The 72,089-nt window shown below is 42.4% G+C and overlaps 1 protein-coding gene and 1 long non-coding RNA gene across 3 annotated transcripts; one reads left to right on the forward strand and one right to left on the reverse strand.

Annotated features, from left to right (window-relative positions):
• Positions 1–11,797: 11,797 nt before the first annotated feature.
• Positions 11,798–30,030, reverse strand: LOC147891962 (uncharacterized). Its single transcript, XR_015542501.1, has 3 exons — positions 29,823–30,030; positions 12,115–12,200; positions 11,798–11,930 (listed from the first exon to the last, which is right to left on the reverse strand). It is a non-coding gene; the product is annotated as an uncharacterized LOC147891962 (long non-coding RNA).
• Positions 30,031–37,873: 7,843 nt separating this feature from the next.
• On the forward strand, positions 37,874–53,420 carry HAG2 (histone acetyltransferase of the GNAT family 2). Of its 2 annotated transcripts, none has more exons than XM_087388982.1 (10): positions 37,874–38,178; positions 38,346–38,387; positions 42,809–42,933; positions 43,062–43,130; positions 43,249–43,299; positions 43,388–43,461; positions 43,551–43,656; positions 46,864–46,945; positions 52,076–52,233; positions 52,341–53,419. In XM_087388982.1, the coding sequence occupies exons 1-10, from the start codon at positions 38,091–38,093 to the stop codon at positions 53,052–53,054; spliced, it is 1,509 nt and encodes a 502-aa protein (XP_087245108.1). In that variant the 5' UTR covers positions 37,874–38,090; the 3' UTR covers positions 53,055–53,419. The 2 variants fall into 2 exon arrangements, with proteins under 2 accessions (XP_087245108.1, XP_087245110.1); XM_087388984.1 differs by having other exon boundaries at positions 38,149–38,178; positions 42,796–42,933; positions 52,341–53,420.
• Positions 53,421–72,089: the final 18,669 nt, after the last annotated feature.

The raw sequence follows: 72,089 nt of genomic DNA on the forward strand, positions 1-72,089 counted from the left end.
TTTTGGAAACCAAGTCTTCCTTAGTTAGGATTAGATTGTTTCACGAGCACGCACTTGCATATGTATGTCTTCGCACATATAGGTAGCATCAATCAATTTTAACCTAGGGCTCAGAAGTGATGCCTGAGTTCTAGCTGCCCTATGAAAATCCCAGCAATAAAAAAGGCATATAGTTAGTCCATTCCTAGCTACTAGGTCACGTGCACTCACAGGCTTTCGCTTGGACACATAGATGATTGCATGACTAATTGTACCACACACTTTCATTCCACACTCTCAAAGCATGTATAAAAATAAGATCTCTCTCACACACACAAAAAGGTCACACCGACATGCCAACCAATCTAATGATCAATGGTACACCACATGCACAAGGATGCAGGTTCAGAAAACATGCCGCTATTAAAGTGGATGCGCAGAAAGAGCCCACTACCTCAACCACGAGACCCCCTCCAGAGTTCGCAACCATCTACATCCTCTCAACCACGGTGACCATAGCCATTCGTGGTCCAGAGCAATAGCTTCGAAGAGGATTCAATGCATGACCAAGAACAAGAAATGCCACCCCAGTCGCCAATGGCCTACATAGCCATTGATGGGGCCCAGTCACTGGAACTTGTTTGGTCACCCACATCAACTTATGCTCTTTCCTAGGAAGCAACATCTTACTTAGAGCAAAGGGTCTAGGCAGTTTGCATGAGAGCCTAAAATCCTTGGAGGACAGTCCTACAATGACCACATACATCAAGGACTTTCTCCATTCTTACCACTCCAGCAATGCAAAGGTTGGCAAGTACGATACAATCACTGTACATCAGAGCCCACTAAACATTACTACTCGACAGTACAGTCATTCAAAGGGCTTTCTCACTGCCAACACAAGGTGCCAAATACCCTAAACAGCCTGCCGATGCCAAGTTTCTCGAAGTACAGTCTCTCCTCACTAAGGGCACACTGATCCATAGAGACGGCATATTGCTTCGCACAATCCTTGACCATCGCCTCAAGGAAGCAGCACAATTCCTATCCACAATCCTAAGGGTTAAGTGTGGCAAGAATCGATCTCTTCCACTCCGCACATTTTTTTTGCTAAGTAGGAAGCTAAAACAAGAGTGGGTCCAGCAGTTCGTCATCTTCTTTACAAAAAAACTAGATGGTTCTTCAGGCCTAAAATGTAAAATTCCACACTTATTGGCTATAATCATCAAAAAAGAACTACAAGAAAGAGAAATGATTTTGCCCCAGTCACTAAAACCAATTGAGGAGTTGGACATACCCTTCTCACCAGTATGGGAGTCGTCACCAACTTCTCCTACTATCACATTGATAAGTGCAGTTGCCTTAGAAGAAATACCTATTTTGGAGGTCGGGATTGCGACATTGCCCCAAGACATGCTACAGCTCGGTGCACAACTGTAACCAATATCTCTCCAACAACAGCAACAACTAGAGCTCGAGGCAAGATCAGCACCCGAACCTGAGGAAAGATCGGCACCAGAGCCTGAGGCTACATCAGCACTCGAACCGCCCATCGACGCAATGCCGGTGCTAGATCAACAGTATGACTATTGTACACAACGAACTGAAATACCATTGGAACAACCTCACCCAAGTACTAGAGAATCATCGGGCTGGATACATGGGCACCACTTGTATTAGCAGTATCGCCAAACCTCATCACCGTCTGTCATTCTCCAACATCAAGCTAGCCAAATGATCCAAATGTCAAAACTATTCACTAGCTTGGCCAAGGAAGAATATGCAAGAGAATTGGAAAGACAGACTGCAACAGAAATCAAAGACCAATTCCAGGCAATCGCCATAGAGGTCAAGGCACTTCAGGCACAAATAGATGTGGAGGTAGAAGAAGGTTGCATGAACCAAGCTCTCCAAGCTCAAGAGAAGGCAGTGAGGGATGTGACCTCCAACCTCCACCAAAGTCAAACACAGCTGACAGCAGCAGTACAAGCAATGGCAATCCTGCAGACCTACTATAACTCCTTGACATCCGCACATGCTCAACAGACGGAGGTAGTGGCACAAGCTCAACTCACTCTAATTCACAAAGAAGAAGAGCTCTAGGATTGCAAAGACAAGCTTGAAGGAATGAAACAATTTTTTGGCAGTGTGTGCCTTCAGCATGGCATTGGAAGACAACACCAATGAAGCCTCGCTTCAATGCACAACGATGGTGTACCAAGAGCTTGTGGCTGCTCTACAAGTGGAACATCACCTCAACACACGCGTGCTTATCCAATGGAAGCAACTCCAAATAAGGATCATATTTGCTCATCCAACAATCAAATGGGAACGTTCCATTGGGACCAAAACCCTGCGCATAATTTGCTGACTTGTCCGAAGATGAGAAAAATATCATCTGCCTATCTACACATGCCGGGTTTATAACACTCAGAACGGATGCTTTCATTGCATATGTTTGCCTCATGGGTAGTCCTCCCCTCAGGGTTATTGCAGGTTTGTTTCCATTGCTACAAAGGCCATCCCTATTATTTGCAAGGCACGACATAACCGACATCCCACCCATGCAGCTGATCATCCCATCGCACTAGCAAAAAGAAGTGTCGAAAGATGACAGGGCCTATCTCACATCCAACCTCCCATATCTAACCACTCTTTCTGCCAACATCATAACCTCACTTACCCTTGCTGCTACCACCCTCTTAACCTTTCCCGAGCTCCATCCTAACATCTATTCCCTCCATCGTCTCTTTGCTCATGCCTCTCACCATTTTAACCTAACCCAACAGTCACAAACTTATGAGCCCCTCACACCTAGCTTTTCCCCCTCCCTTGCTAATCCTACCCTTGAGGATTACCAAGCTACTCAAACCATTTGCCCAATTCTTCCCCCCCTCCCCTCTACTCCCCCTTCCACAACTAACACTCTGCCATATTTCTCCCCCATGTCCCCAGATTCTCTCCCTGCCCCGTCATCACCTTCGACACTACTTATGCTTCTACCAGCAGAAAATGACACAGTATTTGATTTTGAATATCACGATCTGGATAATCCAATTCATACTCCCATGCCAAGTTCAAATGATGGGTATGATTTTGATGAGATACCACTTCCCAGTAACCCCATCAAGGAATTTTGGAGCAACTATCCTGATATGAAAACTCGAGGTGGATGGACCCTGAACATCTTTCCTATCAACCTTCGTCAGCATCAAATTAGTGAAGGTTGGATTAGCAAGTTGGATCCACAACCTGATTGGCGCCACCCCAAGCTCTTTGATGTAATCTTCTTGAAGGAGTACCTGCATGCACCTCCATGTCTCAAAACCCATCCCAACTTCTATGTAGTTCCATGGCAAAAAATGGGAACCCAACATACACACTTTGGATGAAGATCGAACCATTAATTGGCCAATGATCGAACCATACTCTGGTGTAGAATAGAATATCCAAGGCACAATGGTCCGAGCACAAAACATTGGAATTCATTCTGAGGGTCCCATGTTACCTCGATTCCCATTTACCTCCACTCAGTTTCAATCCCAATGAAAGAGTCAATGCTCAGATTACAAGCCGACTCTATCAAAGAGTGATCTTCTTAGAAGCATGCCACATATCTCTGTTCGAGCAAATGGGGGATACAGGCTACGTGGAAACTGAGCAAAAATTGTATGGTGCCGAGGCTTTACAGCAGGATCGAATGGCACGACACAAGTTCCACATCCACTAGATTAAAGGCATGGCAACCCAGGTACGTGCTCGCAATAAGCCATAACCCGAGGACGGGTAATAAAATGGATCCGGGGATATGTTGACTCTGTGCCAACATGGACTTAGCTAGAACAGAATGTGTGTGTAGAGTAGCGGCAAAGCTCCGCTTGTACGCGCATAAGGCTAGAAATAATCCCTCTTAGAAATCCAACTTGCATGTTCTACATGCAAGTTCCACATGCAACTCCTACATGCGAGTTCTACATGTGAGTTCTACATGCAAGTTCTACATACGACTTCTATATACAACTCCTACATGCAACTCCTACATGCGAGTTGTACATGCGAGTTCTACATGCAAGTTCTACATGCGGCTTATACATGCGAGTTCTACATGCAAGTTCTACATATACGACTTGTACATGCAAGTTCTACATGCAAGTTCTACATACGACTTCTACATACAACTCCTACATGCAACTCCTACATGCGAGTTGTACATGCGAGTTGTACATGCAAGTTCTACATACGACGTCTACATGCAACTTCTATATACAAGTTCTTCCTACATGCAGAGAGAGAAGCTCTCCAACTTGTATAAATACCCCATAATGGAATGAAGCCCACACTCTTTGGGGCATTGTGTTGAGTTCTACTTTGGTATTCCAAGCAATTGTCTCAAGTATCCATGCTTCCTTGCACTCCACGTCCAAAAGCATGTCCTAACCTTGTAACTCCTCCCCTCTCCTCCAACCTTGCAACCCATCCTCTCCCTCTCTTCCTCCCTCCTCCTCCTCCCTTCTCCTCTTCCCTCTTCCTCCTCCTCCTCCCTTCTCCTCCTCCCTCCTCCTCCTTCTCCTCTCTCCTCTCTCTTCTTTTCCCCATGCTCTTACACCTTCTTCCTCTCCCACTCCTATGCTCCCCCTAAACTCTTAGTTCCTCAACCCTTAAACTCCATGATCTACGAGGGAGACAAGTTCTCCACCATGGACTCTACCCTGAACCTTGGATCCTCCTTCTAACCTTGGAACCTCCTTCTAAACCTTGAAACTCCTTCCAAACCTTGGAACCTCCTTCTAACCCTGGAACCTCTTCCAAACTCTGGAACCTCTCTCTGAACCTTGGATCCTCCTTCTAACCTTGGAACTCCGTCTAAGCCTAACCCTACAACCCCCAATGAAGGCGAAAGCCTTCATGACCTCAACCATGATGATAGCATGCACTATGTTTGCTTACCACACATAAGCCTATGTCTCTCAACGAAACACGACTCGAGGTCCTAAGCTACACGTATACTACAAACGGAAACCCCAATATATCTGTAGGTGACAAAAACCCTCGGAACCCTGCACACTGAGAAAACCCTGCTCTTCCTACGGAATCCGTAGGAAAGAGCCAACATTTGACTTGTCGAACCATAAACCTGTGTTACTAAGATGTGATTTTGGGTTTGGTGTTAGGGGCTTCTCTTGGTTCAAAGCTGACCCAAAGTTTTTTGCCTTAAAGAGTGTGCATTCTTTGATTGAGAAAGCCTAGCAAAATTATTTTTCCAAGAGCATATCTACTTCAGAAGCTTGGGCTTTGGCTATTCAGGACACACAGATCATTCTTAAAACAGCTAGAAAAGGCAGAGCTAAGATCAGGGCTCAGAGAATGGATAGTATTCAGAACAATATTAAAATTCTAGAACAGAAAGCCAGAACAAGGAATCGAGATGCTCAAGAGGATCTTCTTACTACTAAAAAGGATCTCGAGAGATAGGAGCGGATCAGATTAAATGAACTCCAAGGTTTATTTCAAAGACTAGTGGTGACCAGGGAGGATAGACAGATCCACTAAAGATACCTTTAAGCTGATCAGAAGAAAGAGAGTTCAAGAGGATGTCCCAGTTTTAAAAAAAGAAAATGGCTCTTGTGTTGCTTCTACAGAAGAGAATATCTAGTTTATTCAATAACACTTCCAGCTCTGCTATTATCTTTTTCAGTCACCCCAAATGAGGACACCCAGAGAGCGACAACTCTGGCAAATCATTAGGGAGAAGGCTATTAAACAGTATGATCTACCCTCTCTGGAGAAACCTTTTACAATTGAGAAATTGAAGTAGTTACAATTATGGCAGATGGTACTTTATGGGATCTGGTTGGCCCTTACCTTTTGTTACTGTGGCAAGGAATCCTAATAAAGGGTTCTCTCCCCTATCATATCGATGGGGGAATATTCCAAGAGAAGCCCCAAAGATGAGCTAAAAAATTGCAGGCCCTTAACAAGATCTTTGCAAAGACTCTAGCCCTTAGAATACAAAGTAAGATGAAAGAGTGGATTCTTCTTGAACAAAAGGGTTTCATAAAAGGGTGCCATCTCCTTGAAGCCATTATAAACATCTGGGAAGGATGTGAGTATGCCAAAGAAACTAGACAAGATATATGCTTTCTTAAAGTTGATTTTGATAAGGCATATGATAGGCTGGAATGGAATTTTTTAATTCAATCCTTGCAAGACATGGGACTTGGTCCATCCTTTGTTTCCAATGTCAAGCTCTTAGTCACCGTTTCAACTAAAGTGAATATTAATGGGGTGGTGAGTGAACCTTTCTTCTTGAAAAGATCAATCAGGAAGTGATGTCCTATAGTCCATCTACTTTTTGCCACAGCAGCAGATGCTCTTGGTTGGCTCCTCAGATGTCAAATTCAAGAAGATAGCCTCCAAGGGATTGATCTTATAAATGGTAAACAGTTAGTTTGTTCGCAATTTCAAATAACACCACACTTACCCAAGAAATAATGAGCAGGATGTCAGATGTGTCATGGATTGTCTTGATGCATTCTAGAAAGCCTCAGGTTCCCTGATTAATCATTCAAAAACACGCTATGATACCTTAAGTGGCAAAGATCAATTGGGTGTCGCAGGATCTAGGATGTCTCACAATCAAAAAGGGGATGGTTTTTAGACTATTGGGGATCCCCATGGGCTTTGAGATAACAATGAAACAAAGGTGGGAGTCGTTCTTAGACACGTTTCAAAAAAAATTAGATAAGTGGAGAAGCTTTCAGGAAAATCTGACAGGGAGGAGATTAGTGCTAAGCCACTACCTTTAGGCTAACTTGAGTGGGGTGGAGATATACTTCTAAAAGCACCGAAAGAAGCTCGGAGTCAGGCCGTCCTCTTTAGGGCACTTCCGGGTTGGAAGAGCATGTAGGGCATCCCAAAGCTCCTCATGAGTAAAGGGGGCCTCCAAATGTTTGCTAAGACTTTGTGTAACAGCTGAGGGGACCTGCTCCCTTACCGCCTATCTGGTGTGTGAAGCCTCCTCCGACTGAAAGAGCTATCGGTAGAAGACCATGGTCATCTCGAGGATCTCCTGGCTCAGTTGGTGTGTATATGTCCCTATGAGTCCTTGAGTTGCTGGAGCTAGATCCCTGCACAGGCCGTGGTCTTGTGATCTGGAAGAACTGTCTGGTCATCTTGTTGCCATGCGGGACCCCTCTCTGGCTAGGGAAGAGTGATAGGAGAGCTCTACTCTGTAGCACTTCAAATCCTGTAGCTCCAATCGTGCACACTCCAAGTGGTCCCTGAGCCACTGGGACACTAGATCCTGCTCCTTGAGTCACTCGATAGATGCTAGGTCTCGCTGAAGTGATCTCTCTCAGTCTTGAAGGGCAACTCTCCATCTACGAGCATGGCATTGGAGCTCTTGACTGCTCCATTGAATCCTCTCAGCCACCCATACCGCCCACCCCTCAAAGGGTCTACTCTCCAGAGCTCTGCTATCGCCTACTATACCTCCACCTCTTGTAGGAGATCATCTGGTATTTAGTCCCCCTTTTGGGGGAGTCCGCAATGAGGCTGCTCTACGTGAAGACCCGCCGGAGAATGTTTGACATCATGGTACGTGCTAGAATGTCAGTGGAGCCGATGGGGCGGTAGTGAACAAGGGTCACTTGTGTGTCTCTAGGAAACTCAACTTTTAGCGACTTTGCAAGGAGGTTTGGAGGGAGAGTAGTCTGTATCCGTGCGTCGACCGACCAGGGTTGCCAATGGCTCAATCTTGACCCTCTGTGCCCAATATTGCATGAAGGAAACGTCTACGCCAAAAAGACCAGCTCGCTACTGAAGTGTCTAGTAGTGGGGTTGTGTGAATACAACCTCTGGTGGCAAGCGAATCACGGCTACCGCCAAGCCTAACTCCCAACTTCGCTGGGGAGTAGCCAAATATGTGGAAGCACCGTGAGTGAGCCATAGGTCCATGCCCTCTGGCCCCATCCACTTGTTGATCATCAGAAAGCTATCATACAAATAGCCATTAAGAGAAACTGTGGTTGAAGCATTGTTGAAGAGGGTCTGCATTAAACAACAAAAACCTGAACCGAAACCCAGCTTTGTCATTACTTTAAGAATAAAATCCCGACTTATTCTCTCGTATGCCTTCTCGAGATCAAGATTAAGGAGCATGAACTTTTGATTATATGTACTAGAGAAGTCAATTGCCAGCAGCATATTGAGTATTGCATCATGAATACTACAGAGGGTGGAGCAAGCGTGCCAACAGAAACCGGGTCCGCATTGCTATGGCTTTGGCTGGCACTTTATACACCTCATTCAGCATAGTCAAGGGTCACAAATCCCTCCATCACAGACAACTGCTTGATTTGGGAATAAGCTTAACTATTCCTTGATTCAGGCTGGTGGCATATGTTTGGTTCTGAACACACGTGTTTAGACGAATCGTGAGGTCACTCCCACATATAGGCCAGTAATGTTGATAGAAATCCACTGGAATCCTGTCAGGGCCTGGAGTTCTCTCTTTTGCCATGGAGTTTACAACAAATCTGAATTTGTTTTCTGAAAAGGGACGTTGAAACATAAGGGCTTCATGAGGAGCAATGACCGATTGTGAGTGCCCCAAAAAATCTTGTACTTTTGTGTCGTAGTCAGGAGGAATCTCAGGAGAATGCCCAACAATACTTACCAAATGTTTGGATATCACCTGCGAGATTGCTTTCGCCCCCATCACTTGCTACCCCTGATCGTCCAGCATGATTGTGATGTTTTCCTGCTCTCTTTTCTCTTGGAAACACTTGAAAAAATTTCGCTTTCTTTACAACTGGCAACAGAGGAGCCAAATACTTCATCAAATTCAAAAGTTATTCTCTTGTTTCATCATGGTATTAACCATGAAGGTAAAATTAACTGGTATCACACCTATTGATTCGATTGAGAAACCAATTAGTTTGGTAAGTGGTATTCACCCATGAACGAAGAATTGAACTTGTTATTGCATTTTCTTTAAGTTTATTGATTTGGTTGAAAAGACAAACAATTTCAAACTTGAAATAACTCCGGAGAGTATATGGGAGACGTTTATTGAGCATGCAGTCAGGCATCAGACATTGGTGCCTAACATACCATCATAGAAGAGAGTTGTTAAATGGGAAAATAATACACAAGTGCAAGGGGGGTTGTAATTACAACTACACATATCACCCATTAAATGTCTCACAAAGGCATTGGTGGGTATCACTTTGTTCCAAGCATTTTGGAGCAAAACAAGTCCAGCAGCATTCTCTCAAGGCGTTTGGATTAGTGCATATGCTTTAGTTCCAAAAAGACAATGTCACAATTTCAAGTCAAGGAAATCATATGCATTTTTCTTGTATACAGTGCTACAGTAAGAATTTTAGACTTTGAAGCCACATTACATGCTAATGGTTGAATTTGATCCCCATAAGTAGCCACATGTTGGGGTAGATGTCCTTGCTTCAAAAGTTTTGAAACTATAGACAAATATTCAAGATGGATATCTTTACTAGATGCACCTATTACGTGACCCGATGTTGAGCCAACTCATAAAAAAGAAGAGATTGCCAAGATGGTTCCCCTCTTGTACATACACAATCCCCTTCCACATCCCATTTGAGCTTGTGTTGCTTCATGCACATCCTTGTAATTCGATAATTGCTCACCATTTTGATCTCTTTGCAAATTTTTGTAAGACCATAAGACAACAATGCATAGCCTTCCTTGGGGAAGAATAAGACAATAGGCATGCCAAGGTTTCATGCATATCCTTATAATTTTCATAATTGCTCCCCTTTTTCATCTGTGTGTAGATTCTTGTTAGACCATTCAAGGCAGCAATGCATAGCCTTCCTTTGGAACTAAGACAACCAAAAGGAATGCTAATGATTAGGTTGATTAGGTTGATTATACATTTATGGTAGAAATCCATGAAATCTAAATTGAGATCCATTGGGAACAATGCAAATGGTAATTTCTATTGGGAAAAACTTGATGGAACTGAATAGTGAAATCCCACTTAAAGCTTGGTATGCATTAAAGCAAGCACCTCATGCATGGCATTGCTAGCAACATCAGCTTTTGTTGTCCAAGGGCTTGTTAATACTCCCATTGAGCATAATTCATATGTTCTATAAGGGGAAAGTTCCACTTTTATTTAGATAATACCATACTAATAATTATGAGCAAAATTTTACATAGGTGAATACTGAAATGAATTTCAAATTTTTGAAATGCATGTTATCCACAGATGGAAGAGACCTCTAGCGTGTGTTATTTATAATGCATGTGATCAGGGCATAGATGCATGATCCCTATCATTCAGCAGTTTAGTTCCTCACTACCCCTGGTTGAGGCATGTCGCAAACACCATCCATGGGCTCCCTGCTGGACAAGGTTCAGGACTCTCTGTGAAACCCAATCACTTCACCCTTAGAGCTTCCAAGAATCTCACATGCAATACACCTGTGCTAATCTTCCAACTTGCGGGTTAAGCCTCAAAGGCTAGCTACCGGAATAAACACCTCTATATAACCATCAAACAGCCCCCACAAGGGGCCAACACTCCACCCACAAGCCCCAATCAATGAGTTAAGGGGTGAGGCTCCCTGGGACCTTAATCAGCCCAGGATCAGCACGACATGGAAGCTTTCTGGCTGCTCCACAGAAAAGAGAGCATGACCAAACGTATCCACAAAGCTCAAATACAAGCTAGCAAGGGCTCCGCTCTTCAACACCCCAACCTTCCCCAACAACACCAAAAAATGCAAGACAAGAACATGAGCGAGCACGAGAAGGGAAGCTTAGTCTAGTGTCAACTAACAGTATTGAATACTTGAAATTGCTAAGAATACTGTACATCTAGCCATAGAAGACAGCACCAGTGCTAGTACTTTCACATTCCAGCAAAACTTACATACCAAAGGAAATTCAAACAGACCAGCTTAAAAAGCTTGCACTAAAGTTCCAAGAATCCTGTAATTCTCATTTGATGGTGCCCCATGTAAACCCCCATGTAGCTCTCTGTTCTGTTCCCTTTATTACCCACTGTGTTTCAGTTGCTGGTCCCAAACTACACTTTTATTTCAACTGTCAATATTCGCTGGAGTTAAATCTCATACATAAATTTTGTTTCAAAGTAGGCTCTAGAAGCACAGCTATTGTTTAAAAAAGAAATGATTGTAATGGGAATATAAACGTGAAATTCTGCTATATCTTTTACCGAAGCACGAAGTGGACAACATGCTAGCATTTTCTTTTCTGGCGTGGGAGGCTTGTGTGCATGTGCGTGCGTGCATGCGTGCACGTGCATGCATGTGCGCGCACGTGTGTGTGTGTGTGTGTGTGTGTGTGTGTGTGTGTGTGTGTCAGAGAGAGAGAGAGAGAGATTTTCAAAAAACCAAATAATGATGAAATCAACACACTACAAAGTATGAAGGACCACAGAATCCTTCTCAACAAAGTATATCATCAGAAAGATGCTACCATGCAGAGTCACTGGAATATAAAGAGTGGATGATTAGACAGAGCCCCATGGCTGAAGATTGTTGTAATATGATATCATCCTCAGTCATCTCCTTCAAGGCCTTACTACTTAGTTGTATGTGGTATAGCAGACGTCAGTATCACAGTCCTTTGGGGGCTCTAGGGTAAAGTATTCTCATTTTGGGGCCTTAGTATGAAGAGTGCATGATCCCCACCTTGCAATGTTCTCATTTCAATATGTTGCATGTTATCTTAGCTCCTAACAATGAGGAAGCTGGTATAGCCTACACAATTCATTTCCATTTTGCCGTGCCTTGAACTTTTCAGCAGGGTGCTTCAATCTCCCTCCCTAATCCTTTTCAACAGCTTTCCTGCTGCTCTCCTGATAGTTTTATTGAGTTTGAACCCGACTATGACTCCAAGCCCAAAGCTTACCAGCGCAATTTTTGTGCACGCCCATCCTGTGACAACATACTTCGTCATGTGCCTGCACCAAAGCAAAATGCTACTATTTACCACAAGGGCACAATACTAACAATATTAATTTATCTCTACGCAGAGCCTTTGCAAGTTCATACAAAGCTAGAAACCAAAACGGTTGTGTGTGGGGAGAGGAGATTTTGGGGTTGAAGTCAACAAACAAACCTTCTGAGCATAAACTGCAGCGTGGATAGCACAAACTAGATACAACAAAGTCCCACTCTGGTCTTCAATGCGAAACACCTCACAACCTATATTCATGTAACCAAAAACACCTTAGGAATATTAAAAGCTGAGAAGTTATAAGCCATTTCCTGAAACTTTAGCATGCCTTATTTGAAATGACAAAACAACTGTGATAAGCTGTGGTCTACATGCAAAGAAATCCCTGCTCTGGTCTTTGACGCGAACACATGATAATCTATAACAATATATTGATGTAACAGAAAAAACCTCAGAAGTATTAAGAGCTAGCTCAGCCATTCCCAAAACTCAACCATGCCTGATTTGAAATGACAATAAAACTGTGTTAGAAAGCCTGAGCAAGCTTGCCACAATTTAAATTATCATATCATATGTCTACGTAAATAAGAAATAGTTTGTCAACAAAAAACGCCAGCTAATTTCTAATCAAAAAACCAAAACAGGATCTTGATCTCGTAACAAGCCTTGAGCCAAAACCACCTTGGACCGTCCTTATACAAGGCCTGAGTGGTACAAAAGGAGCACTTCATTAACATAGTAAATACACAATTAATCAACAGGTAGCTACCCCTTATTCACCATCTTGATGCATATACAAACCTGTATCCCAGTATGCAATATGTGCCATATTCTCATCTGCGCCACCTTCCAGAGAAAACCAATATCCAATTGATGCATGGCTTCTGGCAAGTGAATTCCACCCTTGGGCACCACACACCCTCTGCACAGCATTTTATCATCAGCTGGTTGGATAAATTTAGATAAGGAACAGATGGGAGGAGTACTTCACGCACTTCTTCCATGACATTCAAAGCTGTCATCAAGCAACTTGAAAGTAAATTGCAAGCTCCGGTAAGGCAATTGTTTGTTAAGAGGTATGATGAACCTCTTAACAAACAATTGCCTTGTTTGTTAAGAGGTTCATCATACCTCACATCTATTCCTCCAAGGCCTCCAAGCAAGCTTGAGGTGAGAACATGTATCAGGCATGGAATGAGGCAACGGTTTCTTACTTGCGAAGACAGCTTGATAATGTCAGGATGCAGAAGAGTGATTCAATGTCTAATCACTTGACTAAGATCCAGGATCTTAGTGAACAATTGTTCAATATTGACAAGGTGATACCTGATAGCCAGAGTCCACCTCTTTTCCAAGTCAAATTTGTCTTTTCACACTTCTCTAAATGTGTCCATGAGGGATAGTATACGAGCTAGTGGGACTGTTATTGTAGGAAGAACAGAAAGAACATGTCTGTAGATGTGTAATGGGATGGAGCTTTGTTAGCAAGAAGGAAGGGCAAGCCTCATTTTGGTTACCACCTTTCAGAGACTGGTTCAGCACAGCCATCAAAGAAAAATTCAGGTAATGCAGCTCATTCCAAAAAGAACGGTAAGTGTGTGATGGCCCAGTTTTGGCCACTTGGGGGTTGGTGATTAGGTTCTAACCTTATGGTTAGCAATTTCTTAAAATCCAAAATTTAAAATTTAGGTCCCAAAGCATCAGTTGAGGGGCCAAGGTCAGAAACCCGGCCAAAAGGGCTTTGTTATTGCAAAGAAAAATTAAAGAAATCATTAGAAGAAGGATACTTGTTTATATGCCGTGACAACATCCTCCTGCTTGGCTGTCCTCAGCTGAAAGTTTGGCGTTAAGCTTCCAAACAAAAAATAGTTCAATAAGAACTTCCACTTATCCTTCTCCCAAGAGAAACTTGTTAGACTTGCACTATATGCACCTGCACAATATCTTGCAGTTCCAAAGGAACCTGTCATGACGAGAGAAATCACTAATCCCTGATTAGCAGACATTAAAACATTATTATATATTATACGCCAATGGTGTAACATGTATTTGTATTTATGATGGGCACCGACCGATTTGTTATGGCGGTGGATCATCTCAGTAGATAGGACTAGTTGAGCTGGAGCCACTACTTCAGACAACATCGAGTTTCGACATGTGACACTTAGTCTATTAATAAAAATGTGCACACACATGTTTAGGTCCTAGGGGCAATAGGAAGGGAAGGGTGCATTAAGGTGCATTGAATGGTAGATGCATGGGTCATAGGATAAGGGTAGGTGTAAATGGGAAGATGGAGCTTGAGTGATCTCAAGGGACATTAATGAAAGGGTATCACCCTTTCATTGTGAATCTCACGTAGCATTCTTCATTCACCTTGCATTCATCCGCCATCTCTCTCCCACCTTGCATGTAGGTCGAAATAGAAACAAGTACTCTCACAAGGGCGCTCTTCCCCATTAAAAAGCCAATTGGCATTCAAATTATGCATGAATTGCACACATTTGCATTCTCGAAAAGTTTGGTTCTTCACAGAACCAAGATATATTAAGTGCCATTTGTACACCTTGCAATTCCAAAGGAACCAAGATATAGAAATTTCCACTTGATGTCACGATCTGTGACGTATTCCTTTCTCTATTTCTAGACTTATGGATGGTTTGATGAATGGACACTTGTGGAAGGGTATGCCCTTTCGACGGGACACTTCCTAAGAGGCACAACCTTTGCCCTTTCGACGGGACACTTCCTAATGAGGCACAACCCTTCACAAGAGACACTCTATTGAAGAGACATTCCTATTGTAATGTACCCTCTCATCAAGGGTCACACCCTTCACAAGGGGTACACACCTCTTTATGCACATACCCTTTGGAGTACACACCCTTTCATGTGTGACTCTTCACTCTCTATATAAGAGAGGCCCAATTGTATGGATGACACACAACATCCACCCTACAGACATTCAAGCAATACAATTATTCCTTGTTCTCTGCTATCTCAGTCTCCTTTCTGTTCCTTAGCACGTTTCTAAATATAGTAAATCTAGGATTTCTTACAGTGGTATCAAAGCAAAATTCGCTCCTGCTTGTAGGAAATGCCCCCCACCTTCTAGCGCCGATCTGATACATTCTTTTCCGCTAGAAGGATATCCGTGCACATTGTGCATGGAAGAGATGGAGAGGATGAGTGTAAAATTTTTAAACGCCTACCCTGCCTAAAGTCATCTATGGCCTCTCCATCTCCCACACATCACAAGTTGATGTGAATGGACACGACAAAAATTCTTTTCAGGTGCTTGGGCTGTCCCAAAACCAAGGGACGCACCTTTTCCACCATGGGACACACCTTTTGGTGACGAGTCTCGACTCCTCACTCAAGGGACACACCCCATCGTGGACAAAAGGACATACCTATTCATGTAGGGACACCCCTTTTAAAAACAGGGACACACCCCTTCATGAAAAGGTGCACCTATTCCAAGGGTCACACCCCTTCGAATAGGCACATCTTTTAGGCCCCAAGTACCTACAAAAGGGTACCTAGAGGGGTAAAAAAGGGAAAAACATAAAACCCATCCCCTACCCTTAGGATCACCCTAGCTACCTAGGGTTAACTAGACCCCACATTTAATTTTTGGGGCAACTAACCACCTAGGCAGCCTGAACGAAAAGTCGCCAGCCCTTCTTTTCTATCCCGTACGGCCTGGACCGTACGGAATTCCTGACAGCCTGTGCAGCACCAGCCCTGCACGTACGGACTTACCTGCAGCCTGCGCCAGCCATCGTCCTTGCCGTACAGCCCTGCGCAAGCCCTGCAGCCAGCCGTTGCCCTCGCCGTACAGTTCTGCGCAGCCCTTGCCGTACAGCCCTGCGCAAGCCCTGCAGCCAGCCCTTGCCCTCGCCGTACAGTTCTGCCTTGTCTTTGCCATACAGCCAGTGCCGTACAGTCAGCCAGCCTGCGCTGTCCTGCCCGCAGCCCTGCGCCATACTGCACGACCAGCCCTACGCAAATCGTTGGCCTCGCCAGCCCCCCCCTCCTGCGCAATCCTTGACCAGCCAGGCCTCCCTTTTCGCTCCTGCCTTTCCTGCGCAGTCCAGCCCTGGGAGATGCTAAGAGCCTCGCCATTGACAGCCTGCAGCCCCTTGTTTCGCAATTTTTTTGGTCCTGCCAAATCAGCACCAGTTGCAGCTCCTCGCGCAATGAAGACCGCCTGTTGACAGCCCGGACCAGACAAGTCTCGATCTCTCCTCGCAAAACACTGCAACATGGATCTCCGGACAGCAATTTGCAGCCTTCTTCTACGCAACACTTTGGCAGATTAAATTATTGCCAGGTGGAGTCTTTCCAATCTGCTTTTAAGGATTCTCTTTCCTTTAACAAATTACAGCAAATGAAAGAATCCACCTTAAAGCATGGACACCCCTGGTAATTCACCCGGCATTTCAAGGACACCTCAGGCATCAGCTACCACACAATATCGTGTTCAAATTGCACAACCAGCCCATTTCGGAGCCTTTGCATCTTGGGTCTTCTGTGTCACGTGCCCTCCTAGTGATTTGGACCACATCCTCTACCTTCTGCGTGAGGCACCTCAGTTACATTACTTCCTCAGCACAGTACAGGTTGTGTTCCACGAGACACGAAGATATCCTGAACCCGATATTCCTCAAGAGTTTGCTGTCCATCTCCTTCAACCCCAGTTGCCTCTGCCCTACAAGTAAAGAAGTGGGTTCGTAAACGTCAAGTAAAGACTTCACTTCTGTTGGTTACGGCAGTAGAGGAGACACCAACAAAGGATCCTCCTGAATACCTCAACCAACCTTTTTTCCAGCCTTACCTGGATATTTTTCCACAGGAATTGCCAAAGCAGTTACCACCTCGACGACCAGTGGATCACCCAATCGAACTTATTCCCGGCAGTAATCCACCGTCAAAACCTCCTTATCGGATTTCTTACACTCAAAATGAAGAAATCCAAAGACAGGTCACCGAACTACTCGACAAAGGTCACATTCGGCCCAGTCGCAACCCTTTCGGATCTCCTGTACTACTTGTGGAAAAAAAGAATAAGTCAATGCGCCTCTGCATCGACTACCGAGCCCTCAACAAGCTCACTATCAAAAACAAGTATCCATTGCCTCGCATCGATGACCTCTTCGATCAACTTCTACATGCAACACAATTCTCAAAGATTGATCTTCGTTCAGGTTATCATCAAATACGCATACGAGAAGGCGATGAGTACAAGACAGCTTTTCGAACAAAATATGGATACTATGAATGTTTGGTCATGCCTTTTGGGTTAAACAATGCCCCGGCCACATTCATGACATTAATGAACGACATCTTCAGGCCTTTCCTCGATAAGTTCGTCATCGTTTACCTTGATGACATTCTCGTTTTCAGCAGATCCCTACATGAGCACAAACAACATCTTCACCAAGTTTTTGAAGTTCTCCGCGCAAATTCTCTCTACATCAACATTGAGAAGAGTGAGTTCTTCAAGACCCAACTCGAATATTTGGGACATGTTATTTCAGCTCAAGGCATCTCTGTGGATCCCAAGAAGGTCGAGGTAATCCGAAACTGGCCTACTCCTAAGAATGTTCATGATGTCCGCTCTTTTCTCGGATTGGCAAACTTCTACCATACAAAGGTCTATCAGTTTTCCGAAATCGCAGCTCCTATGTCCGAATTATTGAAAAGCACTGCAATTTTTCAGTGGCTTCCCGAAACAGAGTATAGTTTCCAACAACTCAAGCAAGCACTCACTACCACACCAGTTATGGCTATTGCTGACCCAAACCTTCCATTTGAGGTCATGACCGACGCTTCCGACATCGCTACAGGAGCAGTCTTGATGCAAGAAGGCAGAGTTATTGCTTTTGACAGCCATAAACATTCTGATATCCAAACCCGATACCCGGTTTATGATAAGGAGTTTCTTGCTGTTGTACATGCTTATCGCTCTTGGAAACATTATCTCATGGGAGCCGACTCTGTGGTCAAAACAGACCATCACTCTTTAAAGTATATCTTTACTCAGCCACTCATGAACACTCGACAAGCACGCTGGGTTGAGTTTCTGGCCAACTTTCACATGACCATTGAGTACATACCAGGACTACGCAATGTAGTTGCAGATGCTCTCAGCAGGTTACCTCTAGCATCAGCCATGGTAATCTCTACATTATCTGTGGATGTTCCGAATTCATTCAAAGGAAAGTATTTCAATGATAAAGACTTCGGCACAGCAGTACAGGTTCTTTCAAAAGATCAACCTTCGACTTCCGAACAGAATATTTTCTCATCCTATTCTTATACGGATGACCTTCTGTATTATCAAGATCGCGTCTGTAAGACTTATCGGTTACTCAGTGCAACATACTACTGGCCTCAGATGAAAAGCGACGTCATCAAAATGGTTACATCTTGCTTATCTTGTCAACAAATGAAAGCAAGCCGACGACTTCCAACAGGACTTCTTCAGCCTCTTCCAGTTCCAACTGAAAGGTGGGAAAGTATTTCCATGGATTTCATTACAACACTACCACGATCCTCCAGAGGTAACACTCAGATTATGGTAATTGTTGATCGATTGTCTAAAATGGCACATTTTGTTGCTTGCAAAAGCAGTGCCCAGGCTCCGGACATAGCCAAACTCTTTATACAACACATCTTCCGACACCATGGATTGCCCAAGAATATCATATCCGACAGAGATCCTAAGTTTACCAATCACTTTTGGATTTCACTGTTCGAATCTTTGGGTACAACTCTACTGTTCAGTTCAGCCTACCACCCAAAATCAGATGGCCAGACTGAAAGAGTCAACCAAGTTCTGGAAGAAATGCTTCGACATTATGTTCAGTCACGCCTCGCAGCCTGGGAAGAGTATCTACCACTCCTTGAGTTTGCTTATAATAACTCTTTCCATAGTGCCATCAGCATGACTCCATTCCAAGCAGCTTATGGACACACTCCGATTGTACCAACAAATTTTGTACTTCAACATCGAGTGGCCCTAGCTAATCAATTGGTTCAAGAAATGCAAGACATTCTACTGCAAGTCAGGGATCGTGTGCGAAAAGCACAAGAGCGGTATCAACGGTCTGCCAACAAACATAGACGTCACCTTGAGTTTAACGCTGGTGACATGGTGCTATTATTTGTAGCCCCACATCGCTATAAGACGGTTAAGTCTGTGTTTCCTAAGTTGCGACCAAGATACTATGGACCTTTCCGGATCGTCAAGAAAAATTCACCTTTGAGTTACAAATTGGAATTACCACCATCATGGGGTAAAATCCATCCAACATTTCATATTTCTTGGCTAAAGACGTACATTCCAGGCGATGAAGCAGTTCCTCCTGCAGGTGATTATGTCCTAGAAATCGAAGACGATTATGTTCTCCTTATTCCTGAGCATATTCTCGACCATCGATAGCGAGAGACTCGACATCGACTTATCACGGAATTCCTTGTTCTTTGGCGAGATCTGGACGACTCCGACGCTACTTGGCAGTCTGATGAAGATTTACAGCAGTACCCTGACATTTTACAGCAGTATTTTCAGAATTTACAGTGATATTTTCTGCATCAGCTCATTATCTCCACCAGGGTCTTATTTTGAGTGGGAGGGGATGTCACGATCTGTGACGTATTCCTTTCTCTATTTCTAGACTTATGGATGGTTTGATGAATGGACACTTGTGGAAGGGTATGCCCTTTCGACAGGACACTTCCTAAGAGGCACAACCTTTGCCCTTTCGACGGAACACTTCCTAATGAGGCACAATCCTTCACAAGAGACACTCTATTGAAGAGACATTCCTATTGTAATGTACCCTCCATCAAGGGTCACACCCTTCACAAGGGGTACACACCTCTTCATGCACATACCCTTTGGAGTACACACCCTTTCATGTGTGACTCTTCACTCTCTATATAAGAGAGGCCCAATTGTATGGATGACACACAACATCCACCCTACAGACATTCAAGCAATACAATTATTCCTTGTTCTCTGCTATCTCAGTCTCCTTTCTGTTCCTTAGCACATTTCTAAATATAGTAAATCTAGGATTTCTTACACTTGAAGTGGATCTTTCAAAGTAGCTCTAAAGAAATCGGACTAGCATATTGCTTGAATAAGCTTTGATAGACACCATTCATAACTATCTGTGAGCTCGAAGCTTTGAGTGCAATAGAAGCTGGAAGCTCTGGTAGAATTGCTCTGTCTTAAGATGAACCTTGGGTGTCCATTAAGTTGCAGTCTTATTCCATATAACTAGATTATGTTATCCATCATTCTTGAAGTTGTCACGTGAAGGCTGACCAACGCTAATAAAGGTGATACCTTGCTTCCTATTACCCAGAGAGGGATTAAAATATCCACAACAAACAAGCAAAGGAGTTTGAGAGTCCTGTGACGTTAGGTCTCACCTTTTGGTGGAGTGTTAAGTAACACTTTAAATTGAAGGTTGTACCCAAATCCTTGAACAATGCTTGCCAAACGTTACCAATAAAACCAAGTTCGACGATTATGATGGATCTCATTGAGTAAGATGGGAACATAAGTGTCGAGAACTTGTCGATAAGAAAGGATTGACTCCCATAGTGCAACCTGCTAGAGTTGTGCCCAACAACTCATAAAGCCCCAGTTGTTTTGTTGTTCTTATCATCTCATAAGAGTTAGTTGATACTTCTTCTCAACTCATTCCAGTAATTTTGGAGTCTTGACAATTTTTTGTGGTTATTCCAAAAATAATAATTACGACCCCACAAACTAATCAGATGATCTTGGCAGAATTCGCAAATACCCAATCCTTAAACATGATCACGCTTGCGATAAGCCACCAAAGAGGAAATATCAATGCATATAGTAATAACATCGTATTCCCATATTGTGGTATAAAGACGATCACCATGACTAAAATCAGCATAACCACGTACACCATATATATCCAAAACACCGATTGTGTTGCGAGTCCCAAACTTCGAACACAGAGCCATAGAGTCCACAATTCACATGATGCAACCCAAGATTCCAAAGGCTGAAGTCTCTCCTTTAAAATCACATGCATTAAAACAGCCGTGACAATACTCCTAATTGCACCAAGAGGGATACTGGCATAGACCACAAAATTTGATGCTTTTCTAATGATCATTGCCATCATTCCAACCTACCACAAAGGTTGGTGCAAGTAGGAGTAAGCCCTTAAGACTTGCTTGAATACTCGAAGCATCTACCTACTCCAAGCCCTTCTCTTTCACTGGAAAGTGGTGAGTATGTAATTCGCTAATGTCTACTTAAAATCTAAAAATTCAAGATCTTCGCAACCTTCCATCAAATTCACGTGGGATTTTTTGCATTACTATGCATTTGGTATTAGCATTGGATCAATACAAAAACATAAATTTGCAAGAGTTGTATACAAAATTCGTTCCATTAAGCATAAGGGTGTTGAGATATGGTGCCATGAGCACATAAATTAAAGGCTAAGGTATGGTATAGGAAAGAATTAAAGTAGCCACTCTAGGATGTGGACTACATGATGAGAAGATGTGGATCAAGGATATCCACAAGGAGAGATGTGGATCAGAGGATCCCATTCACTCAAGATTTTGTTTATGAGTCCAAGCTAATCTATCTTGAAACCTAATTGACTTGAGGTACATGTCATGAGCATTCTCTTCATCATGTTTCCACACAGGTTCCATCCACCTTAGAGCGCTCCATAGATCCTAAGGCACACATGTTTTCTCATGGTATTAGAGCTACCTTGCCTTTCGTTGAGGCATTGTGATCAGAGAGATCAAGAGATTGAGTGTTCTCTTTCGCTAAGAGATCTTCCGCTTTCTTAAGAGAAAATTCCGTCCATATGAGAGAAAATTATTGATTTCCATTCATCGAGTGATAGAGAATTCTTCCTTGTTCGAGTGAGAGAAAAGAGATATTCGGGAGAGAGAGAGAGAGAGAGCTTGATATTCATTCATGTGAGAAAGAGATAGAGGTTCATTTGATTGAGAGAAATTTGCGAGTTCTCTACTATTGTTTTAATTCTTGGTTGTTCTTCTTCATGACGAGTGTTCTCTTCTGTAATAAGCTCTAGCAAAGACCTTCCATATCGACTCCAACAACAGCAGACTTCAAAGCACAACTCCAACATAAGCAACTCTGCAACTATCTGCAAGAGAAAGGCCTCCCAAACGAGGCGACAAGGCATCTCCAAATGCATGACAAGCAGCAGTGACCCGGCCTCTCATTCAGCTCCATGAGCTAGCAACAGCCTACACAACCCTCTCTTGTAGCTCATAGCCTCTATGCGGCTGCGTAGCTCCAAAGCCCAGCGTCGCGTCTTCACAGCGGATTATCGACTTGCCTCCATAAGCTCCCGAGAATCCATCCCACGCTCCATAGCCAATAGCTTACGACCTATCTACAAACGAATGGTACGCAACCTCCACATCCCATAGCTCCAAGCAAATCTGCATAGCAACGGCAACGGCTGAGCATAGCTCTTTCATCCACGGTTACGGCTATAACTAGAACACCAACGAGCTACATCAACGATCTCCTGGACTAGCCTCAACTTCTGCTCTACCGACTAGAGCTAAGCTCCAACGTAGCTCCATAGCAACTGCCTCCAAGCGCCTTGTCACACAGCCACGTCGACCGACTACACAACGACCTTAGCTACAACATGCTCCAAACGACCGGCCCTCGACTCACTCGACGTTTCCTTTGCTCAACGATCGATATAGCTCTGCACGACATCTGCTCCAACAGCCTCGCTTGCAAAACGGTGATTAGCTTCTCCCCAAATCGGCGATCCTTGCCTTAACAGTCGCAAATCATCATCGCCAACTGCTCGTCAACGCCCGTCGCGCCATAGCCACCGCTGCCTCCATCGCCATCACCAACCTTCTGCAAAAACCTTCACAAGACCTTCAAACTTTGGTAATTGGTTTTAAAATTAACACATGGCTGATAGGCTTTGACCTGGGTTAGTTCAAAGTAACCCTGGGTTGGATTGGTTTACTCTAGTCTATGCCACGTGGCAATCCACGTCAACAAACACATGTCAGACTGACACCTCAGCATAGTGCCACCTAAGCACATAACCCCCTGTTAAGCATAGTTTGAATTATGCATATGAATCCGTGTGCCACATCATCAAGGGCCATTTCTCGATCAAAACTTCGACAAGGCGTAACTTGCAATCCATGAGAAATTTGCACACACTCCAAAAAGAAAAAGTGATCGCCTTTTCGAGCTCTACGCGCCTGTCAAGTTAGAATCATTGTTAGCAATTAGACACTGTCATTGAAGCAAAGCAAAGCTCATGGTAAGACCTTTGCAACAAATGAAAAATCAAAGCATGAATGCACATTGCACACATCGTTGTCATAAGCATGCCAAAAGCACAAGTGCATGAGATGACCATAGCACAGAACATGGCATCCACACATAAAGCATTTGGAAGAACAAAGCATCATGCATCAAGCTACATCAAGCAAAGAAGAAAAGATCATCGACAACTTGTATTGAGAAGCAAAAGCCTTTCCACCTTCAACCCACACGTTTGTAAATCAAGCCTGACCACCTACAAGTAGCCATATAAGCACTCAGGGGAGGTATTGACATGTAAAAACCACACTTGACCACCTTATGTAGCAATGTATGCACTAAGGGGAGGTGATGGAATGTAAACTCACATCTGACCACCTTGTAGTAGCCAATGGATCATGGCACCAGATATGGTGCCATGAGCACATAGATTAAAGGCTAAGGTATGGTATAGGAAAGAATTAAAGTAGGATGTGGACTACATGATGAGAAGATGTGGATCAAGTATATTCACAAGGAGAGATGTGGATCAGAGGATCCCACAAGTGTTGACTATTCTAAGGACACTCTCTATATAAGAGGCCTATCATGTATTGTTGAATAGAAGAAATGCACATTCACTCAAGATTCTGTTTATGAGTCCAAGCTAATCTATCTTGGAACCTAATTGACTTGAGGTACATGTCAGAAGCATTCTCTTCATCATGTTTCCACACAGGTTCATCCACCTTAGAGCGCTCCATAGATCCTAAGGCACACATTTTCCTCAAAGGGTGTTAATTGATGCCCTCATTAACTCAATTAACCTATCTTAAAACCCCTAACTTGATCTAATTAGTTTAATTAACCTAATTTCTCCCCCTCCACCTTACTCCTCTGCCTCCACCTCATTGCCCCACCCCCTACCTCCTCATAGCTGTCTCCGCCTCGCCAGCCCTCCCCTATCCTCCGCTCAGCCCCACTGCCCTTGCCCCTCTTCAAATTATCTCGAGCAGGTCTTCTACGATCATCACAAGCAGCCGCAGACCATGAATCCCATTATCAAAACGCCGTCGAAAGGGGCTAAAACAGCCACAGCTGGTGAATTGCGCAACATTGTTAGGCATCTAATGTATCTTGACACATGGAGGCGTGGCCACCTTCCCTCTCCCTCTTCCCTCCACTCAGCAGCCCCCTTGCTCGTCCATCTCCAAGGAGCTTCTAGCACTTCTTTAGACGCATGCTCGCTCTGATCGATATAAATGTCAGGAAACTTCTAGCGCTCCCTTCGCCTTTCTCCCCTTGCTTCCCACTCGGATTTCGTGAATCAGAGATAGGGTTGGGAAGCTGATCGGAGTTCACGAATCAAGGACCTTACAATAGCGACTGTAGACATGAGTGAGTGTAGTTGCAACCCTTGCACCCTACAGAAAAATAAAAAAGTGTGCTTGCTATAGTTTTTGTAGGCTTGGACATCGAAATGAATACACGAGTAATCGAGTAAGATTGCTCCTATACCCAAACCATGAAACGGGAACCAATTTGATTTGCCGTAATCAGTAGTGCAACAAATAAAAATAAAAGATATGAGAGTTATCCATAAGGTCTCCTTAACACTAGCCTGAGTGCGAACTAAATTAGTGTCACGGGCATCTGCAGCCCATGGCATGCTGCAGACAGCTGGCAGCCTGCCAGGGCCCGGCTGCTGTGACACACCACATGGCAATACAGGGGCCGCAATCAACAGGTGGCACATGGGTCACGTTGGCTGACAGATCTGGTCAGGACAGTGCAGGGGCCTGGTCGGTGTATTTCAGGGCCCTTGGGGGCCTATGAAGGGCAGCCCTTGGGGGCTCTCATGCCACCACATCTAGAGGCTGGAGTTGGGCAGTGCATCCTCAGCCAGCAGCAGCAGATTAGAGCAGACCAGGCTGGGACAGGGCAGCAGCAGCTCAGCCCCTACTCCCTGATCCCTACAGCCCTCAGATAGAGCCCAGCTCAGCACCAGACAGCAGCAACAGGGCAGCATCACAGCTGCTGCCATCAGTTTGCAGTCTTCTACAGTGAAGGATCTTTTCCTTCCATACAGTATTTTCTCGATTCTTTTGCAGTGAAGGATCTTCCTTCCATACAGTACTTATTTCTCATTCATTTACAGTTGTACTCAGCCCTTCAGGCAACCATAAATACAGATATTTTTCCCTCTTCGGAGGTCCCTTATATTCCCCCTCAATTCTTGCACTGACCCCACCGGTTCCACTTGTGTTTATGAGTGCATCTTCTCTCAGTCCTATCTCTACATTCCATCAGCAGTTAGTAGGAGAAAGAAAGAAAGAAAGGAAGTTTATTAAAGTCTTTGGAAGACCGATGGGTCTATGAGACTGTGAAATACCAGGTACAAACGAGCTGTGGTGGTGGAGCTACTAAACGAGCATCCACACCAATGCAAATGCAAAAAATGCAGAATGGCAGTACTAATTCCTAAGTACAACATAGTCATGTCGGTAGTCGACTATCTCATCATCATCATCATCATCATCATCATTAGGACATCAGGGTGGATGAGGCAATGGGGGCATGAAATCAGCAATAGAGTGCTGTCGGCCACTCAAAAGTGCAGCCCTGGCATGTCTCCTGGTCATAGCTCTATGTCTAACCAGGACTTCTGTGACCCCCGTCGGGCGGGGGACCCGACTCTAAACATGGAGGGGATGTCCCCAAGTGTGATCTGTGTGTCAACCCTCTGTTTGAGCTATCGGGTCATAGGCTCCGGGTCACGGTCATATCGAGGCCTCGTCTCGTGGGTGTCCATGTGATCTGGCTGGAAAAACTCCGTGATAGAGCTCTGAGAGGGATCAGCCAAGGAAAAAGTCTGCTCCTGTCTTCGTGCTCGAAGTAACCTCTCGCGGTGTCTGAGTACCTCTTGAACGAAACCTGCCAAACATCGCTGGTCTGGGTAGGAGATGAATCGGGCCAAAATCCCATAGCTGTCTCTGAAGAGGCAGTAGAAACGCCCTTGGATCTCATAGTAAACAAGACACTTGAAGATGAAGTGCTCCTCTGGCTCAATGTCACACAAAGTGCATATGTGCCTCTCCCTGGGTAGTCGCTTTGCTCTGCCGCTCTCAATACGAAGTCTATGTGAAGAGCGTCGGAACTGCCCAAGAGAGATCCTCAATGAGTGGGGTAAGTAAATCTGCGTGTATCCTGGTGGGTCAATGAAACCCTCCGTTGTGATATGTAAGAAGTGATCTTTGTAGAAGCTAAGCTTCACTGGAAGATCACTCGGTCCCAACCACGTCTGGAATGTGTGTAGCTGTAATAGATCTTGGATAACTTGGTTGACCTCGTGTGATAGGAGGAAAGAAAGTAAGTCCTCACCCTGCTACATTGGCATCATAGCTTCAGTTTTTTCCTGAGATAGTGAGGTTCAGTCTAGGACAGCCACTGGTTTATAATACTGACGAGATTTGGCAGACACCATGAGTGGCAATGGCACATAAAACGCTGGTGGAGGAGGATGCAATTTCCACAACCCCTACATTGCCAGCACCCTTGGTCATGAGGCACCGGTGACAACTTCCAACCCCGGTGACAGCTTCCAGCCATGATGCACATGCAGCAACAGCAATCAGAGAGCCTCTTCGCATGCATGCTACAGCTCTAGGAGATGCAGGAGGATCGTGAGCAGGCCACTAGAAAGCGCGGTTGGGCACCTCAAGAGGCCAAGGAAGAGGCGTGATCGAGAGGCTCAAGAAGCCAAGGATCTCAAAGAGTGCACAATTCGGGAGGTGAAGGAAGAACGGGATCATCTTCTCCTCATTTCTCTACTCTGCCCACATGGAGGGAGAGAGTAGCACAGCCTGTCAAAGTCATTCCCTAGGAAGCTCAATTTGTTAGGATCCATGGCCAGAGGGAAGGAGAGAGAAATGCAATCACATGATGGGACACTGGATAGAGGCACAAGATGATGTGATAGATCGGTAATTAGCGAGTACAATAGGGGGCTCATTTATAGGTTGGGCAGGCCTTCTCTTCTACACACGGACGCCTCATAAGTGAGGGCACATAGGATCATATCTAATCTAAGATTTAGTCTACTTGGACAAGTGGTCCACTTGCACAAGGACTCTTCACACAAGACTCTAGTGAGGGACACTCACTCTAGGACTCTCAAACACATGGGCTTCGATATCCAACACTCCCCTTTGAAGCTCGGTGAGAAGGACTAGGAAGAGACCATCGCAAGGTTGAAGGTATGAGAGCCCTCTACTGCTCCTCACTGAGCCAAAACCTGAAATCTCATGTCAGGCCTGATAAGAGGCCTTCACACCTATACACTAGTCCATCCTTAAGACACAAGTTGGGGTGAAGATCACCATAACACTCCTCTGTGGACAACCCCCCTTGTGTTAAAGTTGTGTGCATCTCATAGTGAGTTAGGGCTTACATGTGCGTGCCCATCCTATTCAGGATAGGTTTGGCTGAGTGTATATGCCTATTTATGGGCTGTTTGGCAAAGCACTATGGCCCAGTTTGTAGGGCAGGAGGGCCAACCCATTTTGGGGCTTGACCCGATCAGGTCAACCGACCAAGCCTGGGTCGGTTGACTGACCCTGGGGTCGGCCATGTGGCAGCCCCTGGGTCGGTCATTGCCAGGCCTATAAATGCCCATGCCTTTCCTCATTGTAGTGTATCTTCTAGAGCTTGTTCTATTCCTCTGTTTAGGGTTTTCCTTTGCTGTATATACAGTTATCATTGCCTCTCTCTCTCTCTCTCTCTCTCTCTCTCTCTCTCTCTGCTGTATACTTCTGTACTCACAACTCTCACATAGTATCAGAGCTCAGGCAGGTCGGCCAGGGTCCAAGAGACGCATGTGTGCTGAAGGCATTGCGACATACTTCTGAGGACATTCCATTGAGCGGCAGTCTTCCTAGCAGGCACCAGTGTTCACGGCCTGTTTTGGCAAGGTTTTTTGGACCTGATTTGAGATCCAGTGGGGGCGTCAAGATCAAACGGAAAGGTGTTAAGGAAGGAATGGTTCCAGGCTAATCAAGTTTCTATGGCTCCCCCATGCATGAGTAAGGAGTTCAAGTTGAATGGAGCTACTTATGTGCAGTCTTCTGGTGCACCCTGGAGCAGTTGGCTACAATAGCAGCTACAGTAGGCATATAAATAGCCTGGGGGCCAGCCACTCTGCAGACCTAGGGGTTAGACCAGTAGCAGCATACACAGCGTTCAGCAGATGTACAGCAGAACAGCCTTCGTAGCGGGCAAAAGTCCATGCTCACAGGACAGGACAATATCAGAACTTCCACAACAGTCAGTACAGCACCAACAGAGTTCAGTCCAGCTAGCATCTAAGCACGAAACCCTCTTCAGCTCCATTCCAAAGGTGTCTTCCTTAGCTACACAACAGGAGGACAGCATCTCAGAGTCCTTTCCAGCCGGAGTTGATTGTGCACTTCGTATGGGCTTGTTGAGCGTCCTTACCCTTCCAACAGGAGGCACCCATCTAAGTGCATCATCCCATTTGAGGTACTATGCTTGCCGCATCACAATGTTAGGCTGCCTCATGACACCCATGGATACGCCCCACAAAGCGGAGTAGAGGGTCAATGCAGTCGATCTCAAAGATGCTAAAAGAGACACAAAGATTTGTAATAAGACCCCAGCCATGCTCATGTGTAGCCTAGATAACCCATAACGGGCCCAGTTCCATGAGATATACATGTGCCTAGATCAATGGCTCAATCAACCCTTCTTTCTCTAGCTTACACTACATATACTGAGGTGTGCTAGACACCTCTACTTCCCCTATATTGGGTATTGTAATCATGATGTATTTGAGGCTTTGGTCTCATATGCAATTCTCTCTCTCTCTCTCTCTCTCTCTCTCTCTCTCTCTCTCTCCCCACACACACACACACACACCCCTCCCCGCGCTTGCCCACGAGGGTGTGTTTTTTCTTTTTGTGTGTGTTTGTTGTTATATTATTAGGTCCCAAAGGGACAAGGAAGGAATCCCCCCTGCCCTGCAGACTACTGGAGAAAAACGGTTGATGCAATTGTGTTAAATTGCCTTGTGCACCTTCAGATTGATGACTAAAGATCTGTAGCGAATGCCTGCTTGGAGATGCCTCCTATTGTGTGTGTAGTGTGGGCTGCCCAAGGGCAGAAGGGTCGCCTTGAGTGTTCTAGCACAAATGCTGGCGACTTCTTGGAAAACTTTGGGTGAGTCTGAGAGTGGCTGATACAGTAATATATTACGGTAGAGATGGGGGAACGAGAAGTTAAGATATGAGTACACGCCCGACTACATACTTCTCATTAGACCTTCATCACTGAAGTTCCCCACATATCCTCGATGTCCTGCTGTTCCAAAAGAAGCAAAACAGTCGAACTAGAGAAAGCATAATTTTGGACTCGATGACCCAAATGTAAACCCATTTCGTACCAAATGAGACTGAAACTAATCGAATGGCCCTTCTCTTAGTAATACAAAGCATTCCAAAATACTTGACAAAAAGCATACCTAGGAGCAGCAACAGAAACATATATTGCGCGCAGCAAGAAGATGATTGACGTACTTTGCGGACGCTTCTTGGTCTCGCTAGGAGGAGTTCGTGAGTACACCCGCCCAGCTTAAGGAAATGGGATGTTTGTTTGTGCAGTGAACCTTGACGGTAGGAATGTCCCTCGACACTGATTTACACCAGTTTGTGCAGTGAACCTTGACTGTAGGAATGCATTTACACCAAGGTGAGATTTTTAAACGGCTTTAATTTCAAGAAATAAAATTTCAAGTGAACACGTAGACAGAAAGCAGATCTTAATCAAATGTAACCCGCGTGATTAGTGTTCTCTAAATATCAAGGCATGGCATATAATTTATGAAAAAGAAAGACTTTCCAAGAGGCAGATATTCATCTAATAAAGATTATAAAAAGGGGAAAAAAGTACAGTTTGTAATCTTTCTATCAAACCAATCTTTGCACATCCATATGCATCTCCCCTGAAAGAAAACACTAAATAAATGTTTCTTTTTAAAAATTTGTGGTGCCGTCAAGGGCTAGCTGGGGGTTAACCTCACGCACACATGCACGCACGCGCGTGCACACACACACACACTAATAGATCCATGGCATTGATGGTAGCCCCATCCCCACATCTCTCTCTCTCTCTCTCTCTCTCTCTCTCTCTCTCTCTCTCAAATAGAAATTGACTAAAACATATTAAAAAAGAACTATTTAAAAATCATATACATATATGTACATATAAAATAAATTATATATTTATAACATAAATTATCTATAATATAATAATATAATATAATATATATATCAATAAATTATATTTTTATAAAACTTATATATAATATAATATTATTCGAAGGGTCTAGAGCACGTGAAGCGGCAGATCTGCCATGCCTGCAAGCTTTTCCTGGGGGAGGTATTCGATGCCTCGGTGCACTATAAAAGAGTGCTTTGCCACACTAGAATCGTACTCTGTGTTATGCTCTAAAATCGTGTTGTTGGTAGAGATATGGCGGAGCGTGAATTTACAGGAGAGAGCGACCTTGGTGCTCATGCAGTGGGCACAACTCACCCCAATCTATGGACACTGGAGACAATACTTTCCACAGGGGTTGATTTTTCATCCCCCCTGTTTCATGTCCTTTCGTTTTTCTTTCTATTCTTGCTTTCTGACCGAGAAGTGATTGTGCTTGCCTTCTGACCGAGACGTGTTTGCTGTCTCTTGCAGAGATGATTAAACATGCTTCTGGAAAGGCAGTGGCACACACTAATGATGACACCATGTCGTCCATGAATGGTACAAGTCGTTCAGGTTCTGTTGCACACTTTCCTATTGTCCAAAAAACTATTCGTTTCTAATGGTTGGTTGTTGTGTGTGAGCAGATGCAATTGTGCGACCTGGTGTGCTGTCTTGCTTTGAACCCAAGAAAGAATCGAAAGTCCCATCGTCGAGTTTCAATTCTCCATTATTAGTACCTTGTGGTATTAAACCGCCCAAACAGTCCGAGTTGCTGAAGGGTTTAGCAATCAACAAAGACATGAAGCGTTGCTTGCAGAACGCATTCCAAGCAGTAGCACAGTAAGCGTACCTTGAAGGTGGGCAACTTGACGTAATCGTTTTGATTAGAAAGTAGTTGGTTGCCTTTTTTCGCATGTTGATTAGGGTCCAGTTATCAGCGCCTCTCTTCTGATAATTACATGCACATCTCTGCTGCAAAACAATTACACTGGAATTTAGCGTATACTATTATCGTTTTTCATCGTCCCTTCATTACATGATAGTTGTGGGCACCTCATTACCACCCCATTGTTGGGTTCTCTCTACTGTGAAACAATTGGAGACAAAGTATAACGCAACAACTGCTCTGCCTTCGTTTTCCGTGAATGATTGTTTTTGTTGTTTGTTCACGAAACAGAGATGCAATTAGGTGCCTTCTTTTCTATAAATGTGTAATGCAACTGCTTTTTTGTTGGGCTTGCTTTGTTTGTTGTGACTGCATGAAATGTGTCTGTGTTGTTGGCAAATGCATGTCTTCTTTGGATAGTTTCTTGTGTTAAATTGCGAGTGGCATTTGTTGTAGATCTATCATGGACAATTACAATTTTTGAACTCAGTAATTGGAATATTTTGTTATTCTGACAATTTTTTGTATTCACTTGCGATTGGCATTTTTTTGTATATCTGTCATGGGCAATTACAATTTCTTAAGCCAATAATTGGAATGTTTTATTATTAATAAGAAGCAAAAAAAGAACGAACAAGTAAAGAATTTGTGAAGATGAATAATATTGAAATTCAATGGTCTTTAAACCAAGCATTTTGCCACTTGGTGCAGCAAACAAAGCATTTTCCACTAAGAAAGACACATGCAATGAGCTAGGGGAACTCCTTGATCCAAATGAGGCAACTTCAAACCCAGCAAAGGATGTAGGAACGGACCATAGAGCTCTAGTAACCACAAATGGGAGGTTCATAGTGGGTGGGAATGCTTTGCCTGTACTGCACATCACTGAAATCACAGACGCGATCACGCATAGGTTCACTTTTGAGGGCAAGCTCCTCGTGAAGTATGGTACTTTCAAGGCAAAGAAGCCAAGTATGACATGCGTCTACTTGCAAACTTCACGGACCAACACAATTGTGAGATGATTACTTTAGTTGTCCCCCACTCCTTTATCCAGCAATACAAGGATGTTCTCATCCAGGACTCTTTCTACAAGATCGAGGGAGCGATAGTTAGTAGCAAGGGCACAGGCGAAGGAGGGAGCACGTACTACTCTTTGTATGTGGATGCAACTACACTCGTGGTGGTTAAGGGGGAGGAGTTTGAGGGGACTATCAACTTTGTGAATGACAACCATAGCAGAGTTTGCGCGCAATGTAGCTTGGAATCTAAGGATGAAACTTGGAACAAATTCCACTTTCATGGGCACAATAAGTGTTGTGATCATAAAGGTCGATGGAGACGGTGCTGCAGTAGATCAGTTGATCATTGCTAACGGGCCACGTGATGAAGACCGTTCCGTTGTAAGTTCCTCGCATTAGACAAATGTTGCTTAGTAAACCCTTCTTATTTTGGAAAATTCCATCGACCTCGTCTCAGGTAGATGTTCTTTGTCGAAGCACTTTCATCGAATTGCAACGCTCATGGCTGAATCCTTTGTCTCTGTAATAGCTCGCTTTTGTAGGTGAACGCAAGAGCATCCTCACACGCTTGGTGCAAGAGTACAATGAGGATGGGATTGTGGTGTACACACTCCAAAATGTCTCCTTCATGACATTAAAAAACACCTTGGCAGCATACTGGCAGAGATTTTAGACGGTGGCAAGAAGATGGAGCTCCAGGAAGTAGTCATGGCGCAAGTATCCAAACTTAGATATGGGCATTGACTCAAACTATTGTTTCTAGAAAAATCATTTGCTAACTTTTCTTGGCTTTTTAACCTGTAGGTCTCAGCTTTCTACGTTTCACGAATCTGAATGCACAGCTTGTGGAGTTCCAATGCGGGTCTTGTGGCAGCAAGCGAGTCAATCGTGACCTAGGTCGCCCCTTTTGCTTCACTTGCAAGTCTATCCAATTCATCTCCAAGGTTCCTCTCTTGAAAGGGTGTATTTATGGTCGCAATGGTGCAAACATCTCGGTGACCCTCCGTGGCATGCAAGTCGACAACCTGCTCTGTCTGCAAGCGCCTTTCCTCGAGTTGTACATCGAGACTGTTCTGAACGTACTGCTCGGCATCGATCCTACTAGAAGCTTCACTATTAACAACTCCGATCACTTGGTTGCATTCGAGCCGAACGCGTAAAGAGGCTATTGTACTTGCTTGGTGTTTGCAATACATTTGTGGCTTTGTCTGTCAGGGATTGTAAGCTGTTTATTCTTTGAACTTGCGACAATAGGGAAGAAGATAATTTTTCATTTGTCCAATGGATGAGCAATTTGACATAGAAGCTTTTGATGAACAAAAACACACAGCTTTTAAGTCATTGCACCCGAACAATCATGACATTGTGATATGCTTGCTTGACTTCTTTCCCACTCATACGTACGAGTCATTACTATAATCCTGGGAGTTTCCTTTTTGAAGAGGAAGTGGTATTTCAATCGTGTCCGTCTGCCTGTTGCTGTGTTTGTGAATTCAATCCAAGCAATAGGAGGATCTGTTTCCTTTGTCGCGAATCTAAAAATTGCATTGGCGCCGTTCACAAGCTCCTCTGGTATGTCAAGGTTGCCAGCGCACATTTCGACGATCATGCCAGGTTTGAGGAGCAACTCCTTGTGCAGCCCTCCTGACAACTTCGGGTTTGACAGGATCCGCACTATTTTGCTGCATGTTTTGTGCCTGATGTCCCTTGCTTCGATGGAGTGTGACTCTGTCGGCAAGCCGTGAAAATGTCTTGAATGTGAGCGTCTTTAGATGCGTTTGTGCAAAAAAGGTGGGGCATGTCGTGTTTGTTCGGGGGGTGTCGACAATACATGGTATTGATAAGCAAAATGTCAGCGGAGGTGTGTGAACCTATGTGCAAGCAGTTCAGCTGGTCGAGAAAATTGCTGTGCTATTGACGCATGGGCATGTCGAGCTCGTAGTAAATGGCATTTTCTTGTCAGGTTCAAGGATTTGCAGCCAGCATTGAAGGCTTACAAGAGAAGATCCAGTTGTCTTTTGTTGGACTAGCTTGGCAAATGTCTCCGCACAGTAGCACGTCAACTCTCCCGAATGGCGCCGAACGGTTGTCTTTTATGTCGCGCATCCGCATGTTAGCTGCAATGAACGTGTTCTGGCCTATCGCGATACCTCATCGAAGACGATTAGCTTGACGTCCTTGTACAACTGTGATAGCGAAGAGAAGAGGATAGAGTTGCTTAGTGATTATAATGTCTAGCGTGCTGCTACGCATCATAGTCTGTGTGCGCCTCTATGAGCTGGTCAAGAGATGTGTCTACGCCTCTGTTTCATCGCCATGTGGCGGCTCGGACCTACGCAAAGCTCCAGAAACCCTTCTCCCTCCCGAACCTCCGTCTACCTCCCCCGAACCTCCTGCGAAGCTCCCTCTTGCTCTCCTAGAACCTCCAAAATTACTCCACGTCGAAACCTCTCCTTAAAGAATAGAAAGAAGGTGCCCCTTAACATTCCAAAAAAAAAACAAGGTGAATGATATATCTATCATTCATCAAGCCTGCCCCTGCTTGAGGTGAAATGCCCAGAGTGAGCATTAAATTGGAGGCCCCAAATTCACGGACGTTGAAAGTGAAAAGCAAGAAGGAGATTAGGAGTGTGGAGAGAGGAGTAAATGCAAATGGCCCAAAAGTCATAAAGGGACCCCAAATCTTTAATTCTCTCTGCCAAGGTTTGGAGCAACTAATGGGAATTTCAAACAACCCGAAAAAACAAAAAAAAAAGGAATCTTCCCTTTAAAGACCAAATCATCACTAAGGCCTTCCCCAAAGGAGGAAAATGTTTTGGTGAAGTTTGAAGGGGCCGGAAGGCGAAGACTAAAATCATGGTGCTCTAAACATGGAATTGGAAAGGCCTTAAAAAAAACAAAATGAATTAAATAAAAAGGTATTTTCATTTCTACTTGAGCGTTGCCTTCACTTAGGCCTCCTCGTGGGTGGCAAGCCAAAAAAAACTTGCCGAGTTTATTAACCCAAAAAAAAAAACACAAACATGGGCCAACTACCATGCCCGTGGCCTACACTGCAAGAATTCAACCTCTAGGCAGACACAGACGCCTAGATTAGACTAGTCAGACTCTTCAGTATACTTCATGCCCATAATACTAGCATCAGCTAAGGCCGTCTTAACCGTGTGCATTACAATGGCATCCTTATTTCCTCAAAGTCATATATTTCCATCATAAAGATCGTATATATTGTAAAGAGTTCAAAGTCATGGTCCTGGGTACAACTGCCCTAAGCCCAACACCATGTACAATGCCATTGATAGTTGGGCTTTCCAAAGTGGACAAATAGTTGGCAAGCAATCTACTCAACAATAAATATGAAATTTATGGCCACAAAGCAGAGCATAATAGCCAATTGAGTTATCAAACAAAATCTGGCATATTGGGCACAAACAATTGTTTGGGCTATCGGAGGGAAGCGATTGCACTGCATATGGTTGAGAAGATGGATGCCGAAAAACAGCTAACCTCGCCTCCATATCTAGTTCTTCCAACTACTATTGTTGGTATTCTCATCATCGTTGGAAACACCATATGTGAATGGCCTGATATAGCATAAAGTAGGGTTAGTTAAAACCCATGCAATCTATAAAGGGTGCTCAACCCCAGACTTATAGGCTGTCTCTCTAGTCCTCTTTTCCCTCCCCTTTTCTCACACACCCTCTCAACTATTTAAATAGGGGTTCACAACTCACGTAGCATAGGAGGATAAGGCACACAATGGTGGCTATGACAAAATGTACCTGTGATTGCATATTCACATAATCACGTCCAACGCTTGGAAACCGAAAGACCATAAACTGAGTCGGAGTTGCATAATGAGATTATTTCTCTACATGCCTAGTTGAAGAGCCTGTAGGACCTCAACACACTGTTGTGACAAGAGCCCTACGATTCACTGTTTCATTAAATTAGATTTTACAACTATCTCGCGCGAATTAGATAGTACTTGTATGCCACTTAAAAGTTATTTTTGATGTGTTAATGAAGTAATTCATTCTGAAAATCTAGTTTTTAGTATTGACAATTATCTAAAATTATTGGAACTGTCGGTCTTTGTTAAATGAAAGCTCATTCCATGGAATTAGAATGTTGCCAAGTTGATTATGGATGTCCCAGCAAGATTATGGACTCAATTCAAGGGTATTATACTCATTTGCTAGAGATTCTTGTAGACCACTTTATTCAGATACACCTATTAGACCTTGAGTGGATTTTGACGAGTTGCAACTACCCCAAAGTTTGTTGGCAAAATTCTCAGATGTGTTTCTTCTTAAGTGACCTTATGGTTTTCCATCGTAGCGGGGTGTGGACCATAAGATAGAGCTTCTTCTTGGAGCTCCATCCATTTTCAAGCAATTGTACGAATTGAGTCTCAAAGAAGAAGATTACATTGCTAGGCAATAATTTGACTCTGCTTGCATCGGCAGTTTTTAGGCAATTCTTTGACTATGTTTGCATAGGACACATTCGCTTCAATGAATCTCCTTGGGGGTACCAATCATTTTGGTGGATAAAAAGGATAGTACTATGCTCATGTGCGTGGACTATAAAGGTTTTAGTTCTCATGTATGGCTCGAAAAATCTCGATGTTGAAAGTGAGGACCTACAATGCCCCATTAGAGACAAGAAAAATCCCTCTCCATCGGGCATTGCGGTTGTTAGCTCTTAAAATAATCAATATGAAGCTCAAAATGACGTTACCAGCTCTTCAAACGACGTCCAAAATAGGTTTCTGCAGTAGGCGCTCCATTGCACTCATGGGGACGAAGGCTGGGCTATGCCGATGACTTGCCAAGATGCTAGCATATTTGCCAAGTTAGCGGTTCGTGGGAAAGCCCTCTGAGGTGATCATGCAAAATAAATATCCTTTGTCTAGGATGGATGACCTCGTTCACCAAGCTTGATCTGCATACGAGGTAGCATAAGACAAATTTGGTTTCATAGGATTTTCCCACTTTTCCTAATACGGTCTTTAGATTTGTTTAGCCTCCTCCAATCTGCAGACTGAGACCATCCAATCTCTTGGCCCATGATTTTGGATCACATCCCTAGCTACAATTTTTGTCGTCGTAAGCTTTCCAAAAGCCACCGATTACTGTTACATTTGGGGATAAGCTCATCGCATCCATCATAGGTCCAATCACACAAATCTACATCTTCTCTTTTTCAATCACAAAAATATGTGTCTGCTCTCTCACACTGGGCACACGGAGGCCTTTTAGCAAGGTTGAGGCAAAAAAGGCAATTAGATGCCTGACTGATGCAAACAGACTGCACAGTCAGGTAAGGTCTGGTAGGGGATTTTAGTTTGAACATGTGCCCCTAACTCTGGCAGGGTCGAGCAAGCTTCCGGTAGACTTCAGCTAGCATGTGCCCAACTCTAGCCTTGACGGATTGCAAACGGAAACCTCTCATGTGCCCGATCTATCCTCTGAGACTGGGCCAATGCATGATGATGGGAAAGGATGTCCCTGAGTTTGATGTGATCCTTTTTAAAGTTTTCCCGCCAAGAACTCCAAATTAGGGTTCCATTTTCTTCCACAGCATTTTTTCCTCACTTGCCTGTGTCGATCTCCTAATGGGTTCCAATCAGAAGTCGAGGGTGAAAGACGATGGCGAACCGTCTAAACCCGCTAAGCGTCAGCGCAAGGTCGGCTTTTCTATCGGTACGTTGCCCTCCATCTTTCAAAATATTCCACTGCTGTCCAACTTTCGGTTTTCATTCCGGTAATCTAGCTTCGTTAAGTGATTGCTGGTTTCGGCAGTTCAATTGTTTCAGGAAGTGTCCAATTTAACAAGCGTTTGATATTCTTTTGAATTTGATTGTATGCAGACGTTGGCGTAGAGCCAAGTAGCTGTATAACTGTACGTCTTGGTGAGTTGATTTTTTCTTTGCTTTCTAGGCCACAATTTTTTAGGACTTCGATTCCTATGAATAGGACTGTATAATCCGTCTCTGGTAGCTTGTAAACAATTGGATTGGGATGTATCCTTTAAAGATTTGCTCAAGCTATTGTGGATTGGATTGTCTAACAAGCACGATTCCTTTGTTTCTTCGTTTGTTGATTCTTACGTGTCTTTTGAGATTTGCAATTAAACCGGCCGGAATAAAAAAAGTTCACGTTTTAGGAGCTATGATATTCAAATCATCATCGTCTTTAGAAGAACCTGGACCACTTCAGTGACGTAGCTATCTCTAAAACAATGGCATATCTGCAATTTATTCAGCACAGCGATTTTTCTAGCCCATATTAGCATTTTTAATTTTGCCCCGCTTTGCTGAAGGGAACGATAATTAAGGAGTTGACATGCAAGGTTATAGAACCTTTTAAATTTTTTTATTGAAGCTTCTCATTGACTGACTATGGAAAGTCATCATAGTGTCAAATAATTAGCGTCACTCTGGGTTAGCTTTTATGAATGCTAGATGCATGTTTTAATTTGCATGCAGGATATGGACCTTAATGTGGTACCTTCATGCTTATTATCATGCATTGTCGTACCAATAGGAGTCTTTTGACATTGTGCCTCTTCAGCACGATGTGTAATTCTCCAACGTAGGGTACATCATCAATCTAGAGGCCATGCATCGATGTAGCATGGATACATTGGAGAGCCAATTGTTACATACACTAAGGCCTAGCCAACTTGTTCCAAACATTTGTATTTTTAAAGTAATTTTGAATCTTTGTTGTAGGGTAATTGTTGCTTCCTATAAAGAATGTGTGCAAGATGAAGTCACCGTGTTATTAGACCTTCACAAGATTTTGAATATGCTTAAAGCTAGAATCAATTGAATTTATTGTGCACGTTAAAATAGCTCTTTGAAAAACATCCACATGGATGAGCTTTCTACGTTTGAGGTTGAAGGCAAGGAGAAAAAGATATGCATGTAAATTAACATAGCTTTGTACGAATTGAAGCAAGCACCTCTTGATTCATTTGGAACAAATAAGGTAAGCTTTGCAACTTATGGTAGTAAACCGACCACTTCTAGTTGTGGGTTTATTTCACCCTCAAAGGGCGTGCCAAAGGGTCTTTAGGCGTCAAAAACCTCCTTGCAAACATGTGTGGGCTATAGCCACTAAGCTAGGATTTCCTTCTGTCCCTATATTAGGCTCTCTTTGGGAGGAGAGGGCATATTGATGAGGTTAGCCCCTTCTAATCACGCCCCAACACAACATGACATGATTTGAGGTGATTGCCCTCATTAACATGCTCCTCCCCATCCCCCCTTAGTGATCAATTATGCCCAATTTTTTTTCCTCCCCTAAATTATATTTTGTTAGATATGGGGCATGCTGTGCCAATACACAAGTTGTGAAAATTTTGTTTTTGTTAGATTTTTGGACATATTGTGTCAATACACAAGTTAAACAAAGAGCTAGAAGTGAACTATTCAACTATGAATGCTATTTGGTTACATAATTGTGTTAATAGAATGTCCACAGTATGTGACAAACATTACCGTGTTTGAGTGCAGCCTCAAAGGCCACAGCCAAGATCGCAAAGGAATCATAATGTCATTGTTAAGCAATTGACTCTTGGAGAGAGAATGGCTTAGACCAACAAGCAAACTCAAGTAAATTCACCTTGTAATATGTATATTTGTTCACATGTCATTGGGTAGGGGTGGAACTCAACAACATCCGTTTATTGGTGTGCCTTCATGTGCTGATCCTTAAAACGTTCATTGCGTGTTCCTTGAGTTCATGCACAAACTTTTTTGTTCACCTTTGCATGTGTTGGTTAAAGTATTAGCCAACCAAGCTATTTCTTGTCTTTCTAGGAACATACATAGGTGACTAAACATGTAAAACTGGTTGCTTATGAATCTTTTGAGCTTGATATAGCATGTAGGCGATTGAGAGACCCTTTTTGATAGGCCAAGTCACATCTACCTTGATGGGGTGTAGTAGTTTGGCAAGAATCATATTCTAATTAAACATACATCTGGAAATCCCTTAGGGTTGAGCTAGCAGCTCCTCTTCTAGCTGTAGGCCCAATACTTCAAGCCACCCTTGAGCTTGAGGTCTGGATTACCATGCTAGCTTGCCAGCATCATAGTCAAATCATGCATCTTTGCTTGCCTCCCAGCTGTAAGTTCAGTATTTCAAGCCACCCTAAGTAGATTACCATGTTTGCTTGCCAAGATCATGGTTAGATCATACCACATGACCCTTCCCCTAGCTACAGCTCCCTAGGCAACAGGTCTAACATCCACATGAGACATCCATCTCTAGGATGCTCAAGACAATCCAATACAAAGTCCTAGGCTTATATTTATAGGCCTAGCCTAGCTATCTTTAGCAATAAGCCCTAATGGCAGTGCCTGGAATTATGCATGTGGTGCTTTTCACAAAAGGCTCTGCTTTTCCTTTGAGCCATGCTTTTCCCATAATAGCTTACTTTCACTTCGCCTTTAATGGATCAACTCTCGTCCATTGGATCTAAACCTCATCCATGCGAGCTCAGCAGCCTTGACCCTAAACTTTTGGTTAGGCCTTGTTTAGCCTTGTTATGGACATAACAACCTCTTGGAGAATATGTGGGGGCTTGAGGCATGTACCACACGCATAATTCCAGGCGCTACCGCTTCTGAGCATTGTCCAGTTGTGTGTAGCCTACAATAGCCGCCTACTAGCATTCATCAACTAACAGCAGTTCCACAGCTGTAAGGAGCACCAACAGTCAGACTTTAGCATGCAGCAGTTCAATCTCTTCATTGAGGAGCAAGCCTTAGATTAGTGACAGCCGTTTTTTTCATTCCGTCTTAGTTGTATTCCAGACCTAGTGGCAAACAGTTGTATTCTTTGTGCACTTCGTGATTGCCAAGGCCATGAATGAGAGAGTGAGGTCCTTTTTCTGGGTTAAATCCCCTTCCATTCTGGGCTGAATGTTTGGACTTTACAATTGTCCTCTGCGCCTCGTGTGACTGGCACTTCGATTGCCATTGCTTGCCTGACACCTTGCTGATTAACTGGCCTGGCTACCTAGCAGCCCACTGGTTTCCTATGAGCTGTGTGGCACTGCATATTTCCCCTCCTCCACCCATCGGCTGACTTATTTGGTCTATCAAGGTATATTACAGATAAGCTCACCCTTCTTGCAAACAAACTAAGAGCTTTGCACACATTAGTCCTTTCTCTTTCTTGAATGCTGGCCACTGGTCCAGAATCTTCTTTTATTGCACACATGAGAAGGTGTATCACCTTTCTTGAATTCTCATATGAATTTTTGAGGGATTAAGACTTCATGATTTCAGTTTAGTTTATATATATATATATATTTGCAGTAAATTAATTTATTTCATTCGAAACATAAAACCAGAGGCGAGAACTAATATGAATAAACAACCATGGGGGTGGTCTATAATCCCACATCATCCCAAGTATAGTAAAATGAAAAAACAAGGAATGTTCCTAGGTCCTCATGAATGCTATCCATCTCTCTCAAGCAAGTGCAGAGGTCTCAATGCATCTCTCCCATTGACTCCGAATAGTAAAAATGAGATCAGTCCAAATGGAAGCCATTAAAAAACAAATAACTGAAATGGAAACTTTCTCTAGTTGATCAAAGTCAACTCTCTCTGACCAGAGTCAACGTAAAATATTTCTCTTTATTTCTTGGGATAAGTAGAATTCCGTGATAGCTAATAGTCTGAGCGTAAGACAAAATGGACCACAATAACCTTTTAGTCTCTAACCATGGAGAATGCACGGATACATGCTATATATCAGTGTAAAGCTCTCGCCAAGCTTTATCGAATGAGTACATTAGATCTCGCTTCCAGCCACTTTTATCAGAGTATCACGCAAGACAGGTATCTGGTAGAATAAAATATCCAGGGTTACATGCTCTGGCAGCCTTATGTATGTTCCTCTCTGATATTTTGTTTGCACACTAATATTAGCAACACTGCCGTGCAATGAAATCTTTCAGCAAATACACAGAAAACCATTTCTCACAAACCTTTCATGATGGTTGTCTAAATATTTTGAGTCTATTTGAGATATGTGCGACAATGTCTGCACCTTTCAGAGTCTGTAAATTTAAAGCTCTGCAGTGTTACAATGTCCAATTTTTTGCTTACCAAATAATACAAAAATTTTCAAGACTGGCCTTTAAAGTGTTTAAGAAGTTTAAACTACAGCCAGATGCTATTTCTGTAATGACACCTGACCTTTAAGCCACTATTTTATTTGAGCTCAAGGTCTGGCTGAACATTGGGAATTTCTGGAATTCTGGCTGCACCATTTTAATACTAGCTGATGCTGAGTTAGGTTGTATGTTCAGTAAGCTCAGCTGAAGAAATGCAAGAAGGTTCTGGAACAGATTTCGTGGCCTCAGAATTTTCTCCAGATTTTGCCGAGCGATTTTTTGGAGAAGAAGGCAAGATATATGGGTACAAGGATCTTAAGGTAATCCATATTTTTGTGCGCCTCTGTTTTTATATGTACGCTGGTGAGCAGCAAGCTACACAAATGTGATTTTCCACTTTTCTGTGGCATCCATTATGAAGATTTCATTCTGTTCCTTCTTAATGCAGATCATAATATGGCTTCATGCCCTCTCTTTTCATGCGTATGTGGACATCAACCACTGTGAAAAATTACAGGCAAGTCTCTTGCAACTTGCAAGTCCATGGCTTTGATGCCTAGTTTCTTGCATGGTCTGTTTACTGTGCTTTGTAACGCTAGAACATAACGTAAATGCAATCAGGAGGGTCTAAACAGGGTTCAGGACAAGGGAAGCAGAAAACTACAGACTTGAAGAAAGTGTTCAAGGTGGGCTTCATCAGTGAAATATGTTTTCAACATTTATTTGTCTTTTCCATGTCATTTTGCAAATGCAAGGAGATATTTTGTTTCTCAGGAGGTCTTTGGAGCTGGATTGGTAGAGGAACGTGACACATTTGTCCAAAGCCTGAGTTCCAATAATAAACTCATGTATGGCATGTGGTAGGCTTTGATCATTAATCTACAATTCATATGCTAGTCCTTTGTTATATCATTCTGATACATTATTGTAAGTGCAGTGATGTTATCCACCACTGTGGAAAAAGGCTTGCCTCTTGGAGGAAGACAGAGGACGGTCAGTCGTGGATAAAAGTTGATGATGGGACTCGCGATGTCAATAAGGAGGTAAGGGGTCTGAAGTCTGGAGCTTATTGTGAAAGTATTTTTGGCTGCTACTTGAAAGCATCACAACTTTTAATTGAGCTGTAGCCTGGGTCACAGCTGGCGTGTTCTGTAACTTAGAACTCTTGTGACTTACTTAATTGGGCCTCCTATTTTTCTCATGGTGGTTAAGATTTTCTTGCAACACAGTCAACTGTCGCCCAAAATACATGCTGTTAGATTTAGAAGAAGCTTTATATAAAAGTGGTTGTTCGTGGAGAAAGAATTGATTACAAGCACATATAGTTCTGAGAGAATAACCCTGTCAACTCAAGGTCACCATGTGGATCACTTGTGCAGATTTGCCATCCAAAAGACACCTTCTGTATTAGCTTCTGCAGCTTACCAAAGTCAAATAACCTTCAGTCTACCAACTACGTGTTATATGATGTCATGCAGCTACTATTATGTAAACATTTGGCTGCTGGGATATAAACAGAGAAAGATATACTTTACTAGTAATCAACTCGTAGCTTGAATGAAGAGACACCAACCCTTAGGTTATCATTTTTTCTCAAGAGATCCGAACCCTTAGGTTATCCTTTTTTTCCCATCCTCTCCCAAGTACGATTTTTATTTTTTAATGCTATAGGGGATATCCTTAATTTGTTGTTCTATGTGAAAAGGTCCTTTCTTGGATTTACTTTTTGAAATTTGCGAGTATGGACTGATTCTTGTAGATTTTATGGAGGAACCTTTGACTGCAAACTTAACTTTCAACCCAGGTTGTCATTGTGCAATCGAACATTCAATTCCATTATAGTACTTCAAAAAGATGTACTTTTGATAGGAATGCCTTTGTTTTGTAGAAGGTGGAACCTTTCTTGGGAGTGAACTTCAAATAGTGCCAAGTTCCAATTAACTCCACTATGTTTTGTGTTTTAGAGGATGAGTTTTTGGCATGTTCCTGGATTTATCTAGATATATGTGCAAGAGTTCATCCCTCCTTGGGGCTTGACATGAGTAGAGCCAACTATCGATGATAGAATTGCCTCCATAGAGTAAAGGGGAAAGATTGCCATTACACCTGAAATGCTTTGACACATGCACAATGGTGCAAGATCACTTTTGGTTTGGGGAATGGCATGCAATAATTCATTTTAGAGCTTAGCAAATTGAATTTACTTTTTTTAAACTTATGTTATACTTATACTGGTGGTCCGTGACGAGAATGACGCTATGTGTTGTGTCATCCTAGGCTAATGGCCCTAAAGGCAGTTCTGTGTTTGATTATTCTTAGTCTTAAAAACATATCATAATTGTAAACTATCTTTAGAGTATATGAGTTCAACAGAATACTCGCATTCAATACGCTCACGATGGAGACAATGCATGTCGCTTAAATTGAAGGATGAGATTTCAGCTTCGACATTTTAGTTTCCGGACCACAATGTGTGCCGATCAAAGTCAGCCTTTGGCTGTCTACAAATTTTGTGAAGGCTGTCCATATAAAATTTGTTTGTCTTGGTGCTAAAAATGATTTCTAAGGTGCCAAAGATGCGTGGGAAAGCCCATGCACGCTTTTCAACTGGTTGGCATGAAATGATAGAGGAGCAATTGATGTTAAAAATGATTTCTAAGGTGCCAAAGATGCGTGGGAAAGCCCATGCACGCTTTTAGCCCATGAACGCTTTTCAACTGGTTGGCATGAAATGATAGAGGAGCAATTGACGTTATTGACACTTATTAAGTGAGCAAAGATTTGACATTTTTAATGTTTGATCGGGAAATAATCGGTAATTTCATCAGTTGGGCTTGTGTTGTGCTTGCATTACCATCCTCAATGTGACATATTGCTTGAAAAGTCCAAGTTAGAGCTGTGAATTAACCTCTTGAAAGAGTCATGGTTTAGGTATTCATCACATTTTGAGGCAGACTGTCGATTTGGGGAGAAATTATTAGCATCCCACTGGTTCTTTTGTCATGGGTTCTTGGGGAGCTTTGTATGGTGATGGGGCAGGAAGTCAACTCGGATACTGGATCTTCTGGGCCCTTTGTGGCCATCTGCCCATAGTTGTGTCTTGGATTCCCATAATACTCTCAAGAAGTCAGGTCCCTTAGCAGTATCTACTTTGTGCACTGTGTCTGGCATTCTCTCATTTGTGAAGCAATCAAACAAAAGATCCTACAAGGTGACCATATATGTTTAGTGTATTATATGGGGCGTCTGTTCCCTGTATAATCTTTTTCTGCATGCTTGGACATGCAGTTAACCTTACCTTTGCAGCAGCATACCACAACTAGTGTGAATCAGTTTACTGGCTCGTTGTATGGATTCAGGGGTTGCTTTTGTGCAGACCTATCTTCAGCATTCCATTGCAGGCAGGCAGGCAGGCAGGCAGGCAGGCAGGCATCACTGAATCAACAAGTTGGCTAAGGTCAGGGGGAGTACAAAGGGTGGTAATGAGGCTACCATTCATTTGGGAACCATAAATGCAACTGAGATGAGGCTCCTTCAGCCAAGAACATGATGAACAAGGTCTCCAATGGGATTTCTACCAGAAGGGGTGACATGTAAGATGGGGTGGGCCAGAAGAGGCATGCATTGCAGTCTTGCTATCAGATATGTGTTTGCACTAGTCACAAGGATACTAGAAGCGAAGAGAGGTTTAGCCAATAGATTGCCAAGAGTTAGGGCATGAGCTTGGCAGGGTTTGTGAAGTAATCCATAGACCCAGAGAGCTGTGAAGGTCTGTGGCAAGAAGTTTGGTAAGTGCTGTATTAGTGTGACTAACTTACAATGTGACTGAGAAAGGGTTTGTGGCAGGAAGTTGGTAAGTGGCTTGGTAAGCTATGAGCTGACTCAGAGAGGACTTTGATAGATTATGATGGATAGGCTGACATGCTTCCTGCTGACATAGAGTTTAATATATCATTTCAAAACTTGCAATATAGGTAGGCCCTTCAGGCCTATATTGTGCGCAGGTGTGATCTTGCTACATTCAAGAGTTTTTTTGCTGATTTTTACAGGATTTGGTTGCCTGCATAATCTTCATTTGCTAGAAGATCCTTCCTGTTTTGAAAGGGTAGTTATGAGCTGCTAGCTCTGAAGTTGGGGTGCTAGGGAATGTAAAAACATTGGCGTTTGAAGGTTCTGAAGTTAGGTTGCGATAAGAAAATTTGTTTTACATATAGTCTTATGGAAATGCAATGCACTCTCTTTGAATGCAGATTTTGTTGATGGATTTGAGTGCAAGCCAAATCAAGGAATGGCATTCACGCTTGACACCTATTGTACTCATGTTTATTGAAGGTGAGATAGATCTGTCGCTTGACGTTTGTTCCAAGTGCCAGTTGAAATCTGTGGAAGTTTTGTGAGGCTCTGAACTTGGGGATCGTGCTCATAACTGGAATAAGGTTTGAGGATATATTTGAATGACCTTTGTATGTCACATGCCTGTGGTCAGGAAGTCTGCTGCTCTCAAGCTACCAAGCATCCACTGTGCTTGCACAATGCATAACCCCCCCCCCCCCCCGGCCCACACACACACACACACACACACATCCCTCTTTTTTTCCCCTTTTTTGTTTGTTCTCTTTTTCTCTCAGGTTCTCCTCCTTGTTGCTTTCAAGCTACCAAGCATCCCAATTCCTTCCAGCAGATAAAGCTTTATGTGTCCGTAGACCTGTTCTCTCTCTGTCTCTCCCCTTCCCGGCCCTCCCCCCTCCTCCCCTCTTTCTCTTTCTAAAGATTGTTAATGGAAGATGCAGGTCTATCACTTTTCTATGACAATCACTATCTTCACCATAGTCACAAATATCAAAAAAACAAGTCAGCATAAAATTCCTCGGCCCTACCAACACCTCGTTGTCTTAGTGTCGCTTTGGATTTTGGACTACTTTTTGATTAGCCTTCTCCTTTAGTGCTAGCCTTCGTCATGGCTGAGTTTGCCCTCACCTCCGGAGTGCCGACAGAAACTCAGTACGAAGACTTTGTATTAAAGGTTGCTCAAGTATGTGTGGGTGTGTGGATTTGTATGTGTGAGAGCATACTTTTATACTATGGTCTACACCCATTGCTGGGTGCTGATGACGTCAGTGGGGATGTCATTTTAGCTAGTCCCTGCTATGCGTAATGGAGTTTATGGTTTTCAATCTTATGAGTGACTATCGTGAGATTGAAACTGCAATATGTTGTGTTTTTAGAGTTTGGGAATGTTCCTGGATTCATCTAGGTATATATCGTCTTTGAAGAGTGCTGTCACTTAGAAGAAATTAGAAGACTAAACATAGGCTGTTCACCAAGTCCTCACTGTTTATTACTTCAAGGCACGGTTATCAATGCATCGTGTTTGAATTTTGGGGGGAGCTTCTACGGGATCTCCTCCACTATCTGAAGCACAAGCTGAAGGTAATATCTAATGTTCAAGTGATAGCAATTGAAATTACTTTTAAGTTTTAAAATGGAAATTACAGAACTCCTAATGAAATGGGTTCAGAATCAAACTTGGACCACATCCAGGTTGGGCCTAGCTACCCTTGCCTTGGCTGCTCATTTCAGTTGATATTAGAGCCACTCTGCCGCCAAAATTCAGGTACTTTTCCTTGTCGGCATGAGGACTTGACTCTGTATATCTTGGGGCTCACCTTCTTCGCCTGAATCTTGATGTGTCTGCAAAGGATTTGGATTTTGGTGCATGCAGGCACAAATCTTCCTCTTATGAAGAAGTCATGCCTCTGGATAGAGAATTCTGGTTAGGCTTCTCAAAGGTAGCCTGTTTACAAAGCTACTACCTTTCTTAAAGTATGCACTTAAAGTGTACTTTACTTCAACAATAGTATCCTTTGCTTTTACACTCCAGTGGACATCAATTCCTAATCTTTTACTTGGGCTTTTTGTGGAAAGCAAAGGTGGCTAATGCTTGAGAAGATTTGTGGCTTGCATGGAGCCTTTTCTTGCATGCAGAGGATCAAGGGACGGTTCATGTTTGTTTTGAGTGCATGGGCGACCCTGTTGAAGCTGCTTTTTAAGGCCAAATTAGACAAAAATTCGCCCATTTCCAGCAGCTTCTCACCAAATCTTTGTGCATTCCTGTGGACAGCTCCCTTGTGTTCATTCCTGCTTGCTTGCTCAACTCCATCTTTAGCTACTCCCCCTCCAAAGCTCCTTGCCATCATTGTGTCTTGCCCTGTTGTGAGGTTTGAGAGTCTTGGTGCTAAATCCAGCCAGAAATTCTCTTGTGATGGCCCTGATTGCTATGGATTCATCTTTGGATCCCCCGCAGGTGCCTGTGGAGTGTGCAACATGATGAATCACCTCCTCCTTAGCCGTCTTTGCTCGAGCCATCCATATCTTAGCTTATGGTTCAGCTGAGCTCTATGAACTAGATGATTACAAATCTGCAGCATATGTGCCCACTGTGCCATAGGCGCATCTACAAATTTCTCTTGATTCCTTTGCTAGGGAGAAGAAAAAAAGGCAGTCTTGGGTTAACCGTTGGGATGCACACTTCAATTCGAATCTGTTCTAGGAGTTGAAGAGGACATTGAAAGAACACCTCTCTTGGGCTGAATTTAAAGTTAAATTCACAGAGAAGTTCTTGAAAGAACTTATGAATTGGAGGTTTTTTTCAAAGCCAACAGGCTTGTCATGATGAAATACGATTGGAGGCATTTAACAACGAATTTATTTTGTTGCATCGCAAGTTTGTTATGTTTTCTGACCAGGTATGGAGATTGTTCGACTACAGCAGTCTCCCAAGACTTGAACGAATTTCGTCTCAATAAACTCACATCATTGGAGGATGTAATTCATTTTGCGAAGACCTATGCTGATACCATTGTGTTGCAAGGCAACAAAGGTTCATAGTGCATTGTCACATGGTAATTTTAAGGGCCATCATCAAAAGAATAATAACGAGCAAATCGTGGCCTTGCACTTGCACCAATACAGCTCATCCTGCAAACTTTCCTGAGAAGCAGCAGTGGGGATTTAGGAAACTTTGTGAAGGACAAGAAGCAGTACCTCTGCTTCAAATGTCACAACACTGGTCCTATCGCCAAGTGTTGTACCTTTGTTGGTAAAAGAGGTTTCATATAGTGAAGGTTTCCATGCTAGCTATGTCTGCTGAAAATTTCAGCATTGATTTGTTTACATCTGGCATGACTTATGATAGTTGTGATTTGTTTTTCAATGACGTTTGGCCCACACGATCTTTTATTTTGGCCCTTTCATTTGTTGAATTCTGAGTATGATGTTCCATAATTCCTAAAGTCTTAACATTTTATCGGCTTTTTTTGGCTTGGTAAATTAAAGTCCTTTGTGATGTTTCTGTTTCCAACTTTTAGAAAACGTCTATCCAAACTTTGTATGGCTGTGCAAGTTGATGAGGGCCATCTTCAAGGTGGGTGGAGTTCCCTTGATTCAAGAAGATCTAGAGTCTTCGTACTAGCTTATGCCAACCATGAGTATGCCAGTGGAACCATCAAGAAGGAATAAAGGGAGATGCTATAAGCAAGCATGGAGCTTTTCTCACAATTTTCAGGCATATATCAGTTACCAATAGTGTCGCAGACCTTCATGAGCTGAGAATAATGGACATCTCTGTTTGTCTGAGCACCAAAGCAGGGCATCATCTTGAGCTAGGAGGAATCGACACCTCTACTTTGAGACCTTTTCTGAGCATCTGCAGTGCATCTTCTTGAATGCACTACCGACTGCATCATCTTGAATGCACTACCGACGGCATAGAATGGACCTCTGCTCTTAGATGTGATTGCTTGTTAGAATATTGGGGCCTGTTTGCTGTAGCCAAACCCGCAGTGGAATGATGGGTGGCCATGGATCGCACTTCCTCTAGATCACACAACATGTGCACACAAGTATACCTGGGAAGCCAGACAAGTCTGGAGATGTTACACAGCCAAGTAGACAGCCAAAAGGAATGCACATATCGTACTCCAAAAGAAATGATCATAGTACAGAATGTTGCCTTGCCCTCAATATCCTTACATTTATAGCCACAGGGCTGTTTAGATCTAGGACCAAAAGAGGCATATCTGCTGCTGTTCTACTGATGCTTGCTCCTTGTTACATGCCCTACGGAAGGGTCTTCAGTGGCTTCTGTGTGAGCTCTAGGTGGCTACTGCTTGATGCCAAACAAAAGTCCATTTATATAATGGAGAGGGGGCTGGTCAGTCTGCCTCCCTTCTGGCCCTCTTTCTGCCTTGACCTGAAGTTGAGGGCCGACCCACAATTAGGGCCAGCTTCTGTGAGGGCTGCGGACGGACTGTGTAAACATGGCTAACCAGTTCTTTCAAACCCGACCCCCATGTGGCAGACTTTTTCCCTGGTCAGTCATGTTTTGGTCCTTCCATGGCCGTATGAGCCCCATATGGACTTTGCATTTCCACTTATGTGGCTGGGGCTGTATGTGCTGCTCATGATCCCACGAGGATCTTATGCCCCCATGAGCCACTCCTTATCTCCATTGTGCAGCTCTTCATGCTGCCTATGTGGCAGCCAGCAGGCTGCCCATGTAGCAGCCCCTTGATGTCGAGATATGCCCATGTGGCACCTACTACACATGCCCATGTAACAGCCTTACTTAGCGCTACCCTCTTGCACCCAGAAGTCTTTGCTATTGTGGTAATTAACCCAGAAGTCTGTGCATCTGTCATTCTCTTTGTTGTTTATATGTTGATTTTGCGGTCCAAATTCCTACTTGTGGCTTCTTTTGTGCTTCAAAACTCTATTGGTGGCCTCAAATTAACCTTTTAACATAAGCTTGCTGTGTAGGCTTGTGGCTACTACATATGCTACATTGCCTCCATTAGCAAAACCCATTATACTAAGTGTATCCATATAAGCAAACCTACAAAAGTTGTTCAAGGTAAAAGAAGGAATCACTTATGTGAGACGGGTGGTGATAACACTGCTTCTACAATTGTTGTGCACACTTGTACTCCCCCATTGAACTTCAAGGAGTTTGTGGCAAGGGGGGCAGGTTGTGCAGCATTCAGCTGCTGGGTTTGGGCTGTACCGATTTGATTGGGTTCTTTGCTGCGTCTGTGTTTATCTTTGGAGTAGATGTGGTCTTGTGGTTTCTGCATATGCTAGCTCTAGGGGAATCCCTCACATTCCTACCAAGGAACTTATTTGGTACCTTCATTCAGGCAGCTATAAATTAAGGAGAAATTGGGTCAAAATATCCTGAAGATAATTCTAGTTTTTTGAATGTCTCCTTTCAAGCACCCGTTGCAAAAGGTCACTTGTGTCATTTGTTCTATGTGCCTGCTACATTTTCATTGGATTCCTGGATATGTTGTGACTTTCTCTAGAGGTTTGTATAAAGTTTGTCATTTTATGACTATGATTGCGTTTTGTGATACTGGTAGGCCTTGGATATATTTTCTTTAAAACTGTGGGTGTGTTTTGTGATAGCTGGTAGGCCAATAGAAGAGCAGGATCCAAGATGGGAGGTGTATGTGAATCTGGAGAAGAGATCGTGTGAACCTGATAGCCCTTGGAAAGTAGTTGGTTTCTGTACCGTGTATAACTTCTTTAAATATCCTGACAGTACGAGGCTCCGTGTCAGTCAGGCAAGTTACGAGTGAACCTTGCTTTTTTTATGCAATGTATTCAGCTGTGTGCTATACTTGTCATATCTCTGATATATCTCTACTGATATCTTTGACGTTTTTTGCAGATTATGGTGCTTCCTCCATATCAAGGAAAACAGAATGGCCTTTATCTTCTAGAGGCAGTGTACAAGACAGCTTTCCAGCGGAATTGCTATGATGTGACCATGGAAGAACCATCTGAGAGCTTACAGGAGTTACGAGACTGCATGGATGTGCTACGTATACTCTCCTTTGAACCGGCAAATGCTGAAGTGCAGTCTCTTCTCAAGAGATTAGGAGCAGACAGCAAGATGCAGAATCTTGATGGAAGTTTTGAAGAATGGTTGCCTTCACATAATCTTGTTGAAGCAGTAAGGAAGAACTTCAAAATAAGCAAGGCGCAGCTGCATCGGTGCTGGGAGGTTTTGCTCTCTCTACACCTGTCTAAGATTGACATGGAGGCACAAGGTATGTTGAGAAACCTTGTTGCATGGCGCTTGAAGGTTGAACTTTTTGGAAAGCCAAAGAACACAAAGGTAAGTGACAATAAGCAGATTATTGACACAGAGAATGAGTATGATAGCTCCAAGACATTTATAATGTGCAAAGTGAAAACCTCCCTCCAAGGTGCCACAGATGAGGACAGAGAAGTTCAGAAACAAGTGGAAGAGACTTTGGCAGTTGATGGTGAAACTGATGCTGAAAAGGAACTGCAGGAGTTTATTGAGGAGCGAAAGGAAGAGATAGAACGAGTAGTAGCAAAGGTTATGCAACTGTCCAAGTCTGCTGCTCAGAACTAGATATTCTGATTCAAATATCTACTACTAAGAGTTCCAAATAGTTCAATGGCACGCTAAATGGGATCTTGATTGCAGACATTTAAAGAGAAACTGGTGCCTTGCTCATATAATGCGGGTTTAGGTAGCTATCTTTAAATTACTTCTGGCATGTATTCATTTGAGAGGTGTAGGAGTGCAAGCTGTGCTGTTGCAGGCTTTGCTACAGTCATTTGTCTGGTGAAGATTTATTGGATATCTTTTACAACAGGGTCTCAATGTGCACGGTTGTGGATCCAACCTTAAGGTGCACGTTAAGGATGATTTTGTATGCCTGGAGAACTCAAGCCTTGTAACTCTGACACAATCATACTAAAAGATAAAATTTCTTTTATTAATGGGGGATTGTGGTGGTACAAAATTATCAATCTCTGGAATGACATGGCACATGATCCCTGTACTTGAAACACAATCTTTTATTCATTACTGTACAGATAAAGTTGAGGGCTACAAGGAACTAAAGTCCATATTTCAAGTTTGTTTGTTTGTTGTGGGAGGAAGGGGGGGGATGGTGCACTTTTAAGTCTATGGAATGCAACAGATTTGCGTAGCTAGTGTAGGGGCCTCCTGGACTAACATGGGACTTAATTGCAAAGGTTTGAGATAGAAGTGGGAAAAGGAAACAATTGAAACAGACATGGGTAGAATTGGGAAGGGAGGGGAGGATGTGAGTGCACAATTAAAGGCAGTTCTCTTACTATAGTGCCCAAATTCTTGAGAGTATCAAGAGGAAGCGAGCTTAGTAGAGTATAACTATGCTTTGTAAGGGCTCTAAACCAATCCTTCTACACTAAGGTATGTGGCCTGTAATTTGCAGCAGCCACGGTGAGGGTTGTTTTTTTGAAAGACTGTTGGAAGTCTAAAGAGCAAGCTACAATACCCTGCAAGAAGATCACGATAGATGTTTGCACAAGCTTGCTGTGGCTTTCGACAGTTATGAAAAGCAGTCCGTCGCCCTGCGAGATTTCCAAACTAGGGTGGAAGTCTTGGGATTGTGTCCCTGGGTAACATTAATTGTCTCTTAAGGAAATTGATGATGCATAAATCTGAATAAGTTTCCATTGCTATTGCATCCATGGTGAACAATTCTAAAAAGAATTAAAGCTTTTGATTCAAAATTTTCATTGGTTGAACAAGTGAATGAATTGATTGGAGGTCCAAAGTGAACTTATCTTCATGTAGAAGATGTATAAGCTATGAAGATGCATGAGAGCATTTCATAAGACATTGAAATCACATTGAACCTTGATTGTAAAAGTTTAATAACCTCATTGATCACATATGAAAATATAGATTTGATGTGGATGACCCATGTCCATTGTAGACTCATGAACAACACTTGTAGACATTCTGAGATATTGAAGCAATTTGGCATGATTGAAGATTCAATGAGATACAAGAATACATCTTGTGAAATCTAATTGAAGGTTAAAGCTTTGGTAGTTTTTTGATTTGCAATTAAGTTTCTTGGATGTCGGTTCATGGTTCTTCTAGATTGAAAGTCGAGCTGTATGCTTTATGGCATATCTATTTAGCTCCATCATTGAATTTTCCATCTGATGATCGTTGTACTAAGTGCTCATGTCCATAAGCAAAAGGAAAGAAAACTTGTCTATGCAAGCATGAGTACCCGGATTTGGTTTTCACTTTTTGAACTACATTTGTGCATGGTACAATAGCACATGGCTAGACTATGCCAGATTTTTGATTGCATAACCAACCGCTCAAGAAGTCTTGACAAGATCTCTATAGATAAAAACAAATAATTAAACTTCTTGATGAAAGCTAGATCATTGAGATCCATCCTTGCATTAACGATGAAAATTATTTGTAGGTCTCTATGACCCTTATACTTGAATTGCATAAAGCTCCTGTGACTTAGCTGGGTTTTTGTGTCACGTCCAAACATTTAGATGATTGATGAATAGATGATGTTGTTTGCACAAATTTAAACATTGTGCTTCCATAGTTTTTCTTTTGGATTGTCATAAAATGACATATCTTGGCACAAGTAGTACGACATTCAATATCAACTTTGTGATGCACAATGGGATAGATGTTCAAGGGTGTTGGGATGGAGTATGAATGTTAGAATTGATTCAAGATAGTTGAATCTCAGCTAATTCTTTGCTTGAACTGCCTGATACTGATGGACTGAATAAATATAAACTTTTGGAACAAACTTTTATTGAATGCAATTTGATAAGTCAAATTCTATAGTTTGTTGGTTGTCATTGTTGTTGTTGAAATTATTACTATTGTTATCTCTTGGATGTGAGGCTTGCTAAAACTAATGCCCATATGTTTATGGTTCCTTTCAGATTTAGCAATGGGATGAGCATTTGGATTGACCCATCCACATGTATTGCAAATGGTAACACTAGGAATTGGATCATTCACAGAAATTGATGCCTAAATAATTTGAATAGACTCTTTAATTGATGTGTAAAAAAAAAAATGGATCCTTCATAGAATTTGATCTCTTTTGGACAAAGAATCAACCATCGAAATACTTTTATACATAGATCTAATACTAGAACTGCTTTCTATTTTGGTATTTTTGAGTTCAGTCTTTTGAGTCCCTTTTGCCCACATTCATAACAACAAATCTTGCATCATAGAGAACTTCAAACTGTTTAGCTTAGATTATATGCAATTCTTGATCTCCATATTGCTTTATTTATTCAAAAGTCATATATGGAATGTTTTTATCTTCATGTGTCATGTGGACCATACATCATTGAATGGTTTGTGGCATATGATATAGACATAATTTTTGTTGTTTGTTACTATGAATTGAAGGCTTAGTGGTACACAATGGAAGAGGTAACCCATTCTTCTTCTTGAAACTTTTCATAGGAAAAAAGTGAAATTTGCAAACGATATTGAGTGCTCATTGACGAAAGCTTACTTTAAAAATTTGATTACAATGTGATTGCTTCCTTGCTAGAAGGGTTATTGTGACTATACTCAAGGACTACTTCAACCAAAGAAAGACCGTACCTTGTCAGTTTCATGGGCCTCTTCTTTAGCAGAGCAGTGTATCATACCTGCACTTTCAGCCCCAGATTTTTAGCCCTTGGATCACTCTATCTATATCGACTATGCAGTCTTCTTCAACCCCACATCATATGGTAGAGATTACTCTACTACAACATACCTCCAATATTGTTGTAAGTTCTTTTGGGTTGGTGACACCCTCAAATGTCACGACGTACCGGATCACATATTCATGGCTACACTGACTAGCTTCACATTCGGATGCCTCTTCTTTAGAGTAGCTGCACAATCCAGGTGACACATGACATGTTTAGCTTTGACTTCTTTAGCATGCAACCATATACACAATTCTCCACGCGGTCATCTTTCGATCGACCAGTCTTTGATCCAGGTGGACTTTACTTTGTGCATATTTCCTTCCTCTTCCTGTCAGCCTATCTTGTGGGTTTTATTCCCAAAGGCGAAAAATGATCCACAACATAGTGTACAAGTAGCTATATCATGTGCACTCCTCTCTTTCTCTCTCCCTCTATCACTTTTGCTATCAGATATCTCAAATTTTTAATGTAGATTTAATCCCAAGCTATCTTGAAGCCATGTGTTCTACATCAGTGAAGCTATCTTGAAGCGATATCATCAAGTTCTTCATCACTCAGTCAAGCGCATCAAATAGTATTTTCACAATTTGTCCCTACCCTTTAAACCTTTGGCCATAGGTAGAGGATTTTTAGACCCTAGAATAAACACCGACATGATCAAGCTAATTCCGACAGGAGGCTCCAAGGATGAGCTGTAGAATTGGCGCCCTTTAACAATGCTTAATACTAGCTATAAGATTTTTGCAACGGCTCTAGCATTAAGACCCATTGACAAAATGCAACTATGGATTAGAGAAGATAAAAAAGGCTTCATCAAAGGTAGACACATCTTGGAGGAAATCCTCGATCTTTGGGAGGAGTCTACAGCATGCAGATGAAACTCAGCAAGATGTATATTTCCTAAAGGTTGATTTTGACAAAGTGTACAATAGAATTGAATGGGGCTTCATTATCTCTCCCTTCAGGACATGGGAATTGGCCCCAAAAAGGTAGAGAGAAATTGCCATAAGCGGTCAATCAGGTAGACACAGGTGTCCCTTAGCTCCCTTGCTCTTTGATATTACGGTGGTTGATACAGCATGGGGTTAACAGGGGCAAAATTAATGGTATCCAAGTTGAAGGATTCATATTATCTGCCAACAGTTTGGTGATGACACCAACTTAATGCCACATAATAATATTCACTTGGTGGGCAATAATGTGAGGTGCTTAGAGGTCTTCTGTAGTGCCTCCGGCTCAAAGATAAATCATGAGAAGATGATTTTTTTTGTACCAAGAACCTTCCTCCCTAGCTCTTGATAGATAAATGATGCAAGATTATTAAGAAAGGAGAAATATTCATCCTACTTGGAATCCTGATGGGCTTTAGATGCTCTAAAGGAAAGATGGGAGTGGGTAGTAGATAAGATCCAAATTGCAAAGATGGCAAGGGATTCAACCAACACTGGTTAGAAGAAAGTCTTTTCTCAACCATTACATTTATCCTTCCTTAATTTATTTTATTTCTTGTTGGTTCTTGTTAAAGAAAGGTTTTGAGCAGATAAATAGCCTCTTTAGAACCTTTCTCTACAAAGAGATATTTCACTAAAAGGAGCCATGAGAATAAAAAAAAGGGAATCAGGATCTCAGATGATATTTGGAATAGGGGGCAGAGTAGATGGATAGAAGATGAGGCTCTCCCAGCTAACTTCAAGCTAAATAGATTTGACTTCCACTAATCTAAGATTGAAGGAACTCTAGGAAATGGACACTCTCCTATGGAAGGGAGGTCGGCTTCAACCTTATGTCAAAGAATTTAGATAGGCAAGCTGGAAACAATCTTCTGGGTTCCAATCTTTTCCATTGACGACAACTAAAAGAGTTCCTACAACTACAAGACAAATGAGGGGTGAGAAAATGAAGCTTTATAGTAGATTGGAGGTGGGTAGTTCCTTTGTGCATCTAGCAACATGGACTCACAATCCGCAAATACTATACATAGTCTTCCCTCTCCTATTACAAGATGCATCATGGTCTTCCCAGTGTCCATACTAGCCACTCAGTCCACAAATGAGTTTCCAATGCAAGTTGCAATGGTGACATTAAAGAGGTAGGGACTACGTAGTGTGAGAAATCTATCACACAAGTGATAACACCTCTGTTCACTCCGTCCGCTATAACTCGTCGTTGTTGCTGAGCATGGAGTCTCCAAAATTCCCACTATGTACACCTTTGGCAAGTCACAGAGAGAGCTGCACAGTTCCATCCACAAGGGTTCTTTCCTCTAGCAATGGCAGAAGTATCGAAGGGTCTCTAATTTTTGTGCTCCACAAATGATCCATTGGATCTTTGCTTGGAGCTCAAGACTTGTCCTACATGGGTTCCAACCAGCTCAGAACGGGGAGCTATGGAGTAGCTCCAAATTACTTCTGGCTTTTAGTCCTTCATGCCAACAAGGAGCCGGGGGGATAGTCTTGATGAATTCTGAAGGTCAAGAGGTGTGGGCAAGAGGACAAGAGCTTCCAGGTATCACAACTAACAATGTAGCTGAGTATAATGCTTTGATTCTTGGTTTGGAGGGTTGTCTTCAAAGTCAAGTTAAAGAATTGGAAGTACGAGGAGATTCTCAGCTTATTATAAAGCAAATGCAAGGGAATTACAAGACAAGAAGTCCTCATTTGAAGGAGCTTAATCAGAAGGCTATGGGTTATGTAGTCAGTTTGATTTTTGCAAGTTTGTTCTATAAACAGAAAAGAAAATCAAAGGGTAGATGAGTTAGCTACTCAAGCCATTGTAGTACAAGACCGGGGGGTGGTTTCTTTAGTAGACACTGGATGGCCAAAACTGCAAGATGTTTAGTAATATGTGGAAGAAGGCATGTTTCCTCGAGGGTTAACTCCACAACAGAAGCAGAGATTTTGGTAAGGAAGGCTTGTCCCTATACTATTGTTGATGACATTCTTTATAAATTGGGAAAAGATAAGGTGCTCCGTCGGGTGGTCCATCCCATGGAGACTAGGAGAATCCTATAAATGTGTCATGAATGCTCTAGTCATTTTGCTTCAAGAAGCACAGCTAGGAGAATTCTTAATGCAAGTTACTTTTGGCCACGCCTCCATAAGGATGTATATGAATGGTGTCGAAGTTATAAAGTATGCCAAAAGTTTGGAAGGCAACAGTTGATTCCTGGGCCCTTGAAGCCTATTCCAGCATATGGACCACCTAGATCAAGCCAAATCGAGGCCAAATCTCTCGGTCTAGGAAGAATTTCACGGTGATGAAAAAAATAAAAATGCTCATTGTTTTGCTCTACATGCTCGGCACATCACGCATGTATCGGGCATGTATCACACACTTTTTAGCCTTGGCCCTTGGCACCAAATCCACTTCTTGCACACGTTTAAGCCTTTACATACTAGAACCCTCACGAAATGGCTGCATGCAACCATGCTGTTGAAGAAGAGCCTCAAAAGAAGCGACTACACGATTTGCACATTGATTTAGAAGAAAAATATGCGCCGCTACAGAAAAGAAGAAAGGTTCCGCTTGTGAATGCTGAGCAAAAGGAAAACATGAGAAGAGCAAGCTCCCAACATATCGACTTATGGTGCAACGGACAAATTTATTCAAAATATCCATTGAGAAATTCAAGCCCTCCATTTTCTAATCCGACAATGCTCTTGAGGTTTGTGGGTGACGGGAACAATGGAATGGATGAATGCATTTCGAATCAACATTCAATTGCAGAAATGTACAAGACATTGTATGTCTGAGAAAGAATGGAGAAGGCACAATAAATGTTGATAAATTCAGACTTGAAAGAGTAGCTACTACAAAGGGAAATCGAAGAGCATTCAAAGACAAAGAATGAGCTATGGAGAGCAAGAATGAAGAGAACGGTTCTTGGAGAGACAACGAAGCAAGAGAATTGCGGAATTGAAAGCTGGCACTGGAGGATGTAAGTGCAGAGTACAAAAAGCAAGGTAAGAGTACATCTTCTTTAGCAATTGTATTTGTCTATGTGTGTCTATCTTGCAAGAAAATCTGTAATATTGCAAAGTGTACTTGTTGCAGGGAAATTTTAGGACCTCAAAAAGAAAACATTGATCCTAATTTAATTCCCATCAAACAAATGAAGGGTTTAGTCTCCACTGTTGTTGCAAAGAACATGCTGGAGGAAAAGAAGTTTAAGAAGGTAAAATGTGAAGTTCTTGAAGACTTTGTATCGGAAAGTAAAGCTGATGTCTCGAAAATTCAAGAGGCTCTTGATGTGAGCGGAGTGAGTAGAAAGGGATACACTTTAATATTTAGAGTTGTGTCATCAACATTGAAAGATCAATGGATAAAACATGTGTTGTTACCAACACTAGCATAAGTATGGAAGGAACGAGGTCATCTCAACCAAGAAATTGATAAGTTTATTGGATAGTACTTTCATATCAAAAGTGTATATGAGAGTGAAAAGGGAAGCACTACATATAATGCTTGGAATAATATTTTTGTAGATCTTGAACAATTGCAGAGACTTATGGTTGAGTTCTCGATGAGTGTGAAATCATCGAGAGAGTTTCTATCACTTTGATGAATCAAGCACTTGATCAATCGATCCCAAAGTCTAGCTCAAAGTACTTTAGTGTCCAATCAAAAAAGCACGTATGGTGGTTGGGTGCATTTGAGGTATGTAAACTATCGCCTTTCAAATTAGTCTTTGCTCGAAATGTAATAAATTTTATATCATATATCTTGCAAACCTATGGTTTTAAATTACAGGTGAAGACTGAGGACCCATGCAGTACTTTATTGGGTATTTCATCAAACAGATATACCATCAATTATCAAGAGTCAAGTCCAAGGACATCATCTTCATGTTCCAAGGAAGGTTGATTTTCAAATTGAACGGCATATGGTAGGTGACATGAAGACACTGAAGTGTATATTCAATATAAGCAAAGGGGGTAACTCAAAATCTCCTTGCTTGTACTGCAACAAACCAGCGCATGTCTTAAATTCTAAATGGTGGAAAAGAGCACCCAACATGTATTTAAGTACCTGTATCCTTTCTCTCCATGGCTTTTGCACAAGTATAGGTAGGTGGGGATGATGATGGGAGAAAAGCAAGGTCTAAAGTATTGCCCAGATGAAGATGAGGAAGAAGATGAAGATTCAAAACTATTGAATGGATGGAGAAAAGTGAAGATAAGAGGAGATGGCACATATATCTATTCAAGTCATACTTGTCAGCCACACATGCCAAAATTGGTCTTCAAGGTACAATATTTAGAGTATCTAGTGATTGCATGCACCTATTTTTAGACCAAGCTGCCAGACTTAATCATTCACTTTGTCATCTCCATCTCTAGTTTCATCTTCCTCCCTACAAGCTTGTGATAGACAACCTCAACAGCTCTATTACACTGACCCAATATAGCTCCAGCTCCTTCCCCCAGGCCCACTACAGCTCTATCTCAACCCATCAAGATGACACCCATCAAACTGTTATCCACAACCTCACCAGCTCTATCACATTGACCCACTACAGCTCAAGATACATCAAGCTGACAACCATCAATTTGTCACCCATCAAGCTCTTTTTATCTACATACTAATAAGGTTAGTACCTTTTGTAAACTGATCTTTGTCAAACATTCTACAAACTCTTGCAAAACAATTTGCTAAAAAATGCGATATTCATGTTTCTTCAGGAAAACTGCTCCAAATCGTGTTTTTTATCAAATTATTGCACACCTAGCATGTTTTGTTAATAAACCTGATATAGGGTGTTTTTATGGAAAAGAGCCTCAAATCGCATTTTTTGAAAAAAATAATTATCCTCTATGGAGAAAGTACTGGCACCTAAGGAAAGGTGAGGTCTACACAATCATTGATCAAGAAAACACTACTACCCATAAACAGAGCAGATTCCTAAGTGGTATATATGAATACCTGGATTTTTTCTATCCATATTTGGCCCTAGTGACTTGTCTGTGGCTCTTGCATAGGTGCAGTAGGGGGGGGGGGGTTGATGGGAGTAAGGGGAGGGGGGGCAGGGTGATGGGAGTAAGGGGAGGGGGGGGGATGATGTCAGTGATGCAAATAAGGATGTGGTGTAGGGATGGAGGAAAGTGTAGATCAAAACTACTAGAGGGATTGAGAAAATAAGAGGAAAAGGCACAGTTTTCAATGCATGTCACATCTATCTTGTCAGCCACACATGTGGAAAATGATCTCCTAGGTACCTATGCATTTATTTCCTCATCATTGTTTGCACAAATTTTGAGACAAAACCGCCTCTAAGTAGAGTTACCCTTCATTTCAGCCCTATCTCTAATTTCAGTGCCTCCAACCTCTCCACCTCCAGCTCCAACCTCACTACCTCACCAGCTCTAGCTCCAACCTCACTACCTCACCACCTCCATCACAGCGTCCCACTGCAGCTCCAACTCCAACCTCACCAGCTCCACTCCCCACTACAGCTCCCGCCACAACCTCCCCAGCTCTATCTCACACCTCCCCAGCTCCAGCTCCAGCTCTACACACAAGCCCAGGTAAGCCATCTATCACCAATCATTGGTTTTTCCTATTGTTAAGGTGAAATGACCATTCCATAGCTTTCTCTCAAAGACACTCTATGAGTTATTTTTTTTAGCACATCTCATGTTCATTCTAGGGTTTAGGAGGATGGTAGAGTCCAACTGAGTAGGCTTCAACAAATTTGCTCAAAAACGCGATTTGAGCTTGTTTTTTGTTTTTCTCCTCCATATTGCATTTTCTAGCTAATTTTTTGCATGGTATGTGTTCCTGAGGTATGTTAAAAAATATTTGCTGAAAAACGTGATTTCAGACTTTTCTTTATAATTTTGCACCATATCTGTTTTCAAGCAAACTATTGGGTTGCTGATTTCCTTTGTTATGTTTGGGTTTTTTTCCAAAAGAAGAAAACAATAAACTATGGCAAGAACCAAAGCAACAGCTAGAAGGAAAGGATGTAGGGGCTACCACAGCTCCATCCAGATCAAAATCTTCAAAGAAGGGGAAGCCTATGCACATGCTAGCAAGGAATAGGAAGAAAAGAGTGAGCTAAAGCAAATCTATCCTGATGGAGATTAGGAAGGCTCAGAAAGCCATAGCATATGCAATACCCATGGCACCATTCCAGAGGCTTGTCAAGGCAATATGCATCAACTGGCATGTGGACTTTAGATGGCAAAGGACTGCAGTACTTTCTCTCCAAGAAGCTGCTAAAGAGTGGCTCATAGAGTTTTTCATGGACACCATGATGGTAGCAGCACATGCACGCATGGTCACTATGCTGATTTGGATTGAAGCTGAGGTTGGGCAAATGGTCATCACTAGTGAGGGCCACCTCCAGGATGATTGCTAAAGCTTCACTGTATTTTGCACTTTCCTTGAGTGTTTTGTCATAACTGCCGTGCAAAATTGATGCATGTTTGTCCAAGGCTCTGATGAGTGTTTCCTGGCTTGTCCATTTGATTTTAGAGTTTTGATTGATTAACGGCCAATTGCGAGGAGCATTTGCATTATCTAGATCATGATGATTTGCATCCCATTGCATCCCACCGGTAGCGACGACGACGGGGTACTGCATCAAATGTGGGATGCATGCGAAAGGAAGATGGAGCCTGTATGTAGTTAAGGAGGTACTTTCATTGAGCAGCTTTGGTCTACACCAAGCAGGCTATGGCTCCAATTTCATGCTGATGTCTAGAGTGATTTGTGCTCGGCGGATACTCATTGAAATTTTGGAGAGGTCCCATCCTCCTCTTGACTGCATGTTTGGGTACTGCCTCCAAAAATCACCAATGGGATTACCAGGCATGGGAATCCTATTTGTATGTTGTTGCAACTCCCTTGTGGGTGTGCGAATTGGATTATCCAATTCTTGAAGCTCATTGATGGAATCATTAATGGTATCTTCCATTGAAAACTCAAGGGAGATTGGAGGAACATGTGGTCTTGGGGGAGAGGAAGAGGTTATAAGGGAAAAGCTTGAGATTGAAGCAAGTAGTGAATTTGAGAAGGTAGAAGTAGGGATGTTGGTGGAAAGTGGAGGGAGAGCAGGGCAAATTGATTTAATAACTTGATAATCCTCAAGGGATGGATTTTCAAGTGTTGGAAAAAAGTTAGGTGTAACTGGATGATAGGAGTTAGATTCTTGGATTAGGCGATAGTGTTGAGAGGCATGGGCAAAGAGGCATGGCAAAAAGGAACATGGATTAGTGTGGATTTTTGGAAAGGTATGGAGGATAGTACTGGAGTTAGGTAGGGATGTGAGTAGATCAGAATAGAGAGTGGCAAGATAGGGGAGGGTAGGCCACATATTCCTCTGGCAGATCCTTGTCACTTCTGGTAGGCATTGACAGCTTTAATTTTGGATTTTTCTGGGAGTTCTATCCCATGGAAGTTGCTGGTGATTGTTGCAATAAAGGTAGGAGTCCGGCTCCTACCCAAAGAGGGGGACTTCCCATCAAGCATTCATATAGTAGTATTGTATCAGCCTTTATCCGTATAAGATTTGCATGCACGGAGAGATAGAACACATTCCTCTCATCTTCATCCATATGCTGGCATAGATCTCGGGGAGTCTTGGTGCTTACTGGTCTGGTCCAATCAAGCCCAAAGACTGCATGTAACATTTTGATTTGCAAGTGTTTCTAGAGTATGCATATTCTTCTTTCACGGTGACACTCTTGCTGGAGGATTGGATTAAGCTCTTGGTATAATGTAGTGATGCCTTGTAGCAGAAGATCTTGTGCTAACCTCTCCACATCATCATCGGCTTGACCTACTAGTTGAATTTCCAACTTGGAAATTATTGCCTTTTGATTTTGCCACTTCGTGCACTTGCCTTTATACTTACCCAACGTGGAGGTGTATGCAAGCTTTAGACTATTGAATTGTTGAGCTGCTTTTGGATGCCCTGGAAATTGATCATTAAGCATGCAGAGTTGGAGTATCTCTTACTCTTGAGCATCCAGTTCTGCTTTGGTGTGCATAAGTATCTCACTTGATGTCATGCATTCCTTCTCTAGTGCTTGAATATGACGTTTACCTTCTTTGAGGCTATTCTACAACTCATTGTTTGTGTCTAATGTGGCATGGAGCTGGTCCTCTTTAAGTAGTAATCTTTCATTTAAGTGCACCAATTCCTTCTTGATATCATCAAAAGTGGCTTGCATATGGGAGAGGGATAATTTGAACTTTTCCTTTTGGTTCAAGGCATCAGATAGCTGTAGGTGTTTTTCTTAGAGAGAAACTATGGCTTGTAGGGCATCCTTTCTACTTTTTGCTAGAGCATTTTGTACAAGGAGCTATTGTTGCATTTGTTCTGCCATGCTTTCCTTGAGCTTCATAATTTCAGTCTCGGCACTTTGCAACTTGGATTGGAGTGATGGGAGCATCTATCTTTCCATTTCTCTTTCATGCTCATCTGACGCCATGGTAGCAAATAATTGAGACCATTGTTGTAACTGTTGGCTGTAATTGAGACCATTGTTGTAACTGTTGTATGATCTGGAATGTGCTATGGACTTGCTTGTATTGGACATACAGTTGACTCCCATGTGCCCATGTGGAATTTTGATCTATTTCTTAAACAATAGTTTGTTGTATGGTGCCACTAGAGACATTTGGGGGTTGTGACTTTAGAGTCGTGGAGTCATCAACGTTGGTGACTTGCGATTCCTGGAGAGGCATGCTATTTGGCTCTCTTGCAAAGTCATTATGTGGCATGGTATCTTCTTGGATTTCCACACTCGAGTCCTTCTGTTACGGGAGCAAGGCTGAACTGAGTTGCAGTATTCTTTGGCAGAGTTTGACATTGTCATTCTCTGGAATTTATTCGGATTATTGCCCATCCATGCTATCCGCATTGAGAGTAGGTGGAGGGTCTAATTCCCATTCTGACAATAATATCAATGTTTCAAAGTCCTCTATATCTTTTGTTGAGAGGGATGTAGAGTCATCCTCTTGCTCTATTGCAAACCCAATTATTATGGCCAATAGATGGGCAATGTAGCTTTTGCCATTATGTGTAGTGGATACATAATTGGTTAGAAGCAAGGATATGTGTTGAGCCCAGTCTTGTAGTTTTGCTCTACAAGGAGTGTAAGAGTTTTTACTGACATATAGTTTTCTCTCACTCTTGTATGATTGAAAATGTCTGCCAAAAACTTAGCTGCCTCTTTGCATATGGGATCCAGAATCATATCATGGCGTAGTCCCCCGCTTTGTGACTTTGTGTTAAGTGGGCATAAATCCTGAATTTCAGAGAATCTTGCATCCAAATGTTTCTTTGGATATTCTTCTTGTGCCTCTGGAAATGAGAAAGCCTCCTGCATAGTGGATCTACTGAGGTAGATCTGTAAGGGCTTTTCTTTATATGTTACTGTGCCATACTTATCTTTCTCCAATTCTCTACTTTTATATGATGTTATGAATTGACAAATGTATTCTACCATAGCAGGTGTTGGTAAGAAGGATTTTAGCTTCTCAAAAAGCCTACCTAGTCCCTTTGACTGAAAAAAGTTGTAAGCATTGGGTGACATGGCGAACGTTGAGACTCATGGCCATACAAGGCTGTATTGTTCCATTTGTTGTTAGCTCTTTGTTGGTCTGGTCATCAAGGTGTTCTGCACTTGCATTCTGCATAGTCAATTTCTCTGCCTCAATTTCTTCTGCCTCTAGGATCCCTTGGTTCTGTGGCATTTCTTCTTGGCATGTTGCATTTATTTGCTCATCACAGTATCACTGTCTAGAACCACTGGCCGTGGTCTTTTTGGTGTTGACCTCTGGGTCGGTGATTCTGGACCATGCCCTTCTTCAGGTTGGTGATTTGAGGAGGGTTGTTGAGGTTGAGGCTTGGACCATTTGGCATGGTGTCACTTTGTCGATGGCATTGTAGGTGTTTTCCCCATCTTATTGGATTGCCTTCACCCTGGCATTGCACACATGAATCAGGTCCAAGTTTGATAGTGCCAATATAGTGGCATGTGCTAAGAGTGCATGTTTCTTTTGTGAGTGGCTAATGCATTTTACTCTTTTTGTGATGAGGGTGCCGTGTGTGTGGATCAAAACAAGTATCTCTTGGGGCTTTTATTTGTGTAATTTATTCATGGTGCTCGAAACGTTTGGATGCGCTATGCATGACTAGTGAGGTAGGCATTCCTCCTATATGCTTAATTTGCTAAGGGAATCTAAGAGGCCTATAGTGAAGTTATTAAAGACTTTAAAGAGTTCAATAGCAGCTACAAGAATTAGATAGAGTTGTTGCCATTAGCAAGAAGCAAGTAGAGCAACTACAAGAGAATGTCTGTGCTAGAGTATGAGGTAGGAAGGAATTAAAAAAAAACTTTCTCATGTATAAGGTGAGATTATTGATAGCCATAATAATCAAATCAAAAGAATATTCTCTTTTGATTTGGTAAGGTCATACATGCACAATCTATAGTGGGCACACTATAGATGAGTGCAAGATCTAATGGCCCCAGGGTGGCCACTCTATTTATGTGTTTAGCTTTTGGGTGTTTGTGCATGTAGATTCTATATGCAAATATTGTCATATGCTAATGCTCATGTCATGAAGAGACCAACTATGCTTGCCTACTACGGTTATGTATCTAGAGACAATAGCAGCTTCACATGCATTTGCCATTAAAAGAAAGGATTTGTTTGATGGAGAGAAGATGCAGCCCCTTAATGAAGGGAAGAAGAAGCCCAATCTAGAACAATTCTAATGGTTTTATGACACTTTTTGATATGTATATGTTTAATTTTTAATGAAACCATTATGTTAGAGTTCTTGTGGCAATGAGAACATAATTCTCCTTTATACAAGCTATTTTAGGATCAACTACAACTATTGCAATGCTTGTACGATATATGTGGTTTAGGACTAACTATAACCATAGTATACGGTGGTGGTTGTATAAGTTAAGTGATTTAAGATTAACTACAACCAATACAATGGTAATTGTTTAAGTTAAGTGATTTACAATGGTGGTTAAGGACTAATTACAACCAGTATGATGGTGGTTGTATAAGTTAAGTGATTTAAGATTAACTAGAACCAATGTGGTCTTTTTATAGGATTTAATATCTTTTTGAGAACTTTTTAGCAATTTTGGTACTTGTTAGCACTTTTTCAACGTTTTTCTAGCAGTGTTCGACCAATTTCAAGCACTCTTTTAGCACTATTTTACCTCTTTACATTTAGCACATTTATGCACTTTTAAAAACTTTTTTAGCACTTTTTAGCACTATTAGTTTACTTTTTAGCATCTTTTAGCACTATTTGACCATGCTAAGTTTAGAATTTATTGGATTAAGCATAAGGGCAACTAGCATATGGTTTTAGGATTAAGTGCTGCAACCAACACATTTGTATGAATTAAGTGATTCAAAATTAAGCATTCCCAATGCAATAGAAAAGCATGGTAAACAAACAAGGTGTCATGTTCCCTGTGGTTCGAAATGTAGAAATGGTACATCCATTGCACTTTCCTGAACTCGTGTGAGTCTGCAAAGATGTTTGATGATGGTAACTACTTGGAGGCTGTCTCACTATGTTCAGAAATATGGTTGGAAGCATAATATATCTCACCATCACTAGGCTGGACTTGAGCTATGCTAGTATCAGTCATAGAATAATGAAGTGGATGATTGTATGTGATATGGACTAAAATTCTTATGCCTTTTATATCAATGAGCACTTTGTATCCCATTTTATTCTTGAAATGAATAATTTTCAGCAAAATCTATCATTGAGATGATTGTGTCATGGGGGAAACTAGCAAGGCACATCCTAAATTACTTGTTTTGCTAGAAGCTAGCCATGAAACAGTGAAGCACATATTTTGGGATGGATTTAACTAAGTGATCTATAAGCTTCCTCTGTTGAGTGCTTTTGTACTATAGAAGTCATCTTTTTTTTTGTCTAATTCTTTAACATCAACATGTTCAAATATCCTCCATTTCACAAAAAGAAGGTATATTTTGTTTGGATAGACATGTTGCTTCACCTTCACACCACAATGTTTGCATTCTCCACCATGAATACATTTAATGGAGTGCCACATAGAGTCTCCCTTTAGATAGAGCACTAGCTCCCACACAGACCTTAGGCTACCAAACTTGGTCTCATGAGATGAGGATCTAGTTGGACTACAAGCTAAGCATTCATTTGTGAGATATGGGCATCTATCTTCATGAAGCAATGCTCTAGCATGACTACCTCTCAAGTCATTTAAAGATTGCCAGGCTAGGTCAAAGTCTATATGTGTTTTGCAACAATACACATTCCTGTATTTTAGTTTCTTGAGGTACCAATGCTTACAATGCTCAAAGATCCTTTGCTCAATTGAAAGATTAGTGTCCTTACCCATAAATTAAACTGCTAATTAGAGATAAATAACATAAACTATTAATTTCAAAATATAACAACATGTATCAACCACCGGGTTAACTCAACAATGGGCTTGTGGCATGCTAAGAATATGAATTAAAATATTAAAAAATGCAATTGTTAACCACTAGTTTTAAACTATTATCTAAACTATAACAACATGTTTTTCCAAATATTGGGTTGGTTCAACCGGCGGGCTATTTTAAACTTGCCTGATGGACTAGTTGCATGCTAAGAAAATAAACCAAACTATTAAAAAATGCAACTTTTTCAACCATTAAGCTAGTTGGAAAAGCAATTTGGGCAAACTAAGAACATTCACCAGTCTGGTTTAGGATAATGTGATTAAGTTGGTGGGAAATGAACTTTTGGACACACATCAAGACATATATGACTTGTTGATATGGCCCTTGCCTCTAAAGTGGATCCCCCAAAGGCCATCTTAACTTTGGCCCTATGCAAAACATAGCACACGATGAGAAAGTATACAAACATATGAGAGTGGGTGGAGCAACATGTGCATGTCAAAATATACCTACATATGGATTGGGTATAGCAACATGTGTATAATTAATAAAGTCACTCCTTCAACTCCATTATTTTGATTCTCCTTTAAGAAATGGATATGGCTACTAAAAAAGGCCACTGTACCTTAACCCCAGTTATGTACAATGAGAGTGCTCTCAACGGAAGCAAGAACGAAAGAGAGAGAGAGAGAGAAACAGAGAGCCACACAAGTTTTGGTGGGTGCAGAACCACCCTAATCTTCTTTTTCATTCATTTATATATGTGTTTGAGTATTGTACATAACTGGGGTAAAGGAACAGGTTAACCCCCACAACCTCCCACTTAAAGGACAATGTGCCCTTAAGGGAGAACAACCAGTGAGCATACTATCCAATGCCCATCAATACATGACAATACTCAAACCACTGACTAGGTAGGCTCTTCGTCAGCATATCTATAGGGTTATCATCTGTATGAACCTTGATAAGCTCTATGCGCTTGTCCTCAAGTACCTCCCTGATGAAATGGTACCTGACCTCAATGTGTTTGGTCTTTGCATGAAAGACCGGATTCCGTGCTAGCTGAATAGCACTCATGGAATCACTATGCAATGTTGGTACACCTGTATGAATCCCCAAATCTCCCACTAGCCGATCAAGCCATATAGCCTCCTTGCAACCCTCTGTGGCTGCAACATACTCAGCCTCTGTGGTAGACAAAGCAATGCACTTCTGTGTGCGAGACATCCACGACACTGCACCACTTGCAAAGGTGAACACATAACCAGAAGTGGATCTCCTACTATCCACATGCCCTGCATAGTCTGAATCTATGTACCCAAGTACACGCATGTCTCCTCTACCAAAGCAGATGCACATCTCCTTGGTACCCTTCATGTACCTCATGATGCACTTAACTACCTCCCAATGCCTCTTTCCTGGATTAGCCATATACCGGCTAACAACTCCCACTGCAAATGCAATGTCTGGTCTAGTAGCTATCATAGCATACATAAGACTCCCAATTGCTGATGCATAAGGAATCGTGGCCATCATGGCCCTTTCCTCATCTGATTTGGGACTATCTGTATGACTCAGTTTCACATATGGAGGCAATGGAGTACTCACTGCCTTCCCCCCCTCCATATTGAAACGCTGCAATACTTTTGTAATATACTCTTTTTGTGAAAGCCAAAGGAGTTTCCTACTCCGATCACGCGTGATGCGCATACCAAGAATATGACCTGCAAATCCCAAATCCTTCATACCAATGGCCTTATGCAACTTGGCCTTTAATGCATCTAGCTCATAAGTATTCTTGCTAGCCAGTAGCATATCATCCACATATAGTGCCAAGATTATCAGCCTATTATCCTTAGCCCTTTTAGTGTAGAGGCAGTGATCAATTTCACTCCTTCTAAAACCCTAGGACTGAATGAAAGCATCAAACTTCTGATACCATTCTCTAGGCGCTTGCTTAAGACTATAGAGACTCTTCTTCAGCTTGCAAACTAAATGCCGTTTGCCCTTTTCTTCAAAGCCTTCTGGCTGCACCATGTAAATTTCCTCATGCAAATCCCCATGCAAGAAAGCTGTCTTGACATCCATTTGCATAAGGTCCATATCCTCTGATGCCACTAGTCCAAGCATGCATCTAAGTGTGGTCATCTTCACAACCGGAGAGAATATCTCATCAAAGTCCACACCCTGCTCTTGCTTGAACCCTTTAGCTACCAAACGGGCCTTGTACCTAGGCACATCATCACCTGTGACCTTCATCTTGTAGACCCATTTACATGGCAATGCTTTCTTTCCATGTGGTAAAGAAACCAAGTCCCAAGTCTTATTCTTCATAAGTGAACTCATCTCTGATTGCATAACATACTCCCACTTGCGTTGATCCTCGCGCATCATAGCCTCTCTGTAGCAAGAAGGCTCCCCGCAATCAGTAAGCATCACATAGTCTACCCCTGGAACAAACCTATCAGGTGGTCTA

The sequence above is a fragment of the Dipteris shenzhenensis genome, chromosome 17 (genome assembly GCF_047967505.1).
Source record: "Dipteris shenzhenensis isolate YYH24624 ecotype China chromosome 17, Dip_SZ_1.0, whole genome shotgun sequence".
Lineage (NCBI taxonomy): Eukaryota > Viridiplantae > Streptophyta > Polypodiopsida > Gleicheniales > Dipteridaceae > Dipteris > Dipteris shenzhenensis.

Bases quoted from the DNA above. Each gene is read 5' to 3' on its own strand.
- HAG2 (XM_087388982.1), top strand. From the start codon at position 38,091: ATGGGTTCCAATCAGAAGTCGAGGGTGAAAGACGATGGCGAACCGTCT. The intron at 43,131-43,248 runs GCAAGTCTCTTG...GGGTCTAAACAG, and splicing joins ACCACTGTGAAAAATTACAG to GGTTCAGGACAAGGGAAGCA. The intron at 46,946-52,075 runs GTGAGATAGATC...GTTTTGTGATAG, and splicing joins TGTACTCATGTTTATTGAAG to CTGGTAGGCCAATAGAAGAG.